General features: G+C 42.2%; 3 protein-coding genes across 9 annotated transcripts; 2 read left to right on the top strand and 1 right to left on the bottom strand.

Annotated features, from left to right (window-relative positions):
• The first annotated feature begins 6,302 nt into the window (after positions 1 to 6,302).
• frrs1a (ferric-chelate reductase 1a) lies at positions 6,303 to 23,889 on the top strand. Of its 3 annotated transcripts, none has more exons than XM_062403533.1 (16): positions 6,303 to 6,531; positions 6,725 to 6,867; positions 7,083 to 7,177; positions 9,191 to 9,338; positions 9,471 to 9,587; positions 10,053 to 10,124; positions 10,311 to 10,409; positions 18,188 to 18,338; positions 18,623 to 18,736; positions 19,004 to 19,119; positions 19,299 to 19,385; positions 19,549 to 19,646; positions 20,575 to 20,633; positions 20,751 to 20,894; positions 21,041 to 21,096; positions 23,402 to 23,889. In XM_062403533.1, exons 1-16 carry the CDS (start codon positions 6,327 to 6,329, stop codon positions 23,492 to 23,494), a joined length of 1,797 nt encoding a protein of 598 aa, XP_062259517.1. In that variant the 5' UTR covers positions 6,303 to 6,326; the 3' UTR covers positions 23,495 to 23,889. The 3 variants fall into 3 exon arrangements, with proteins under 3 accessions (XP_062259517.1, XP_062259516.1, XP_062259519.1); XM_062403532.1 differs by having other exon boundaries at positions 21,038 to 21,096; positions 23,402 to 23,888; XM_062403535.1 differs by lacking the exons at positions 20,575 to 20,633; positions 20,751 to 20,894; positions 21,041 to 21,096; positions 23,402 to 23,889 and adding an exon at positions 20,187 to 20,559.
• A 2,245-nt stretch (positions 23,890 to 26,134) lies between these two features.
• On the top strand, positions 26,135 to 43,109 carry LOC133969021 (uncharacterized). Of its 3 annotated transcripts, none has more exons than XM_062405331.1 (7): positions 26,135 to 26,275; positions 35,384 to 36,532; positions 36,853 to 37,067; positions 38,692 to 38,901; positions 39,967 to 40,532; positions 40,908 to 40,999; positions 41,762 to 43,109. In XM_062405331.1, exons 2-7 carry the CDS (start codon positions 35,513 to 35,515, stop codon positions 41,852 to 41,854), a joined length of 2,196 nt encoding a protein of 731 aa, XP_062261315.1. In that variant the 5' UTR covers positions 26,135 to 26,275; positions 35,384 to 35,512; the 3' UTR covers positions 41,855 to 43,109. The 3 variants fall into 3 exon arrangements, with proteins under 3 accessions (XP_062261315.1, XP_062261313.1, XP_062261314.1); XM_062405329.1 differs by lacking the exon at positions 26,135 to 26,275 and adding an exon at positions 30,040 to 30,251; XM_062405330.1 differs by lacking the exon at positions 26,135 to 26,275 and adding an exon at positions 30,040 to 30,251 and having other exon boundaries at positions 41,474 to 43,109.
• Positions 43,110 to 45,997: 2,888 nt separating this feature from the next.
• On the bottom strand, positions 45,998 to 57,720 carry palmda (palmdelphin a). 3 transcript variants are annotated; one of them, XM_062403550.1, is made up of 10 exons: positions 57,693 to 57,720; positions 53,393 to 53,438; positions 53,091 to 53,171; positions 52,748 to 52,875; positions 52,532 to 52,646; positions 52,250 to 52,274; positions 52,076 to 52,168; positions 51,494 to 51,654; positions 49,836 to 50,871; positions 45,998 to 46,409 (listed from the first exon to the last, which is right to left on the bottom strand). In XM_062403550.1, the coding sequence occupies exons 2-10, from the start codon at positions 53,435 to 53,437 to the stop codon at positions 46,393 to 46,395; spliced, it is 1,701 nt and encodes a 566-aa protein (XP_062259534.1). In that variant the 5' UTR covers position 53,438; positions 57,693 to 57,720; the 3' UTR covers positions 45,998 to 46,392. The 3 variants fall into 3 exon arrangements, with proteins under 3 accessions (XP_062259534.1, XP_062259532.1, XP_062259533.1); XM_062403548.1 differs by lacking the exon at positions 45,998 to 46,409 and having other exon boundaries at positions 48,198 to 50,871; XM_062403549.1 differs by lacking the exon at positions 45,998 to 46,409 and having other exon boundaries at positions 48,198 to 50,871; positions 53,393 to 53,441; positions 57,693 to 57,716.
• Between the last annotated feature and the right edge of the window lie 302 nt (positions 57,721 to 58,022).

Here is a 58,022-nt window from a genome sequence, read left to right as displayed (position 1 = left end):
CTAAATGCACAGTGTCTCACATAATAAAAACACTTTTGTGTTCAACTATTGTCAAGGACCAATAGTTGGAAAAGCAAGAGTCTTCATCTATCAAGCTCTTCTCCTGTGGACTTATTCTTTGTCAATTCGGTCTGCTACACGCAACATAAATTCAAATCTTGGAGAGGGGTCGCTTACTTAGGTTTTTTTCCCCCTGTTAAAATGTGTAGTTTTTCCTCACTTTTGTTGAGGGTTAAGGACAGAGGATGTCGCACCTTGTTCAGTTATGATTCGTGCATATGTGCTATACAGATCAAATTTGCTGTCACCTATTCTTTGCTCATTGAATTCATGCACAAAGGCGGTGTGGCCTAGTGGTTAGAGTGGTGGTTCTCCAACAAGAAGGTTTCCGCTTCAAACCCCTCTGTCTCCCATCTGCATGCCGAAGTGTCCTTGGCAAGATACTTAACCCCTAAATGGCCAGTCATGAATGTTCTCATCTCATCTCATTTTCATCCGCTTATCCGGGGTCGGGTCGCGGGGGGAGCAGCTCAAGCAGGGGGCCCCAGACTTCCCTTTCCCGGGCCACATTGACCAACTCTGACGGGGGGATCCCGAGGCGTTCCCAGGCCAGTGTTGAGATATAATCTCTCCACCTAGTCCTGGGTCTTCCCCGAGGTCTCCTCCCCACTGGACGTGCCTGAAACACCTCCCAAGGAAGGCGCCCAGTGGGCATCCTTACCAGATGCCCGAACCACCTCAGCTGACTCCTTTCTAAGTAAAGGAGCAGCGGCTCTAATCCGAGTTCCTCACGGATGGCTGAGCTTCTCACCCTATCCCTAAGGGAGACGCCAGCCACCCTTCTGAGAAAACTCATCTCGGCCGCTTGTACCCGTGATCTCGTCCTTTCGGTCATCACCCAGCCCTCATGACCATAGGTGAGGATAGGAACGAAGATCGACCGGTAGATCGAGAGCTTTGCCTTGCGGCTCAGCTCTCTTTTCGTTACAACGGTGCGGTAAAGCGAACGCAATACCGCCCCCGCTGCTCCGATTCTCCGGCCAATCTCACGCTCCATAGTACCCTCACTCGCGAACAAGACCCCAAGGTACTTGAACTCCTTCACTTGGGCTAAGGACTCATTTCCTACCCGGAGTAAGCAATCCATCGGTTTCCTGCTAAGAGTCATGGCCTCAGATTTAGCGGTGCTGATCCTCATCCCAGCCGCTTCACACTCGGCCGCCAGCTGATCCAGTGAGTGCTGAAGGTCACAGGCCGATGATCCAATGAGGACCACGTCATCTGCAAAAAGCAGTGACGAGATCCTCAGACCACCGAACTGCAACCCCTCCCCACCACGACTACGCCTCGATATCCTGTCCATGTATATCACAAACAGGATTGGTGACAAGGCGCAGCCCTGGCGGAGACCAGCATCCACTGAGAACGAAACTGACTGGCTGCCGAGGACGCGAACACAGCTCTCGCTTTGGGAGTACAGGGATTGGATTGCCCTGAGGATAGACCCCCTTACCCCATACTCCCGCAGCACCTCCCACAGTTTCTCCCGGGGGACCCGGTCATACGCCTTCTCCAGATCCACAAAACACATGTAGACCGGATGGGCATACTCCCAGGCCCCCTCCAGGATCCTTGCGAGAGTGAAGAGCTGGTCCGTAGTTCCACGTCCGGGGCGAAAACCGCATTGTTCCTCTTCAATCTGAGGTTCGACGATCGGCCGAACCCTCCTTTCCAGCACCTTGGAGTAGACTTTACCAGGGAGGCTGAGAAGTGTGATGCCCCGGTAATTGGCACACACTCTCTGGTCCCCCTTTTTGAACAGGGGAACCACCACCCCGGTTTGCCACTCCTTTGGCACTGTACCCGACTCCCACGCGATGTTGAATAGGCGTGTCAACCATGACAGCCCCTCAACACCCAGAGCCTTTAGCATTTCTGGCCGGATCTCATCAATCCCTGGGGCCTTGCCACTGCGGAGATGTTTGACCACCTCAGTGACCTCCACCAGGGAAATTGACGATGAAACACCATCAACCTCGAGCTCTGCCTCCAACATAGAGGGCGTGTTATTCGGATTCAGGAGTTCCTCAAAGTGTTCCTTCCAACGTCCGACAACCTCCTCAGTTGAGGTCAACAGAGTCCCATCCTTACTGTACACAGCTTGGATGGTTCCCCGTTTCCCCCTCCTGAGGTGCCGGATAGTCTTCCAGAAACACTTTGGTGCCGACCAAAAGTCCTTCTCCATGGCCTCTCCGAACTTCTCCCACACCCGCTGCTTAGCCTCCGACACGGCAGCAGCTGCAGCCCTTCGGGCCTGTCGGTACCCTGCAACCGAGTCAGGAGTCCTCCAGGATATCATATCCCGGAAGGCCTCCTTCTTCAATCGGACGGCTTCCCTGACCACCGGTGTCCACCACGGTGTCCGAGGGTTACCGCCCCTTGAGGAGCCTAAGACCCTGAGGCCACAGCTAGCCGCCGCAGCTTCAGCAATGGAGGCTTTGAACACCGCCCACTCCGGCTCAATGCCCCCAACCTCCACAGGAATGCCAGAAAAACTCCGCCGGAGGTGTGAGTTGAAGATACCTAGGACGGGGGCCTCCTCCTGGCGTTCCCAGTTCACCCGCACTACTCGTTTGGGCTTACCAGGTCTATCCGGAAATTTCCCCCACTCCCTGATCCAACTCACAACCAGATGGTGGTCGGTTGACAGTTCCGCCCCCCTCTTTACCCGAGTGTCCAAAACATGCGGCCTCAGATCAGATGACACGATCACAAAATCGATCATTGATCTTCGGCCTAGGGTACTCTGGTACCAGGTACACTTATGAGCACCCTTATGTTCGAACATGGTGTTTGTTATGGATAATCCATGGCTAGCACAGAAGTCCAATAACAAACGACCGCTCGGGTTCAGATCAGGGAGGCCGTTCCTCCCCACCACGCCTCTCCAGGTGTCTCCATCGTTGCCCACGTGGGCGTTGAAGTCACCCAGCAGAAGTACGGAGTCCCCTACTGGAGCCCCATACAGGACTCCATTCAGGGTCTCCAAGAAGGCCGAGTACTCTGAACTGCTGTTTGGTGCATACGCACAAACAACAGTCAGAGTTTTCCCCCCTACAACCCTTAGGCGCAGGGAGGCGACCCTCTCGTCTACCGGGGTAAACTCCAACACCGCGGCGCTCAGCCGGGGATTTATGAGTATCCCCACACCCGCCCGGCGCCTCACGCCCTTGGCAACTCCGGAGAAGAATAAAGTCCAACCCTTATCCAGGAGTACGGTACCAGAGCTGAGACTGTGCGTGGAGGTAAGCCCCACCAGATCTAACTGATAGCGCTCCACCTCCCTCACAAGCTCCGGTTCCTTTCCCCACAGCGAGGTGACGTTCCACGTCGAGACCCCTGACCTTCGCTGCCACCCATGTGGCTGCGCACCCGACCCCAACGGGTCTTCCCACAGGTGGTGGGCCCATGAGATGAGGAGAGGGGGGGTGCCACGTAGTTTGTTCGGGCTATGCCCGACCGGGCTCCGTGGCAAACCCAACCACCAGACGCTCGCCATAGAGCCCTCCGTCTGGGCCTAGCTCCAGACGGGGGCCCCGGGCTTCCTCCGGGCTGGGTCCCATCTCCTCTTGTGTCGATATTCATTGAGGGTTTTTGAACCATTCTTAGTCTGGCCCCTCACCTGAGACCACTCTGCCCTGAGAGACCCTACCAGGAGCACAAGGCTCCAGACAACACAGCCCTCAGGTTCACAGGGACACGCAAACCTCTCCACCACGATAAGGTGACGGTTCAAGGACAGGGATTAGTCATGAATGTTGAGTGTACTAATTGTAAGTCGCTTTGGATAAAAGCGTCAGCCAAATTACATGTAATGCAGTTTATCAAGATGACATACTTAAAATCACCATAGCCAGTCATCTCAGCTGACCAAGTAAAGCCAGCACACTGCAGCAAACATTTATTAGTTAGTAAATGTGTCTCAATAATTTAACAATGTGTAAAATCAGCAGGGGGGCACTCCAGACCATTAATGACAAAGTGGCGGCATATTCCTTCCTTTGTCTTGCTGTTGCTGTAATTATGCAAATTTCCTGCCATGCTATTGATAAGGTTAATGAGGCTTTTAATAATGTTTCAGTTAACCTCATCTTATCTCACTTATCTTGTATTCAGTATAACATCTGGGTCAAATGAGTTTTGTTTTGAATGGCCAAACAAGCAGTTCTGGCAAGTGTGTCTGATTGTTCAGCAGTGACAGAACCACAGTTTGAGATTTCTCCTATGATACACACAGCACGACAGAATCTGCTAATCCAACGACATCTGCTAAGAATCTCTCAAAGTAACATGACTGTATTTGTCCTGTTTCCAAAAGCCAAGAACCCAAGCCCTCAGGAACAGCATTGTACTGTGTGATGATGCACTGCAAACGATCAGACAAAACAAACAGCTGTAAAACAGCTCTAGGCAGCTGTTGCTCAGGAGGATACAGGGGGTCGTCCACTACCCAGAAGGCCGGTGGTTCAATGCCTGGTTCCTCCATTCTTTGTGTCGAAGTGTCCTTGTCAAGACACTGAACCCCAAGCCAGCAGCATGTGAGTAATGTTTGATAGAGAAAGTGCTGCACATAGATACACTGTGTAAATAGGTTAATTGGAAAAGATGTTCTGTATAGCATTTTGATTTATTACTATTTGATAAAATAGTTCTAATATAAACTAATAAAGCCAGTAGTGCCAGCCAGCAGTGTGATAATGTTAGGTTACAGGGAATCACTCTGTGGGACCATAAACATAGAACTTTTCCATCAGCAACTTTCTGTACTATGTGGGGCTATTTAATGGAAAATCTACAAAGCCCTACTTGGTTTATGTCTTGGAAAAACTACTTATAGACTGTATATACATATTTATATGAACTTTATTATGCACAGTAGGCTTTATAGATATGAATAGAATGTGCATGTGATAAGGTAATGGAAATGACATGCCCCAGAGTAACAGTTCCAATAGTCCATCACTCAGGCTATAAAAAACGCTGCAGTATTGCCTTGTGTTCCTTTTGAGGCAGTTGTTGGTTGAACTGCAGCAGAGTGGTGAGTACTCATTCCACATTCAGTGATTGCTTTTTCTTGTGAAGGAAACATGTTGCATTAGGGTTTTATTTTAAGAGGTCTTCTAATGGCCAAGACACAAGATGAAGTGTTTTGTTATTAAATGAAACCATGTTATTTATTGTCTAAATCAGCCTTTGTGGTTGTATTTCATTAGAAGGTTGATGTGTTTAATGAGTGGTGGTTGCATAAGGGAACATACATTTGATCAAATTTATTGACAAAGGTGAAAATCGTCATACCACTTTTTCTTAGTAACCTTGTGGAGCAGCTTTTTTGTACTTATTGTCTCAGTCAGTGAGGTGTCTTAGCTGCAATCACCAAACCACCCACTGTTATCAGCTGCTTAAACAATAAACTCCAAGACCAGAAAAAACAAAACCAATACAGAATGCCAGCACTACATGTATAAGACAGGATCCGATCACTTATGTTATTATTATTAGTCAATAGTCAGTTACGTAATGGTTTAACAATATGGTAATTTTGGTAATTAGTATCGTGGTCCACTGGATTTTAAAATACTGTACTCTAATCTGGAGTGTCTTGCACCTCATACTCAAAAATGGTCTGTTCAATAAATATTCTTTTTTTTTTGTCTTGAAACGCAACGATTATCTCGCATTTTCAACCTTGGGGTACAAGATTGAGACTAGCTAAAGTAAAACAAGAAAACTAAATCAAAACAAAAAAATAAACTCAAGTTAAAGCCATGCCACATCCATTCTACACTGTTCTCTGTTTTTTTCTGTAGTGGAGGTGAAGGCATGTTGTCAGGATTGGAGGCTCTTTTTTCAGCAAACACAAAGTAGAATAACCAAACACCAGATTTCAGACACACTTTATATTATTTTGTATCCTTAGTTATTGTGAGTTTGAGTACTTATATTGGTTACTTTTTAAGTTACAATCATGGAATCTTTCTCAATATAACCATAATCTAATAACACATATTTTAATGAATCTGAGATGATTACATTTGCTTATATAGATACTTTTGTTACCTAATAAATTAATTTCGATTACATGTAATTAATTTTGAGCATACACTGATGACTAGGTAATAATGCTAATATAATTATACACACTGTAGTGGAGAACTCACGGTTTACTTTACTGTGACAAAACACAAGCTGTCATGTAATGAATTAATTCTGTTTCACTGTAGACACCCTCGGCTTCCTGTCACGCCCTCTACCTCATGTCATAAATGTCTTCGATGGGCTGGTACTGTCTTCTCTTCTCCTCTGTCTTTGTGGTTTACTGGGTGCCAGCAGGCTGCTATGCCAATGGTAAAGTCACCAAAGCCTGTGGGGCCATGGAACCCAAGCACGGTGCCCCGGCTCAGACCACTCAAAGCCCTTACCTATTAACAACCAACACCAGCACCTTCAAACCCGGAGATCATATCCAAGGTAACCAACAACTGGCATTCAAATGTTCAACAGCCCAAATATCAAGGAAACCCATCGTGATCATTCCGCTTAGAAATATAGATAGAGAGTATCATTCAGACTTCTTCTGTTTGTCAAAACAACTGAACAAAAAGATTTATAAATGCACAACTCTCTAAACTACTAATAACATATTGCTTTAATACATTTACAGTCAATCTATCTGGAACATCATATTTTGAGGGCTTCCTGCTTCAGGCCAGAGATGCAGCCAGTCAGGGCTCAGCATCCACCACCGGCAGCTTCACCCTGACCAATCCACACAGGACACAGCTGCTGACCTGTAATAAGCAGCAGGTACATATGCACACATGTACACAAAGACACATCACATAGTAGTAGTGATGACATAAGGAGAAACACTTAATACAATAATTTGATTCCTTATCTTGATATTCAATATTAACATTGTACCATCTACTCAATAATATAGCAAAAACCTAATATTATATACAATTGTTTGTGTGTGTGTGTGTGTGTGTGTGTGTGTGTGTGTGTGTGTGAGAGTCTAGGGTTCAGCAGTGAGCCATACGAGTAAAGACAGACAGACAGAGGTTGTTGTCAACTGGAATGCTCCAAAAGATGCCCCCAGTGAGGTTGAGTTTTTGTGAGTTTCATTTTAAATGGAAAGTTATGCCTTTTGGAATGGGCTGTTTGCTTGGCTTGTGTTAATGTGTTGGAGCTGCTTCAAAATAATTCCTTGTCATTAGCGAGTCCTCTTCTAACAGAGCAACAATATCATCAATATCATTTGTGTGCTGGATGTTGTGTGCAGAGCTTTTTTATGAACAAGTCAATGTTTTTCATAAAATAAAACCAAATATACTTTAGTAACATTTATGTATGAGGTTTATATATACATTTGAATTATTTGCTGAACTGACCCACTGACTGGATCTTCAGACCCAAGTTCACAACTGCACAACTACAAAAGCACAACTACAAAAATTAAAGGAATGTTGTGCTTTACTTTGAAGATAAATTGTGCGAGAGGCGGTGAATGAAAATCTGTCACACCGACACATTGAATATTTCCTGTTAATTCGTCTTCTGTGAAAAAATCTCTAAACAAATCGTACAAATTGCTCCTTTATTTTTTGATGATGGCCTGACCTCAAAACACAATCTGTAATCATGTAGGTTACACTCACTCATCATCACTCACTCACTCATCGTCATCCGCTTATCCGGGGTCGGGTCGCGGGGGGAGCAGCTCAAGCAAGGGGCCCCAGACTTCCCTTTCCCGGGCCACATTGACCAGCTCTGACGGGGGGATCCCGAGGCGTTCCCAGGCCAGTGTTGAGATATAATCTCTCCACCTAGTCCTGGGTCTTCCCCGAGGTCTCCTCCCCACTGGACGTGCCTGGAAAACCTCCCAAGGGAGGCGCCCAGTGGGCATCCTTACCAGATGCCCGAACCACCTCAGCTGACTCCTTTCTAAGTAAAGGAGCAGCGGCTCTAATCCGAGTTCCTCACGGATGACCGAGCTTCTCACCCTATCCCTAAGGGAGACGCCAGCCACCCTTCTGAGAAAACTCATCTCGGCCGCTTGTACCCGCGATCTCGTCCTTTCGGTCATCACCCAGCCCTCATGACCATAGGTGAGGATAGGAACGAAGATCGACCGGTAGATCGAGAGCTTTGCCTTGCGGCTCAGCTCTCTTTTCGTTACAACGGTGCGGTAAAGCGAACGCAATACCGCCCCCGCTGCTCCGATTCTCCGGCCAATCTCACGCTCCATAGTACCCTCACTCGCGAACAAGACCCCGAGGTACTTGAACTCCTTCACTTGGGCTAAGGACTCATTTCCTACCCGGAGTAAGCAATCCATCGGTTTCCTGCTAAGAGTCATGGCCTCAGATTTAGCGGTGCTGATCCTCATCCCAGCCGCTTCACACTCGGACGCCAGCCGATCCAGTGAGTGCTGAAGGTCACAAGCCGATGATCCAATGAGGACCACATCATCCGCAAAAAGCAGTGACGAGATCCTCAGACCACCGAACTGCAACCCCTCCCCACCACGACTACGCCTCGATATCCTGTCCATGTATATCACAAACAGGATTGGTGACAAGGCGCAGCCCTGGCGGAGACCAGCACCCACTGAGAACGAAACTGACTGGCTGCCTGACCCCTGACCTTCGCTGCCACCCATGTGGCTGCGCACCCGACCCCAACGGGTCTTCCCACAGGTGGTGGGCCCATGGGATGAAGAGAGGGGGGGTGCCACGTAGTTTGTTCGGGCAATGCCCGACCGGGCTCCGTGGCAAACCCGGCCACCAGGCGCTCGCCATCGAGCCCTCCGTCTGGGCCTAGCTCCAGACGGGGGCCCGGGCTTCCTCCGGGCCGGGTCACATCTCCTCTTTTTTCGTTATTCATTGAGGTTTTTTTTTTTTTGAAGATTACACATTTACCTTAAATCTTAGTGAATGGGGCTCAGCCTGTACTAGTGTTCTAAGTTTCCAGTTTTGTCCTTTTTCACTAACTCTCACTAAAACCTTAACAGTCTGTCTTTGTTAACAGCTCTTGGAAAAACAATACTTTATGTGTTGTAGAAGAAGCTGTGTGTTTGTGTACATCCTTGATTATATTAATGGGTCTCTACGGGTATATTTTCCAGTGTGACTGTAGTCCAACGCTACAATGTATTTTGGGTGAAGTTGCCTGGACCAATCATCTATCACCCTGGTGTGACACCTCGCCCACCTCAGTCAACCACTTCACTTGCTCCAGTACAGACGACCACATCCTCTCTCCTGCCAGGACCTGTGAGTGTAACAACATTTTAACTAATCATTGCGACAGTGTTTCACTGTCTGAACATGCAGTTGCTACAACTAAACCTGAATGTAAAATGATAAAATACTGATTATAAACACACTCTCCTCCTACATGTTTAGTTCACATCTGACAGCTGCGGCAAGTCTAAATCCTGCCTGCTAGATCCTGTAGGTTGTGATCCAGAAGATCCTCACTGCTTCTTCTTGTCCATGACGACAGAGGGACCAGACAAAACGGTTTGAGGATTAACAATTACATGAATACATTTAAAGATACATGGTATTTTTACCTAAATAAAGCAGGAACATTGTCTTATAAAGTACATTTGACAGTTAATCTGCTGCTTTTTTTAATTAAACAAGAAATATACTAATAATTTGTATAAATACGAAGATTAATGATGACTTTTGTCTCTGTGTCTCTGGTTTTGCTGAGAATCTTTTTGGTAATCCATTTGTTGTGTTCCAACACTATCACACCCACTGTCAGTTCCTGAATGTAGACTACTGAATACTATAATAGATATTAATAGAACACAGTGAATAGAATACAATGTTAAACAGTTGATGAAACAGTTCATTATATTCCTGAACTGTTCATAACAGCATTTAGACCGGGGTGTTTGAAATCACAAGAAAATAATATACATGTATTAAGATTTGCAAAGTCACATTATGTATCTTCATCAATGTTGTCTGCAGTCTGTGATGTTTGAGCTGAGTGGCCCAGCGGAGGGATATGTGGCCTTTGCTCTGTCTTGGGACACATGGATGGTAAGTTAGTACTTCTACCTACTTGCCCTAAATACTGCGTAATGTGTGATATGAAAAAAACATTTTCAGCTTTGATCTTAATAGAATAAGGAAAACGTCCTGGTATGATCTGTTTGCAAGCACATTGAACCTCTATTAACCTATGTCATGTCTACGTTCTGTTTTTGCATGTGTTTGTGTGTCTAGGGCAATGATGATTTGTACATGTGTGTAAAAGATGGGGACAGAGTCTCAGTGAGTGCAGCCTTCGTCAGCGGACGAACACATCCTGAGGACCAGACACAGGTGACACATAGGGTTGCCAACCGTCCCTTGAAAAATGGAATCGTCCCGTATTTAGAAACAAAGGCACCCGTCCCGTATTGAGCTGAAAAGGGACGCACTTTGTTCCATATTACTGTGAGATAAAATGGTGTGACTAAGTCACAATAATTTTTATAAACATCATCATATAAGGCCGTCATGAAGTACTAGGAGCGGGCGAGTGTGTGTGTGTGTGTGTGTGTGTGTGTGTGTGTTTGTGTGTGTGTGTGTGTGTCTGTGCGCGCACCCCTCCCGGGGCTCTGCCCCCCGCCCCGCTCACTCGCTCAGAGACCCAGCCTTATTCATTATTCGTGTGCAAGTCGCTCTCAGCCACACATACAAACACACTCACAAGACCACGACGTTGCAAGTACAACTTTATTAACATCACACACACTGTATCAGCAAACAAACACAACCATGGACAAGTTTCGGATTCTAAAAGTCAGGCAACCGATGTGCCAGTTGCGAAGAACCCAAAGCTTTGCAAATATGACGAGAGCTATTTGCAGTTTGGTTTCACCGTCACTGGCACGACTGAGCAACGTCCTCAGTGTGTTGTGTGTGCCGAGGTGCCAGCACCTCATGAGTCATTGAGTTCAGTCTCTTCATCGATGCAGAGTCCACATCTTGATGCATCTAAGAATCTAAACAATTGGAACGTGGTGAAACTGAACCCTTTCAGGACCCTGAAAAAAGAAAGACTTGCCCTGCCAGAGTGTCTCTTTCGGCTGGTTCCAAGCCCGGATAAAGGAGGAGGGTTGGACGTAGAGCTAGCAATGCCGCCCCACTTAACGGTGCGGCGCACATGATCCTGCGGCAGACATCATCATGCTGCACACATCATCACCACACATCATCCTGCGGCGCACATCATCCTGCAGCGTACATCATCTTGCAGCGCACATCATCACCGCATAGCATTGTGCAGCTCACATCACATCATCCTGCAGCGCACTTCATCCTGCGGCGCACGTCATCTTGCCGCGCACATCATCTTGTGGCGCATATCATAATCACCTCACATCATCAAGGGGCAGCACACATCATCATGTGGCGCACTTCATCCTTCATACTGTGGGCATATCGTCCTAGCGCACCTAATTTTGCAGCGCACATCATCCTACAGCGCACATCATCCTGTGGCGCACCTCATCGTGCGGCGCATATCATCATCACCCACATCATGTGCGGCTCACATCATGTGCAGCGCACATCATCCTGCAGTGCACATCATCTTGCTGCGCACATCATCCTGCGTCGCACCTCATCGTGCGGCGCATCATCCTGCGACGCATATCATCATCACCCACATCATCGTTGTTGTGCAATAGTAGGAGTAGAATTGACGTTGGCTAATTATTAATAATCATGAAATATGATTATTAAAATAACAATTATTTCTTAAAAATAATCAAAAAATGATAAAGCTATTAATTAAGATTAGTAACACATTTAATTAGAAATGATACGGTTATCCATTAATAATAGTTAAAATAATTAATGAAAACAATAAAATTATCAATTAAGAATAATACAAATCTGTAATCATTGCTTATTGTCGCGGGGCACCACCCTGGTTACAGGGACCAACAATTCAATCTTTAAATATCAGTCTCAATGATATAGGTTATATTAATAATCTCAATATTTAGTATTAATGATTATATAATAAACAATGAAGGTTTTTAAGTTCGAACACAGGCTATAGTAATCCAGCTGTATACACATACATATGCACAAATAATCACAGAAATACAAATACTTTAATTACAAAAGTATTTATTAAAAAGGGGAAATAAAGTTAATGTTATTTCAATGATTCTTCATTTAACAAACTCCAATATTTCAAAGATGGTAACAACAGCAGCAGCACTTATCACAATTGTCACAAATGTAATACGGAGTATCTATGTGTGTGTCTGCCTGTCTGTGTGTGTGTGTGTGTGTAAGAAAGAGAAAGGGGAGTGGCTATGGCGTAATGACGTGGTGACGTCCTCTGGCCGAATTCAAGGTGATGTTACATTCACGTACTTCCAAGATGGAGGTTACCTTAGTGAAGCCACGTTGCGAAAAGCAAAATGGCTGCTGGTCACTGACCTTAACAAAGGGGATCTTTAAGACAAAGAGATTTCTTATCTCGTGGTTTTGGCTCCGAATGGCGTCGAGATGTATAAATGCTCGTTAAATCTAGATTTCTCCATGTAACATGAAATGTATAAATGTAGGTCGGGACGTGTGTAAAAACAGGTTTAGTAGGAGAGAGAGAGAGAGAGAGAGAGAGAGAGAGAGAGAGAGAGAGAGATCAGGAAACATCGTCAGAGACAACTACTAGCAAAGCAGGCAGTCCAGTTACGTGAGATTTATCTTTTAACAGATGTAAATCTCCGCACAATATCTCTGACGGTAACACGCAAAAAGGAAACGCCGGCTCTGTACCACGCTCTTCTCAAAAACACAATAAACAAAGGAACCGGATGTGTCGTCTCGGCCCGCCGTGTAGCACGGCTAAAAACAGATCAGCGATCTACAAACAAACATACAATCAAACAAATGACACGCTAAGTATTTAAACTAGTCTCTGCCCAGACAATAAAGCCTCTTACTGTGACCTCCGCGGTGTTGCTTGCGCGTGGGGCGCGGATTTCCCGGAAGTCCAGTGAATCTGTCGTTAAACTTCAGGATGCGTGCGAACGGGCGGATTCCTGGAAAACAAATCAGTGTCCTGGTCTCTTAAGCGGTGCTCCGGTGGGTCTCGTGGTTGCAACGGAGGTCAGCGCTGGACCGAAAAGAGCGAAGTCTCTTGCTCTTGGAACGAAATTCGGCTTCGTCTCTTCTGCAGGGATGAGCAGCGGTTGACGCAGCTGTGGATTTGGAAAGAAAGTCTCCGAGCTCGGCCAGCGAGCGAGTGAGTTCCTGTGCACGGCCTTTTCAAGTTAAAAACAAAAATAGTCTCTATCAAAGTAAGATCAGACTTAACATAAAAGAAAATGAAAGAAATGTAAGAAAATAACTCTGGTTGCCCCCTTTAGCAACTAAATCATCTGGAAAGACCCGGAGGGGTCTGTTGACGTCTTCAGAGCAGGGAAAATGGCAGCGATTATTGATGTCTCAGTGATTTTATTCTACCTGAGAGGTTCTGCCTCCTTGAGGTGCTGGTCATAGGATGATGCTGGCTTTAAGCCAATTGAGTGTCAGAGTTGGACCTCAGTGGGCGGAGCTTGGAACTCAGCGGGGGTCCTGGAGGCTCTTCAGGACATTTTCCAACCACCAGGGGGAGATTCTCAGGCCTGCTGGAGAATGTTTTCCCTCCAAAAGTTTTACAACCCTTTGTCCTCACCGTCGGCTCCAGTGTCTGGTGTTCAGCCTCTGGACTGTGGCCCAACATCGTGCAGCGCACATCATCCTGCGGTGTAGATCATCCTGGATGATGTATGCCGCACGATGAGGTGCGCCGCAGGACGATGTGCGCTGCCGGATGAAGTGCTTTGCAGGATGATGTGCGCTGCAAAATGAGGTGCGCTAGGACGATATGCGCCACAGGATGAAGGATGAAGTGCGCCACACGATGATGTGTGCTGCCCCACATCATCGTGCAGAGCACATCATCCTGCGGTGTAGATCATCCTGCAGCAGACATCATCCTGCTGCGCACATCATCACTGCAAATCATCGTGGGCAGACATCATCCTGCCTCGCACATCATCATCGCACACGCATATCATCATCACACACATCATGTGCGGTCATGTGCGCACACATCGTCCTGCAGCGCACCTCTTCATGCCGTGCAGATCATCCTTGCACATATCATCATCACCCACTTCATCGTGCAGCGCACATCATCCTGCGGTGTAGATCATCCTGTGGCAGACATCATCCTGCCACACACATCATCATCGCACATCATCGTGTGGCGCACATCATCCTGCAGCGCACATCATCACCGCACAGCATTGTACAGCTCACATCACATCATCCTGCAGCGCACTTCCTCCTGCGGCGCACGTCATCTTGCAGCGCACATCATCTTGTGGCGCACTTCAGTCTTCATCCTGTGGGCATATCGTCCTAGCACACCTCATTTTGCAGCGCACATCATCCTACAGCGCATATCATCATCACCCACATCATGTGCGGCTCACATCATGTGCAGCGCACATCATCCTGCAGTGCACATCATCTTGCTGCGCACATCATCACCGCACATCATTCATCACCGCACAGCATGGTGCAGTGCACATCAATTCATCCTGCACACATCACATCATCCTGCAGCGCACTTCATCCTGCGTCGCACCTCATCGTGCGGCGCATCATCCTGCGACGCATATCATCATCACCCACATCATCGTGCAGCGCACATCATCCTGCGGTGTAGATCATCCTGGATGATGTATGCCGCACGATGAGATTCGCCGCAGGAAGATGTGCGCTGCAGGATGAAGTGCTTTGCAGGATGATGTGCGCTGCAAAATGAGGTGCGCTAGGACGATATGCGCCACAGGATGAAGGATGAAGTGCGCCACACGATGATGTGTGCTGCCCCACATCATCGTGCAGAGCACATCATCCTGCGGTGTAGATCATCCTGCGGCAGACATCATCCTGCTGCGCACATCATCACCGCACATCATCGTGGGCAGACATCATCCTGCCTCGCACATCATCATCACACATCATAGTGGGGCGCACATCATCCTGCAGCGCATATCATCATTACCCACATCATGTGCGGCCATGTGGCACACATCGTCCTGCAGCGCACCTCATTGTGCGGTGCACCTCTTCGTGCCGTGCAGATCATCCTTGCACATATCATCATCATCCACATCATCGTGCAGCGCACATCATCCTGCGGTGTAGATCATCCTGTGGCAGACATCATCCTGCCACGCATATCATCATCACCAACATCATGTGCGGTCATGTGCGCACACATCGTCCTGCAGCGCACCTCATTGTGCTGCGCACCTCATCGTGCTGCCCACATCATCCTTGCGCATATCATCATCACCCATATCATCGTGCGGTGTAGATCATCCTGTGGCAGACATCATTCTGCAGCGCACTTCATCCTGCTGCGCACATCATCTTGCAGCGCACATCATCACCGCACATCATCATGGGCAGACATCATCCTGCCTCGCACATCATCATCGCACCTCACTGTGCAGCGCACATCATCCTGCGGCGCATATCATCATCACCTACATCATCTTGCGGCGCAGTGCACATCATCCTGCAGCGCACTTCATCCTGCAGCGCACATCGTCCTGCGGCGCAACTCAAATCATCACCGCACATCATTCATCACCGCACAGCATTGTGCAGCACATATCACATCATCCGGCGGCGCATATCATCATCACCCACATCATCGTGCGGCGCACATCATCCTGTGGCGCACATCATCCAGCGCACCTCATTGTGTGGCACACCTCATTGTGCTGCGCACATCATCTCTGCGCATATCATCATCACCCACATCATGGTGTGGCGCACATCATCCTGTGGCGCAGATCATCCTGGCACATCATACCACATCATTCATCACCGCACAGCATTGTGCAGCGCACATGACATCATCCTGCACACATCACATCATCCTGCAGCGCACTTCATACTGTGGCGCACCTCATCGTCTGCGCATCATCCTGCCGGGCATATCATCATCACCCACATCATCGTGCAGCGCACATCATCCTGTGGTGTAGATCATCCTGTGGCAGACATCATCCTGCCGCGCACATCATCACCGCACATCATCGTGGGCAGACATCATCCTGCCTCGCACATCATCATCGCATAGCATTGTGCATCTCACATCACATCATTCTGCAGCGCACTTCATCCTGCGGCGCACATCATCTTGCAGCGCATATCATCTTGTGGCTCATATCATCATCACCTCACATCATCAAGGGGCAGCACACATCATCGTGTGGCGCACTTCATCCTTCATCCTGTGGCGCATATCATCCTAGCACATCTCATTTTGCAGCGCACATCATCCTGCAAAGCACTTCATCCTGCAGCGCACATCGTCCTGCAGCGCACCTCATCATGCGGCACATCATCGTGGGCAGACATCATCCTGCCTCGCACATCATCATCGCACATCATCGTGGGGCGCACATCATCCTGCAGCGCATCATCACCCACATCATGTGCGGTCATGTGCGCACACCTCGTGCTGTAGCGCACCTCATTGTGCGACGCACATCATCCTGCAGCGCACATCATCCTGTGGCGCATATCATCATCACCAACATCATGTGCGGCGCACATCAAGTGTGTGCACATCGTCCTGCAGCGCACCTCATTGTGCAGGGCACCTCATCGTGTGGCGCACATCATCGTGTGGCGCACATCATCCTGGCGCATATCATCATCACCCACATCATCGTGCAGCGCACATCAACCTGGCGCACATCATCACCGCACATCATTGTGGGGCTCACATCATCCTGCGGCGCATATCATCAACACCCACATCATGTGCGGGACACATCGTCCTGTAGCGCACCTCATTGTGCGGCTCACATCATCGTGTGGCTCACATCATCCTGGCTCATATCATCATCACCGCACATCAACACCGCACATCACCGTGCTGCGCACTTCATTGTGTGGAACACATCATCCTGCGGCGCATATCATCATCACCCACATCATCGTGAGGCGCGGTGCACATCATCCTGCGGCGCCCTTCATCCTGCAGCGCACATCGTCCTGCTGCGCACCTCATCGTGCAGCACATATCATCATCACCCACATCATGTGAGGCGCGGCGCACATCCTTCTGCAGCGCACATCATCTTGCTGCGAACATCATAACCGCACATCATTCATCACCGCACAGCAACGTGCAGCGCACATCACATCATCTAGCGCACTTCACATCATCCTGCAGCGCACTTCATCCTGCGGCGCACATCATCCTGTGGTGCACATCATCCTGCGATTAATGTATAATGTTTTAAGTTAAGCAAGTCAGGTTTCTGTTTAAGAAAGATTCTTATTTTATTCAGTTAATTAATTATTTCATTATTAAAGTGTATTGCTGGATAATAATTTGTCAGGATGTGGTTAGTTAAGAACAGCAGGAATCAGTGGGGGGACATCTTGCCTGTGCCCAAAGTTAAATCTCTCTCTTTAACTGCATTTTGACATTTAAGTCTCAGAAACGTTTTTTTCAAAATTGACTCATTATCTACTCACCCCTATGCCGATGGAGGGGTGGGGGGGGGGAATGAAGTGTTTGAGTCCACAAAACACTGCTGGAGTCTCAGGGGTAAACTTTGCTAGAGCAGAATCCAAAACAATTGAAGTTAATGGTGAGTCCTTCTTCAGACGTAATAAAACAACAGAAAAACCCTAACATGCCTCCATGCTGTTCGTGTGGTGTCATCCAAGTGTCCTCAAGCCCCAACATTTATATTTGACTGGATTTGGCGTCATTTACACCGTGTTTTAAACAAACATCTCCACTGATATCTTCAGACAGGGTACATTCAGGGACCATCGGAAATGCTAATTTTGCTAGCTTAGCCACTTCTGTTGGACTTTAAGGCTTAATACATGGTTGAAATTTCTTTGTTTCAGGTCGAATTTGAATGTTTCAGCAAAACACATGAGATAGATATGAAGTATGTTTACTGTAAAGTACAGTAGAAAGCAAACAAATCAATTTTCCTCCAGAGGCCAAAGCCAGCTAAATGTCATCTTTCTTCTTCTCTGTGTGAGTGTTTTTGCAGGCTGGACTTTCTTCAGTATCATGGCGGCTGGCAGATGGAACCATCCAGTGCAAGTTCAGTAGACCGGTCAAAATTGCCAATCAGGGACAAGGCCGCTATGACCTGGACCAAGAGTACTTTCTGTTTCTAGCCAGTGGACATGCTCAGTATGGTAAGGATAATTCACATGAGTTGGCTGAGTTCTGAACCCATTGACCCTGGCTGTCATCTTGGATCATGGAGGCTGATTGAAGTTCTTATCAATCTGTTTTATTATGATACTGGACTGTTAAACAGTAACACAGGAAACCTTTATGGAGCGTATCTTTTGAATGTATTATGATATACTAATGCATTTATGACAGTATTTACTATATTCACTGACCTACAGTTTAGTTACAAAACTATCTTTCTTAGAGGGATTTAACAAGCACCCTCTTGGTCTCTTTCCTCCAGGTAAAATATGGAAACATAATCAACAACCATTAGTGTCCATCCACAGGAAATGTATCACAGGCCCCTCTGAGGTACTCACAGGCTCCAGAGGACCCACCATAATGAAAGCACATGGTACATTACATTAATATAACTTATGAATGTCTAGATTTGTCATGTCAATCCAAGGACATGTTAACAAGGCTTAGCCAGGTTTGATACTAAATATACAGAATGTAAAATATATAATGTCATATAATCCCATCTCATTGTATAAAATATTTAACTGTAGGAGGAGTAGTAATGCACTTGCTTTGCCATTGGGATGTTCTGTAGCCTGCAGTGAAACACTTGGTGTAATCATTAGGAATACATGCTGCTAAATTTGCTCTACTACTCTAGGTGTTCTTATGCTGTTAGCATGGATGTTAACTGGGAGTGTTGGTACCTTCATCGCCAGTTTCTATAAACAGGTTTGGCCAAATCAAACTCTGTATGGACAGAAAGTCTGGTTCCAGGTATAATGTAGATTTATATATATATATTATAATTATATACACAAGCAGGGTAAACATAGCCCCTCTGATGATTTTCATTATATTGAATGTTTTAATATAGTGTGTTTGTGTGTGTGTGTTTGTGTGTGTTTGTGTGTGTGTGTGTGTGTGTTTTGGTGTTTGTGTGTGTATGTATGTAGGTTCATCAAGGCCTAATGATGCTAACTATGACGCTGACCATTGTTGCCTTTACCCTACCATTTATCTACAGGAAAGGTTGGAGCAAGGTACAGTGTACACACACACACACATATTTTTTTCATTATTCAGATGGTAATGAAAACATAAACTTGTTAAAGGACGTAACGAGCGATAAGTTTAGAACATACATTGGTTAATAGAGTATTTTCTAATATTGTGTGTGTGTGTGTTTGTGTGGCTGGCGGGCAGCATGCAGGTTTCCATCCCTACCTGGGCTGTTGTGTTGTGATTTTAACTCTGATTCAACCAATAACAGCTGTGTTCAGACCAACACCTGACTCTCACAGGTAAACACTACACATTTATTGTACAGGTACGTGTCTGAAATAACAATGGAGTGTTGTGATTGTATGGTGCTCAAATAACAGTGGGGTCAAAAATGACTCAGAGGTTTTGTATCGTGGAGAAGGGGGAACCATAGGGTAGTGCAATGTTATTTCTTCTTTTTGAGTCTTTTTGTATCCGTTTTTACTTACTTTAAGTTTGGTGAGCACTGTAAATAACACTATGCACATCTGAACCAACAATAATTCTGCTGAGCCTGCTTCCCTCTGGTTTGACCCTTTCAAAAATATGGAGGGCTAGTGAACCATGCTTAGAACCTTGGGGGAAGCCTTCTTTGAGGAGTATCTGAGAACTTGCAGCTGTAGAAGTAAATGTCTTGTTGCCAGAATGAGGGATAAGATTTGAACCAGAAGAGTCTGTGATGCTGACTGATGTTTCCACGTGAGATAGGAGCATTGAATGACTGACAGCTAATTGTATTTGTAAATGTCCCACATCCCACCTGCTCACATCTATTGGTATTTGTAACCTACATTGTGCAGAAGACCTTCAACTGACAAGGGATATTCAACATCTTGTCCTATATTCTAAATAAATGCTGCACTGAGGTCTAGAAGGATTATGATGTGAAGTTGGACAGCGTCAGCACTATGTGCAAGAGGTGGTTGAAAACTTTGAAGAACTGTTCAGTTTTGTGCTTGGTGTGAAAAGTGAAAGTGAAAATATTCTTGTCATGAGAGCTGAGTATGATCTTGCTATTAAACTTTTTATTTGGCTCAGAGGCCAAACTGTCTGTCAGCATGAATAACTGGCTGACAAATTAGATGATTGATTGAGTGAGAGTGTGAGATTGTAAAGATTTACCTTAATCTACATTTAAGAACATTGGTTATTACATTGGTTATTACTATTATTTGTTTCTCTCTCCAGGAGATATCTCTTTAACTGGTTCCACTGGGGACTTGGATCTCTGACTGAGATCATGGCAGGTGAGTCAGTTTGAAGACTAAATTCCAAAGAGGTCTCTCAAAAAAACATTTTAAACACTTCACAGGACATCATACCTGGTTTTTTAAAGTTAGATTGTCTTCTCTATGTGTCTACAGTGGCGACCATGTTCCTGGGTACACGTCAATCATCACTGCTCCTCCCCCAGCCATGGGCGACGTATGTTTTGATTGGCTATGTGACATGGCTGGCCTCATTCAGATTCATGCTCCTGATAAACAAACACTTTCACATCAAAAAAGGTATGGGAACCTAAACTAAATTGATTATGAATACATTTTTCTACTGGTGTACGGTTTTATTGATGAATTGTCATGATAAGGAATGAGGTGATGTAAATTGGCAGAGCACATCAGATTCCAGCTGTTGTTTGTTTTACCTACAGCAGTAGTGTCAGAGGACCTACAGGAAATCTATTCTGGCCAATCAGAGCCCTCTACCTTGGTATGTACCCACTTCACACCGCCATGACTTTTCTCCGCACCAATATCAAACCCTTTATTCTTTTATATTTGTGATTTGAAATAGCAGATAGATATGAATCAAATTCATTTATAACATGAGACGTAAAATGTCATTTACGTCTCTCAGTACAGAGTAGTATTATGTGAATGTTCCAGCTCATGTCCTTGAACGTTTGAACTCAGTAACTTGAACCGGGGAGTGCATTTGCAGTTCCTGTAACAGTGTTCTGTATTTCCACAACTTCTCAGCTGCCCAACATAACTGTAACAGAGACTCTGGTCACACCCTCTTCTAACATTCATTCTTATAGATCCAATCGGTGGACAGCATGTGTTCACACCTGGTAATGATATGTGTCATAAATATGTCCCCTGTATCTTGCTCTGTATGCAAATAATATTTACCGTCATGATAATCATTGCTGATATTGTGGTGGCGGCTACTAACAAATCAATGTATGTATGTATGTGGACACTGAGAAGAGTAAAAATTTGTATAAACTGCAGCAGGTAGGAGACATAATCTGAGTAGATGGTAGGCGGTAGGTCATATGTGGCCCAGGACGTACACATGTTCAAATATTATGGACACATCCATCTCAGACAAACTTTGAATGTGGTCTTCAAGATGCATTTGGGTACATGCAGACCTGTACTCAATGCTAAATCATGGATAACGATCTGTGGAACGTGTATCAGAGATCGTAATGATGCATCCAGTATGGTGGAATCTTTATCGTGCTGTCAATCTGCTGATGGTGGTGGACCACGACCGAGGTGGCAGCTGATGATGGATCCTAATGGAGGCAGTGGACAAGGCCTTTGGACTATAGTGGCATCCGATCTTGATGGTGGATCATGATCTTGCTGGAAGCTCCCCTGAGCTATGATGATTGCAGCAGGACTGCTTGATATAAAGTATTTCTCCTCAGAAACTTGAACATTACTAACAATTATCCATCAATTCATTGACCTTAAGTTGTGGATGTCACACCTTGTTAAAGCTCTATGAGACAAATTGTGATTTGTGAATATGGGCGTTACAAATCAAATTTGATTGATTGATGGAGCACTTGTGATCAGATCGCACAGTACAGATGTTAATACCAGGTCTAAACAGGGCCAGTGTCAACTCAAAGTTTCACTTACATAAGTTTTTTACAGCAAAACCTCCAACTATCAAGCCAACCTATCCTCACTCTCAAATGTATTTAAGATAAAAAAAAAACGATTTATTGTTGTATGTTGCATTGGTCTTCATCTACATATGTTTCTTCATTTTTATGTGTCATAGGCTAGATTTGGTATAGGACCCAATATTGTGTTTAAACATTAAATATTACATTTCAACAAATGTCTTCCAAAACAATATATATCTTCTTTTTAAAATGCTTTGGAGACATTGCAATCATCAAATGACAGGAGCGCTTGTTTAAAGTAAAACATCCTGGCAGTATGACCACGGACATTGACCAGCCTTTCAATTCAAGAGTGATGAATTGAGCCAGTTTGGCTTAGCAAGCCAACAAGCAAAGGTTTTTAAACTATATTTTGCCTACATGAATATTGTTATTTTGTTGATAAGCTCTTTAAAACCTGACATCTAGTGCGCTACTGTCTGTCTTGCATGGGAGAGGTATCCCTCAATTAAAGCTGTCTAGGTTTCAATGTTTATTTTTCACTTGATATTTGTTGTCATTTTTCCTCACTATTGTTGACTTTTAAGAACAAAGAACGTCACACCATGTTAAGCCATATGGAGGTAATTTTGATTTGTAAATAAGGGCTCTACAAATGCAATTTTAATGATTGAACTACATTAAATGGCAAAGCAGACATCAAAGTTATATGTCATAGCTGATATCTTCTCCTCTAACATTTCTGTGATACTTTCTACCCCAAGTTTACAAGGGTCAGGTCCCGAAGTATTTACAATAAAATGGGTAGAGAAAGAAAGCCTTCAGGTATTTCAGTCATGTTTGACATTGATGAGGATATTACTCCAGCTGATTACACAAATCCTCTGAGGTTTCTACATATTTTTACCCTGTTAAAAGGGTTTTTTGTAGTTTTTCCTTACTCTTGCTGAGGGTTAAGGACAGAGGATGTCACACCCTGTTAAAGCCCTATGAGATGAATTGTAATTTGTGAATATGGGCTATACAAATAAAATTTGATTGATTGATTGAAATCCATACACAGACAATGGTTGAGAAAGGTTTTTAACTGTATGAAAGATCCATTCTGTGTCTGTACTTGTAACTTTACTGTACTTTTTGTTTCAGGGGTCCTTCACAAAGTCCCTAATCTTGGCTGCCTTGGCTTTGGGAAACTCTGGTCTCCTGGTGGCCTTGTTGTGTTCTATTGCTGACATTTGAAATAACTTTCATGACTTTTAAGCAAGGCTTGCTCTACAATTAAGCCAAGCCCCATGACAGAAAGAAATAATGTCAAGACTATAAAACATTCTATTTAAAATTAAATCTACTTTGATAAATGTTTCCTTTTTGTAATACTCAAACGTTTCATTTCTCTAGTTTATTATTTTAGTTTTTAATTACTCTTCTGTTCCTATATCTGGAGGCATTGTTAAGGTTTAACAGAGGGACTTCCAGGCCCTCGAGAAAGCACTTGAATCAGCCAAATAGTTTCCTGCACATGCTGTTTAATGCTTTTCTTTATTTTTTGTGCATGTTTAGTGCTTTTTGTACCAGAACGCAACTTAATAAACACAAGTGTCTGTGCATACTGAAGTTCTGATTCTTTTTTAAGGTTATGGCAGGTTATAGTGGCAGATTTTACGTACATTAGTCAAATGTAACACGATCAAATGTTTGTCTGACTTGATCAATAGTTTCTTCACCATCAGAATATAGTCAATGAAACATCCAGTTTTGTTTAAGAATTTAGAATTTGAATCAGAAGGTGACTCTTAACTCACAGTCATTGGTTGTTATTAATGTTGTACTAAACACCTGAAGTGAATAAACACAAGTAATTTGTGTTTTGAATGATGTAATTTACTAGTAGACCTTACTGCTCCATGTTTTTAAAAGTCAAATTAAATAGAAACAAAAGCCTTTAAACATTTCTGAAAGGAAAAAAACAACAATGTTACCTGCACACACACACATTTGTCAGCTAAACCACAAGACACCACACGCATGCTGATGGTGCTGAAATAAGTTATTATCTGAAAAGAGTATAAATTCAATTTATTCTAGTTGTAAGTAATCACAGTTTAGGTCAGTCCTGTTTGGATGTGTGTAACCTGATGTTGTTCTTCTTCAGCTCCATCAGGGCGGTCGTCTTTTCACCCAGCTGTCCATCTGTTCGTTGATCGATTTTTATGTTCTAACTGAACAGAATTCTACAAATGTCTCACACAATTTTTCCAGAAATAATCTTGAAGGACCTAAATAATATCTGGATGAGTGAAATGTAGTGATGCATGATTTAATTTAAGGTAACTGTAGGGCCTTGGAGGAGATACATGCATCTATTGGATGTATTGTCTGCATTGAACATATGAGGAGTCTGTACTCCGTAAAATCGACAAAACAGGAACATATAAACAATAAACTAGATAAGATTAACCCAATCTAATGGCCAATGCGGTTTCAGAGAGTCTCTATTAATTTGTGGTTATGTGTATTACTCAATTTCCCAGAATGTCAATCAATAGCGGCAATGCAAATGTCCTCAATCTCATATTTTGTTTTGGACAACAAAACTGCAAATCTCAAACAGGCTGTATTATTTATTAAATATAATACATTACAATGAGGATGATGGGTAAGGAGAGAGGGTGGACTAGTTGCAGAAACTTGGACTATGGGCAGAAAAGGTCTCTGGTTTGTCTCTGGTTCGACTCCATGGAGAAACAACATAAAGACGAACCTGGATTGATCTGTCCAAAAATCCAAGAGGATTCTCCCTACCCTGTCTAGTGCCCCTGAGCAAGGCACCTTACTCCCCCAACATCTGCTCCCAGTGCGCCGTACATGGCTGCTCACTGCTCTGTGTGTCCTACACCACCTGCAGGTTCCCTACCTGCATGAGTGTGCCTGTGCATGTCTGTGCATGTGTTTGGGACAGATAAATGTATCTTAATCTTAATTGTAATAAGCTTAGTGCCGACCCACATTAAAGTCAGTTGTGTGGAAAGATTTGGAGTGTGTTTGTGTTTAAAATTTTTAACACTTCACAAACATATACACTTGTGGAATTGGATTAACTTGTTTTCATCTTTTCTGCCCTCTAGTGGTGATAACAAAAGAGACTTAAGCAGATAAAGGTTCAGGGACAATGAGCTCTCACAACCACTGAATATCTTTTTTTTAACATGCAACTAAACCTGCACCATCATTTTAGTTTGAAGTGTGTTTAATGTGGCTTCCTTAGGCTAATGTCTAGTTCAGTAAAATTCTACATTGCAGCTACATCACATTTTTTTATCAGTATATTACATAACATCCTCACCCCCACACAGCATTGCATGTTAATCAGTGTGACATAAAAAACAGCAGCTCATGTCATAATTGAAAGACGAGGACTGTTATGCTGCAACGACATTACACACAAAATCCCAATGATGCTATGAGCATTCTGTACAGACCCACAAAACAGACCCACAGTGAGTCTGTGCAGGAGATTATCAAGTTGAGTTTCGACGTACAAACCCCCACTAATCCTCTGAAAGGTTGGATAATACGGTTGCAGATGACAGATGTGTGTATGGGTGTGGGTGTTTGAGTGAGAGAGAGAGAGAGAGAGAGAGAGAGACAGAGAGAGAGAGAGAGAGAGAGAGAGAGAGAGAGAGAGAGAGAGAGAGAATTGTGTATGATTGTATCAATCCTATATTAAAGTGTGCCAGTGTGAGAGTGTGAGGCTGAACATGTGTCTCTGTCGCAAATGTCCCTAAAGCTGCGGTTTTCTGATTGGCTGCCGCCCACCCACACTCAAAATGTACCCCAGTGGCACTGAGATGTGTGCATGAGAGAGAGAGAGGAAGAGAGGAGAGAGGGGAGGGACATAAAGGTTATAAAGGGGAAAGAGAGGAGTAATATAAGGGAGAGTGACACAAATTGATATAGAAACACAGTTCATCACACTTAAATACCACTGTCACCAGTGGCAACCAGACGCAGCAGCAGCAGGTAAGGCACATCTGTCCTTTATGTTTTCTGTGCTTGTTTTAAAAGTGTGAGACCTATGAATCATATTGATAAGACAGTGTTGTTGCTAAAGAATAAATGTTAACTTATTTTTATATGGGCAGGAAATTGTTAAATTTTGATTTTGTGGGTTGTGTGTAAGGTCAGTATTACGATTATGATACTTATGTTGATGCAACCATGTTACAGCCTTGTGTGTATTCTTTATTACGCTCAGTAATCCAGTCCAGGTATGTGATCTATTCATTGTGGAGTAGTCTGAGCTGGCATTTTATGTTTATATTACTCTGAGGAGAACCCTCAGATAAAACTTGATAAAGTTTAGACAGATGTTCAGCTAAAGTTTATCAGCTAAAGTGTTAGTGCACACAATGCATGGCATTGCTTTGTCTTTACAACTGACACATTTATTTTAATTCTATCAAAATGATCACATCCATAGCGATGACATTATATAAGTAACATCAATTGTCAGAGTTTCTTGTGTTTGTCTGTGCAGAATCCAAACAAGGTCCTGTCTAGAGCAACAATCACCATAAAAGATGGAGCTGTATCTAGAAACAATAAACTAAGTAGACCTGGCAGCTTTCACTTTTATGGACAATATCCCTGAACAACTCAAGCATGCAACAATTTTGTTTGTATGTGTGTGTGTGTGTGTGTGTGTGTGTGTGTGTGTGTGTGTGTGTGTGTGTGTGTGTGTGTGTGTGTTTGTGTGTGTGTGTGTGTGTGATCAGTAAGAGGAGGAGTAATTATTTTGATGGGAACTAGGTTGGATTTGAAAGTGTCTTGTAATATTTCTCAAGAGACTTGATTAAACTCGCCCAGTGTCACATCGCACTGTAATGACGTACCACAATTTTTACATGGATTAATACAAGGCTCAAAAAAGCTGTGGTAGTCTCTGATGGAATTTGCAGAACTCATTTGTATTTGTGTCACTGCACAGTAATACTTGCAACACATGGGGGCGGGGGGTGTGGTTGGGTGGGAGGATGTGCATTTCTGTCCCATGGCTTGATTGATCTGTGTGAGTGCAATACAGGAAACACTGGTGATGTTCACACAGAGTGACCAGAGGAGGAACATGTGTCTGCGTGCAGCTCAGTGGGTATGACCTTGTCTGTAGGCAAAGGAGAAACACATGTAATGATTTGCATTATTGGAAAAATCTACCACAATAAATACAGTCTCAACAGAGCCATTTTAAAGAGTAGGATTACACCAATACATAATCTAGTCCAGTCACACCCGCTGGAGGGATGGACATCTCTCATTAGAAATGTCCTCACTTGGTGTTTTGATGGTGGTGGTGAAGAGCGCTATGTAACATGTCGTTGGTGACTTTAAAAGTCACAGCATACTGTAGGATTCACATCTATCACAACATGTAGTTACTATCTTTGCCATAGATAATTGGATCTTTGATATGCCAGAAAAACTATTTGCACCACAGGATCCTTGAGCCCAATGTGATGCTTTCATATTGCTCATCTAATACAACCAATTATCTGGAGCAGGAGACTGCACAATATTCAACTCCTTGGCTGATTAGATGACTAAACCTCTACCACATCTCACGATCATTACAGCTCTGTTCATACTGAATTCAAAATCTTCTGTTTGTGCAGCTTGTTTGGTTAAGAAGAGTTTGACTGAGGTTGGAAGCAAGTTGAGCCAGATCACGGGATGTGGTATTATGTCTTACACTCCACTGGAAAGAAGCCATGCATCAATGTCATGAGCCTGTCGGTTTCCACAGAGTTTCCAATTCATACCTACAGCTCTCATAAAACACGTTATAGATCTCTAACTTAATGTGTTGTGTCGTTGCTTCCTTTGAGAGCTGTGTACAGTCTGTGTACAACAGGGAGAAATGCAGAGCTCAGAACAATACCTGTCCCTCAGGTCACAATAATGAATCCCATCGCCACCACCCTGGCAGCTGCTGCTACAGACTGAATCAAATGCTGTGGAAAACACTGGTCTGTCCTGTAGCCAAATGTTTTTCCCACACACTCCAAGGACAACGGTTACAATTTCCCACTTTCAGTGACAATGTGTAATCCACAGCAATACTTTGAAATAAGAGACTAATCCATTCTTATCTAGGGGTTAAAAGCAGATTGTCGCCAGATTAAAGGGCCAAGTCATTACATAAAGAGTCTAACATGGTGGCTGTTCAATAATGATTTCGTATCAGAAGGTCAAATGTGGGGTTTGCATCCCATAATGACTCTCTGTCTCTCTATTCCTTCTTATCTGTCTGTATCCCTTTCTCCGAGCTTTAATCTTCACTCACCCAGTCTTTCCTCTGTTATATGAGTGATACTGACAAACGTACAGTACATACACACACATATACATCATTTTAGAAACTACTTTTTAAAAATTTGTTATCAGACGTTTTTTTTAAGTTCACAAAAGTAGACATGAATCATCCATATCTTGTCATGAGATCTTTTTTTTCAAAGTCTTATTCTTATTCTTGACAAAAACATTAAAACCCTAAGTCCATATGATCTTCTTGACAGTCATGCTTGATTTTCAGTGCCAATTTCTTCATCAAACAATATCCTTTGACTAGAAGCAACATGGTCAGGTGGTGTAACTGGTTTGTGTCAGTTGGAATAAATGGTAATGGTTTTGTATTTATATAGCGCTTTTCTAGTCTTGATGACAACTCAAAGCATGTTACAGTACAGTTTTACCTTCACCCATTCCCACACACATTCATACAGTGCATCTATTCGCAGCACTTTGTTATTCTATGGGGGGCCATTCGGGGTTCAGCAAAAAAATGTAGTATACTCATACACACTTAAGTTAATTAAGCACTATAATGTATGTTTAAAATTGACACTCGAGAGCATGGTCCCCCACATCATTCAAGTCCACTTCAGGACACTTGGATGGAAGAAGACATCAACCTCAAACTTTACTTTTGTTGAAGTCGTAAAGTTGTCCTCTAAACTGACATCTAACATTTGTCACTCCATTAGGTTGTGTTTGTAAGACTAAGCAGTGACTTTGTAACAGGCAACCATACTGAAAACTGCACACCCTGCGTTATGAGTGTAACATTTAAGTGTGTTGTGAAAGTAAATAACACTTTTGTATTGTGTGGTGCTGGATTCAGCCCACAATGGGAGTTGTCCATGCAGGGCGATAAACATCGAGAGCGGGTCCTCTCTACGGAGGACGCCATGGTTTTTATAATATATAGTAGCCCAGACTGGACAAACTAAACACCTTTTGAGTTTTTATGAGAACTGAAGGTTTCCACAAGTTCTCTGTCCTGTTGGGAAGGGGAGGGTGAGGTGAGGGCTATTCAGCTGCAACGTGACGCTTCACGTCACTAGATTCTACACACTGAACCTTAACGTAGGAACATTCCTTTTGGTTGTATTGTATTGTCATACAGTGCAATACAACAACAACTTAAAAGTGGATGGAATTGTGACAACACTGCAAGACATGTGTGAATGTCACATCCCAGATACTTGTTAAGATACCTCTGTTTTACAGTGTAATAGCCCGGAGGGCGGGAACGTCCGGATGCTGCATGCCCGTGATGATAAATAGATAGATGGATTGAGAGAGAGAGAGAGAGAGAGAGAGAGAGAGAGAGAGAGAGAGGTGTACAATGGATTTGTCTCTTCTGCTCTAATTCACCGGAAAGATACATCACCCCCCCCCCCCCCCCCCCCTCTCTCTCTCTCTCTTTTTCTTCTTTCGCTCTCTCCCTCTCTCGCTCCGGTTCTGTCACTCGCTACCTCTCTCCACCACACACACACGCACACACGCGCCGCAGCTGCCAGCCTGTATGCGACCCTCCTCGCGCCAGCGGGTGGCCGCCTGGCTGCTCAGGCTGCCGGTGGGGACAGGTGGAGAGGAATGCCCGAGCCGCGGCCGCTTGGAGATGATCTCGTTCTGGCTGCTGTGCTGGAAGCTGTTGGTAGGTAGACATACCAGCGACACATGTCAACAGCGTCTTTATAATAAACCACAGTAATACCCCTCCTCTTCCTCGTGCGGCGGAGATTTGCGGCCGTTATTGGCGAAGCTTTGGCTGAGCTCGTGATACCATGAAGCCCCGGTGGCTTGGCTTCTGTATGCGCGCTTATCTGTAACGATTTTGGTTCGATGCCCGATTTCATGTAACACACTTTGGTCTCAACTGTCCTCTGAAAGAACCTTATTAAACCGAATTATTATTAATATCAGGATGTCAGCAGAATAGAATATAAATAATTTAACAGTGAATTGTTAAATGCTAACCGATGAATCAGCATGCTCATTCCCCACCCTCCGTAAAACATGATGCCCGAACAGTGGCGGTTCTACATGGTATTGCTAGAAAAAACATTCTTAATTTTAATTTTTTTATATTTTAACAATATAAGTGAAGGAGAAACTTAAATGTCTCATTTTCACAAATCCTTCAATAGAACATTTGAATAATACACTCAAGAGAATCAATGCACACAATTGTGCACAACACAGTATAAGTAACAACAAAATATATACAATCAGATATAGAAAAAAGTTAACAAGAGCAGAGATACAATAATATAAAATATTTAGAATAATATACAAATAAGAGCGGAGATACAATAATATAAAAATATTAATAATAATATACAAATACAATATAGAATAAATAAACACACTAAAGAAAATCTAATTATTACACTATTGCACTAAGAACAGCAAATACAAACTAAAACTAAAACTAAAAATGAACCTTTCTGGCCTTCCTTGATGCAAAATCATCAATAATGTCGTCATAGGAAATCTGCTCCCCTATTGAGTGATTGATACTGATGACGGCAAGGCCAGTCAGCCGTTCCTGAGACATGGTTGACCTAATGTACGCCTTGATCAACTTCAGTTTTGAAAAGCTTCTCTCTGCTTGAGCCACAGTGACTGGCCCAGTAAGTCCAATTCTGAGAGCAGTCCAAAAGTTGGGGTCGATCTCCTATAGATCCTTATCATGCATAAAAGTGATGCGCTCAAGGAGGCTTATGGTTTTTGACGGCAGGTCAAGGAAGTTCTTAATTTTTTTTTGTTTCTAAGAATCTTTTTAATTTGTTGGATCTCATAGAGTTTTCAAACATCAAAGTACACACCGGTCTTTCCTCATGTCCTACCACATTGACTGTGAGCCCAAGAAGCGGCTGCCCGCTTCGCCCGTGCCCAAAACTGCCACTGTGCCCGAAGTTGCTCTATAACCCTCTCTGACAGACAGACAGACAGAAAGAGAGCTGATGGAATGATACTGATTATGCTGTTTTCAGATGTGCCATGTGTTTTCAATGGGAATATGAGGAAGTTGACAAGGTTAGAAATGTCCACCACATAAGGAGCAACAACACTCCAATTCTTCTCCACATGCTACGACGTCCCTGAAGAATTGGAGATCAGATGTGTTGAGAATTACATAATTGAATGACCTCAGATATGCACTGTCAACCTCACATGCATCTTGATGTTTCATGTTTTACCATCAGCTGTTTGTTTGAATGGTTTTTTGACAGGTCCAAATAAATACCATTCAGAGTTGAGTGGTACTGTCAAGCACACAACTGCTGTGTAGTTTGTTGTATGAGAGGACGATAATCATAACCTTGCCTTCAATTTCAGGTTAGATGAGAGGCAGACAGATGTTGACTGTTAGATGGGCTTGGTCTTCATTTGTTCCTAACTATTATGGAATAATGACCAGATAAGCCCCTCATGTACTGGAATCAGATTTGTTTTGACTGCCACATGTTCCCAAAATCTCTAACCTGGCAGAATGACAAGAGAGAGATTATCAGGCAGTGATAGAATAGGGTAGCAAAATGTCTAATGTATCTAAATGTATGATGGACTTTTTGAGTGTAATCTGTAATTAAAAGCATTATTAATAGCTCTATTCCATTCTGCTGTGCTAGTCCCAGCGCTCTTGTTCCTGCTCTGTGCAGGTTGGCTCACTGCTATGGCTAATAAACATCAATGAATGAAACTAAGTTGTACGGATATAACATACATGTAGGCGTTTCCTGCTGTGATAAGAGAAGGTTAATTACATTTTGCGGTTTCCTTGTACCTTGGCAAAGTTTGGAAATCTAAATTACAGGCTTTAGAGCCAGATTTTGCCAGACTATTGCCGCAGCTTTAAAATCTGGAGAACACCCATGGGAATTGATTGTGCCTGACAGATATGTGTTGTAACAGGCACTGGTTGTGACCCAAACTGGGTCACAACCAAAAACCAGATGTGCGCTAGACACATTCGATTCCTGTCATGAATTGATCACCTCACACAGAGTTCCGTCTGATTAAACTTTGATTTATGAGATCCCCAGTGTACACTGTATGTGTGTGAGAGGGATACAAGCTGGAACTGACTCTCAATATCCATATTTACATAACTGCCCGATGACATAAGAAGCAGAGGAAGGGCACAAGAGGTCGATAGCAAATTGAATAATACTCATCTTGTGGCATGCTGTTGGCTCACATAGCCAGGCTAGCTCCTTTAGCTTATGCCTCCAAACCTGCACACACTATTTGTGTGTCCCTCCTGCTTGTTTGCAAATACAGAATAAACCTGATAACCCATGGTTTAGCTGTGTTGGTGCTATCATGCTGACTCACTGCCTCTTAAAAAACTGCTACACTGTGCACAACTGTTTCAACAAGCCATTACGTGACATAATGTGATTCAAGCTAGAGCAATGAAACAAGCTATGTTGATGTTGTCTTGACCAGGGTCATGTAGTGACACATAACTTAGTACATCATCACAGTAATGTATTTTCTCATTAACAAGCAGTCTTATTAGAATAAAATACAGTCAATAGTCCCTGTAAAGGTGTTGCTCTAACATTATGATTGAATTCAGTATATTCAGGCTGGAACCTCTCAAAATGGCAAAGGATAATGTGAATCCTGGGAATTCCGAAGTTGTCTTACTCACCTGTTGTTTGTTTTTAGCCTACTTACGTTGTTAGTTGTAGTAGTATATCACACGTCACAGTTTTGTTGAGAGATAGAGGGGGTATTAACTACCATTTACCACAAGGTAAACCAAACAAAGGGGGGTAAGGGGAAGGTCTTTTCCCATATTGAAAATTCTAATAATTTCTGAGCGGATGTCTAGCATAGGAGACTGCATATGACACAGAATGGAGTAATTACAAACAGACTCCAATCAGACGAAAGAGTTCTTTCACATGGAGGTGCTGTAGGTAGGACAACAAACCATAAGATACAAATGTAGCAACACCAGACCCTAAACACCACTAACCTTTACAAGAGTCTATGCATAAGCACCACAAAACTGCAGCCGAGTGCTTAAAACAAACCCCAGGCTCTGCAAGAGGCCAACAGTACAACATATGGCAAAGAATCACAAAGATGGAGGGAGACAACAGCTCCTGTAACAAGATTTATCTGGGAAGCTAGAGTAAAGCAAAGATCTATTGTGTCCCCCGCTTATTTCAATATAATCATTGCATTGTTCACTACTTGTTTAGCTTGTCAACTTCATCAATGGCATGCAATGCATCCTGGGATCGGTTAGCCATAGAATGATCCAAGCTGGATCATTTGTTGCTTGGGAATTGATGGACACTTCTGTCAAGGGGAGATGAGAGAGTATTTTTGCACCACTGTGATGCCATTGCTGTTCAAATGTAGTCTAAATTTGGACACAGTTGCTAAATTGGGACACAGTTTATGTCGTTGCTACAGAAGACATTAAGGTTTGGCTCTTTTTTTGTCAGATTGTAGAACAGATTTGGTGGATAATTCACAATCAGAGAATAAATGTTGTGGTGTCTAAATAATCAGTTGAAAGAGATCAATTCTACTTCTTCAAACACTGGCCGCAAGAAACAATGTGGTGACACTTGATCCTAATTAGTTTGTAGTTTAAGAAACCAGTCAGGCTCTGCATAAAAGAATGTTGCACTCAGTTTCCACAGAGAAGCCCTAATCCATGTGCATGAAGAAAGCTGTAAGCATGTTATAGGTGCTTTAAAGCTCAACCTTTTCATGAATGATCTAATTGTGCCCGCAGAGGCTGAGGTATGTTCAGCAGTCATTTTACTGTAGGTCTTGTGTTGGTCAGTGATCTACACTGAGACAGGTCAGTAAATTCAGGATAAATAAGGCAAGTAAATGATGTGAATGATATGTGATTAATCTGATCCTCCTCCAAACAGCGTGACTTAACTGAAAGGAAACTGATTTAGCAGCTTGCCTGCCTCTGCATCTATACTTAGCATTACCATAGCAACACCTCCCATCTGTCACCAGCACATGCCTGGAACGACAGACCATAATAATCTGCTGGCCGACTCACAGCCAACGCACTGCCACCATGGTAACAATATGAAGGTTTGATTCTAGCCCATCAAACATTTACAAGCCATATACTGTGCTTTAATCTGATCTGCTGTGTGTATGGGGGCATGTACTGTAGAGTTATTGATGTGCGTGTGTACCTTAACAGTTGAAGGTGTATTTATGTCCAGGTGTCTGTGTAACTTTAGAATTCACAACTAATCCAGTTCTATTCTGTAAGTGTTGTCATTCTCTTGGTTTTCCTAAGATCTTCTCATTGTCATTGCTCGTTTAGTTTTTGCAATTTCTTGTATATCATTTAAATTTTCGGTTATAAATTCTGTCTCTCACTATCCTTTTACGTCTGTTTTTGTCTCAACCGACTGATAGTAAAACCTCCGTCTCTTTTATTTTCTCATTTGGTGCTTGGTAAGTGATCAAAAACAGAAACGCTGCAGCGGTAGAAGTAAAGACCTGAAAGATACTAAATTGTCCACAAAGCTGAAGTTCAGAGTTGTGTGAAACCTTAAAATAATAGTTTGATGCACTTTTTGGAACTTATACAATGGATCATCATCAGCTGATTGAGTCTGCATTTCTGAGTGTTCAAACTGTCTTCTTGTTGATAATTATATTTCAGTAAAAAGCATATACAGATAATCCATTACATATTATATCTCAACAGTCATTTCCTATTTATTTGAGTGATAAGCTATATTATATTGTCCATATTAATTAAATATATTTCCATAGAGAGCCACAGCTGGTTTAAGGAAGACAACAGCTGAGCTAACTGACGGTAACCCCGACGACGGTAGCTCTGGCAACAGTCACCCTGCGGAAAATTCTTCCACTCCCACACAGCCAACCGATCCAGTTACCATGGAGATCAGCTCATCACCACCACTAACAGACCTGCAAAGAGACAACCCATTAAGCTGCCGCAGCCATGAAGTGGAGGAACTCCATTACCCAGAGTTCCATGGGTTGGAAGAAGCTGCAGAGGGAGAAAATGGAAAAAGAGATGGAGATGAGTGTGACTATCTTGTTTTTGAGATAGGAGAACACAGAGTAGTGGAAAGTGAAGAAGGAAAAGACACTGAGAGACGGGCAGAGGAGGAAGAAGATGGAGGAAGAGGAGAAACCGAAGGAGAGGATGAAGGGAGAGGAGAGATAGAGGGAGAAGAAGGGAGAGGAGAAACGGAAGGGGAAGTTGAAGAGAGAAGAGAAATAAAGATAGAAGATGACGATAGAGGACAAATAGAGGGAGAAGATAGAAGTGAAGAAGAAACAGAGGACAAAGATTGGGGGAGGAGAGAAATAGAGGGAGAAGATGAAGGGCGGGAAAAAATCAAGGGTGAAGATGGAGAAAGTGGGGAAACAGAGGAAGGGATGAAAGAAGATGCTCTGTCAGAGCTTCTCTTCATCTCTAGCAGTCCACTGTGTCCCTTATCATCTGAGCCCCTGACTGTCACCTTAGAGCAGCCAGCAGCGGCCATGTCGCAGGATGCCTGGGGTCACGACCTTGTTAACACAGATGACCTCAGCGAAGGTCACCTTAGCGACTGCCTCCAGGCTGAGTTGGCTGTGGTGTACTCCGACAGCGATGCCGGAGACGACCAGTGGGCAGCTTTCACAGCCACTGAGGACTCCAACCAGGAGCAAGCATGTGTCGGAGAGAGCAAGGAAGACATGAAAGAAGATGAGCAGAGGCAAGAGGAAGAAAGGGAGGCAGAGGCAGAGAGTGGAAGAGGTGAGCGGAAGGAGGAGGGAAGAGAGGCGGAGAGGATGGGTGGCCAGAATGATGAGGAGGAGGATGAAGAACTGATGAGGAGGAGAGATCTGTTTCTGCGGTCTCCTTCTGCCAGCTCCACAGCCAGCTCCACAGACCCTGACAGGAGGGTGAGCCATTTACATTTTTTTTTATTTTTGAGTTACATTAGAGTAAAGCCTCCTTTTTTATAAATAGCTTAATTTGATTATTAGCCCAAAATACAGGAGACTCTGTACCACAGTAACCACAGAAATTCAATTTGGATTTTTCTTTAGCACACAATTAATGGAGTATGTAGTTATTTCACCATGTTTAGCAGGTCAGTATCAGTATTTTTGGCTGGGATTCATATCAAAACATATAAAACATTACAGAGAGTCTACACTCAAAAGATCTCTCCATGTTCTGCAAGTTATTCATCCTAACCTTGCTCCTCATCTCCTCTCAGGTTCCTGCAGATTTCTGTGTGCACCAGAAGATGCGCAGTGACAATGTGTCCACTGAGCATGTAGACTTTCTCATGGCCCGTCAGCAGTGGAAAAGGATGGAGGAAGAGGTCAAAGGTCGGCCCATCCCCAAACCAGGGCTCAGAGCTCAGGGGAGCTTCCAGGGCACCCACACTTCCCTGTACCCCCCAACTCGCAGCCCTCGACTGAAACACAGGTAGAAACTCCTTGAGGTAGTAACTGTTTTAATGTTTTACTGCTTTTTAGGATTTATGATGCAGTGTCACCTCTAAACATTCCTGTTTGGAATGGACTGTTTGCTTGGCCAGTGGTGAAGCATCTTTATAAAAATTCAATGGTTGATGCTGGTTGCAGGCTTCATTTTGGAATTAAGCCACCAGAGGACTCGTTCCACTGAACCCTGAAGCCGTTCCACTACTACTTCACACAAATTGTTCACCTATTAATTACAAGTTCAGTGAAGCTCGAATCGGTACACAGAACCCGCAACTGGGAAATCTGTTGTTGACGCCGTGGTCGCGAAGGCGCCAGTTGTCTACCTATCTTATGAACACTGCCTACACTTGCTACAGAGCGCCGGTTGCCTGTTTATTCATATTGAACATATCCCATGTCCAAATGACACCAAATTAGACACTGCACTTCCTTGGGCCCTTAACAATTCCCATTCCATCTCTGAAGCAGATTAGATAAACACATTTTGAGATATGCGAGCCCCATATAGTCCCACAGACAGAGATTTGTGTATTTATTTGACCTATTCATGTAAACATAGATAAAAACATAACCAAAGTAGAAATGCAAAATTCAGTCCAAACGTAGACAGCAATTTTACTTATAATGCCAAACACTGTATATGCAATTTATACATGAATAAACTCAGATAGTGTGATATTAATTTAATATATCCCCATAAACAGTATAAAATTCATTCTCTGTTTCAAATTCAATAAAATGTCCAATGCAGTTTTACTGTTGTAAATAACATGTTGGTTAGGAGCTCACCTTGCAGCAAGTTGCTGAGTATTGGCTGATGTTATTAAAAATCATCCTCGAAAGTGAAATAAATCCCAGTTTTCCCCAGAATGAGCTAATTAAAGTGTCCCTGTTGGTTATGAACACTTTTTCAAGAAGTCATCTATGCAGCTATTGAAATAGGCTGCAAGGCTTCACTTTGCTGTGCCCATATGCCACACAGTTTGGCCAATGATGGACATATACAATGTACACCATCTCAAACAGTGCCCATAGATTTACCCCATTCCCATCCACCAATCACAACATTCCATGCTCAGATTCTCTGTCCGTAATTGTCTTGGCCATTCAACGCTCTCGTTAACATTTGGTATTTTACTTTGGTAATGAACCCAAGTCTTCATGTCTTGTTTTTTACTATTTTGTGAAGGTTTTATTTGACCAAAACAATAATTGATCAATCAACAATCAGAAGATTAGTGAATAAGGCACATCATTGATAGTTGCAGTTGTAAATTGGTACATTTCCATCATCTTGTATTTGTCCAAGAATATTGAATATCAATATAGATTTGAATATAATGTTTTAAATCCAAAACATGCTTTTTATGCTTAGATAAGGTTAGTACATCAAAAAGAAGATTGATGCATCCACACTTGATTTTGCTTCTTCTATTACATCATAATTTGCATGCATATGATTTAACGTCACTAATCAGCAGAAAGACGCTCAAAAAAAGCATCAATGTCAAAATCTATCAAAAATCTTCAACAACTCTGGTGTCTTGGTGTTTGTTAGTGTTAGCATATCTTAACTCAAGCTTGGAATCCTCCTGTCCTATAAGGGAGATCAATCCACCAGTTCCCAGGGAGCCCCCACTCTCCTCCACCCTGTCCCCCAGTTCAGAGGACTCAGGCCTGGATGACTCGTCATACCGCAGCCCCCTGGAGGAGCAGGAGAGTGCTGTGGAGAGAGAGATCCGACTGACTCTGGAGAGGGAAGAAAGGCATCGCAGAGAGAGGGGGATGATTGCACAGGGTCTAATTATACCCAGGTAAAGTAAATGAATCCACCACTACAGTTTATTTTTTGCTTTGTGTTTAGTAATGTGTAGGGCTCTTCTGGCTTCAGGTTAATCCTGTCCAGCAGTATATTCATTTTTAACACCCAAATCAACATTATTAGAGTCATTACGGATATGATATAATCACCAGTTGAACATCAGCTGGTGCTGCAGGTGATCCCATGTTGTTCAATGATCTAAGCTCAATTGGAAGGTCAATCATCATATATGCACAACATGCTTGGAAACAGGACCCAGGTTCAGTGGGATAAACTGGTACTTGCATGTCTGCATAGACAGTATGACTATGATGTGTTTACTAAAACAGATGTATTGGTTTTAGTGGAGCTGCTCCTTAATGTAACTAAACCACACTGGCTCTAAATCTGAGCCTTTATGAACTAGTTATGTGAATGAGAGAATGAGCGAAAATTCCAAAAGCTGTTCCCCTTTTTACAATGTGTCAGTGAGAATTTAACCAGGTTTGTAATTTAAAACATATCTCATCCACCCAGTGTTGTCAATAGCAATACTATAAACCAATTAAAGGGTTTGACCAAACTAATAAAAATCAAATGATGAAATGTACTTTTGCACAGTGACACATTATGTAGTGATAGAGTTGTAGGTTTACAAAGAGTTTCATTAAGTGCAAATCCAGCAGACACTGAACAATATTAGCATTTATTTAAAGTCATGCTGGTCACCAAACAACTGCAATTCCAGTCTTCACCATCTTTTAGCGCTGAAGACAAGATCTGGACTTTGAGCTCCACTATGATCACAAAGGAGTAGTGGACAGTGGATTAGTCAGGGCTAAAAGAAGCATAAGCACCACAGAGCAAAGGTGTACAATGGAGTTGGCGATTTCATCCTTTGTTAAAGTTGTATTACTACCGAACCCTCTACATAAGAAATATCTAAAGTTCTAAATGTAAATAAAACAAAACTAAGAATGCTAAGTTACATGATTCAAAAATTGAACTTCCTTTAACGGTTGAAAAGGATAAATTGAGCCCAAACTAAACCCTTGTGATGTTTCGGTTCTGTGCTCAGACCATCCAGCCTGCAGACAGGACGATCTCCACCACGACCTCCCGCCTGCCGCACCCCTACTCTGTCCGTCTCCCCTTCCCCTCCCTGCTCCTCCTCCCTTCCCCGATCTGTCTACCATGAAATGACAGCTAATAACGTCATCATCCTGGAGCCCGACTCCTCCAGCTCTGCCTCCAGAAACCGCCTCATCTCCTCCACAATCGGGGGTCTGTCCGATTGGCCGACAAGCCTGGATGTGGTGCCCTCCACCAACGTCATTGTCGTGGAAACCTCCAACTTAATCATTCGCAGTGCCTCTGAGTTTTGCCTGAGCTCCGCTGCCCCCGTGACGATGGGAACTCAGGAGAGCACTTTCTCATCCAATCCGTTTTTTAAGCTGCGCTCCATCAGCAGCCAGTCACTGGTGGAACGGGAGATCAAGATAGTGAGGCAGAGGGAGGAGGAGTGGAGGAGGCAGAGGGAGGAGATGTGGAAGAGGAGAAGAGAGGAGGAGTGGAGGAGAGGGAGAGAGAGGTATGATACTGTGCTGGTGTCTCCAGGCCTGAATGATAACATCAGTTTCAATGGTACGTATTGTCCACAGGTGTAAATATTGGAAATGAACTTTAAAAGTATGACAGAACATTCCAGAAATGTTTTTGTTATCCTTAGTTGTATGCAAAAGATTCACTTTCAGGCCTGTTATCTTTTAAATTCCAGAGTCTTTTTCAAATTCTATAAATCTACTGTTACAAATAGCACAAGCAAATGTACTCCACAAATTTGCAAATGATGGTGTGATTTACCCGTCACTGACTGGCACGCTGTTGTCTGTTAGAGGAACAGAGCTGTGGAGGATGAGTGGGTTGTTTTGTTTCTCTCTGAGGATAGTCTTGAAAATAATAATTATATTTCCTGGTTTAATGAAAAAGGTCTTTTGGATTATTTTACTTTTAATCCAGTGCCAGAGGTTCCAGACAGATGTGTTTCCTCCCCCTCATCCCCCTCCAGAACCCGCAAAATGGAGCGATCCAGTTTGTCTTGTGACCACAAGGTTGGCTTACAAACACATACACACACATACACACACACACACAAAAACCCACACACACACAAACACGCACACACACGCACACACACACATTGAATTCTTCCTAATCCATATACCAGTCTATCCGTCAGGATACATATTTTCAGTCATTGCAGCCTCAGTATCAAAGCAAATAAGGAGTCTGTATCTCAGGTATGTATATCCATATCTAGTTGCACTGAGTTTTAAAAGTACTTCAAAGTTAAAGCGCAGCATTCCTGATACAGCTGATTTCATGACTTTTGCACTGTACACTAAATTGTTGCTGATTTGATTTAACCGTGTTGGATTGTCATGTCATATATATATATATATATGCTTAAGTACATGGCATGAAATTGTTTTTGCAACTTCCTTGTTCGGTAATTGATTTCTTCATTTATTCATTCATTCATTTGTTACCTTAATTAATTGTGAACCTTCTGATTTGTTAATCAGTTGGACTGATTAATACTTTAATCCATTAGTTCACAATTTAGCAAATATATACATTTTTCAGCTCATTTTTTCATCTACCCATCACTCCTGCATCCAACCCCCCCCCCACACACACAATTTCGCCAACTATCCCATCGTCTGTTCATTTGGCTTTTTTCAAAATCCATCCGTCCATCATCCATTTTCCATCATCCATCATCCATCATCCATCATCCATCAATCATCCATCGATCATCCATCCATCTAACCTGGTTCCAGTGGTTTAGCTGAATCTCCCCCTCCCTCCAGTTCCCTACTTCCCTCTCTTCAGTGCCTCAACGACAGAATGCGATGGCGGAGCGATGGGAGGCCTCCCTCTTAGCCAATCAGAAGAAGGATTGAGCAACAACAGCACTCAACTGTCTGCCATTTAAAAGCCAGAAGGAAGTCCCACAGTTGTTTTATCCCGTAGTTTGTTCATAAAACAACACCCATCCCTGTTTGTTAGCAGCCACTGTCTACTGCAGTGCTTGTCAGAACTATGGGTGAGAACCAGCGGGTTGGTCTGTTTTTTTGCTGGACAAGGTTGGTTTCACAGATTAAGACTTTTTAACTAGTCTGTGTTTTCATTATGTTTTTGTGGCTGGAATAAGACAAGTCCTGCTGTCAAAGTCAAATAGAATTGTTTGAAACAGTATGACAATAGAACAGCCTGACACTTTTTCTTGATTTATAATAGCTTTTGTGGAATTCTATGGCACATTCTTAGGAGGTGTTTAGTTATAAAATTGCAATTAAAATAACACTACAGTTTTTGACAAGCAGGTCCATATTTTATGGAAACTTTGGAAACATGTCAAAAGATGCTGCATTCTCTTTCAATATTTAATATTTACTGCACTTTGATTTCTAGACATTAACTTATAGTACTCCTACAACTAATTATTTGTATTACTATCACCGACTGTAATGCAATGATTTTCAAACCCATTCTGGGCAGCCACATGCCAATTTCAGATCTCAATGTAGAAGTCTATATATTTTAAAGTGACCACTTTGAAAGTACACCTTTATTTCAAAATACTTAATAAATAATTAAGCATTTTTCATGATACATGTATTTTAAAGGTGCCTATCCAGACTTTGAAAATCACTGACTTAGTTAGAATGAGCAGTCAATCAAAGACTTAGATGGTCTAGGTGTCCCTCTCAGTCGCCTGACAGTGCTAACTGTTAACAGAATATCATCTGGGTCACATTGCACATACTATAATATTGTAACCCAGATAGAGTTCAGTTTTGTGGGCTTTTATCAACGAAGTAACAAGAATAAATATATGTATACTTATTTGAAAAGTATATTAATCTCAAAGCTGCATGCAGTGCATTTTTTCCCTTGCTCTTTCATCAGAATAAAAGCATACAGCATAGGCATGGACATTTTTGACAAAATCTGGTAATGCTCTACCCAAACATACAAAGGCACATTGAAATTTCACCTATTTTAAAATAGCAGAACTTGTATCAGCTAGCTATAACATTAATTTGGGTTAATTCTGTTTGCTACACTTAATCATGCAAGCGGAAGCAGTCAGCAAACCATTAGCTTCTGAGGAAATATGTGGCCACAACTGCAAAGATGAATTGAGAATTGAAAAAAGATCCAATTGGGATGCCAGACAATGAGCAGACTGTATGAAAAGATAGATTAAATGTCTCCACTTCCTCCCACTATGTGAAATGAAATAACCCTAACCCTAACCTGGAGCAAGAATCTGGGCACAGTAGGGATCAGACCTTACCAGAAAAAAAACTTACCAGAAAAAACTATGGGTTAGGTATATAACATATAGGCCTACTTAAACTTTTTAATTTGGTCCATGACTCATCCATTTATATGGCGTTAGCAGGATTCATGACATGTACTGCAGCCAGCCACCAGGGGGAGATCAAGATGATTTGGCTTCACTTTTGGAAAGCTGTCATTTAATGCATCTTTATCTACAGTCGATGGTCTTTCTTTATAGACTCAATCCATCTGTGGCTCTGATGTTATAACTAAGAAAAGCTTAGCACTTCTGAATGAGTCCAATATTCTAACTCTTATGTCTAGTGAACATTTCTACATATTTTTATGTCCTGTCTTGATTCCTAAAGAGATTTATTGTATTGTATTTTTGCTGCATATATTTATGAATTGAACAGTGCTTATGAATCCTTGAAGCTTTTATTTGTAAAAAGTTTATAATATATTGAGTCAGAGTGACTTAATGAAATGGGAAGTCTGCCATGTTTTTTAGGAGGTTAATGCGTGGTGTGTGCATGTGTATACGAGTGTATGCTAATCCATCCTCCACACATTCAGGGCGTTCTTTCCTTTGGCCTCTTGCTCCAGAATGAGCTCACTCACTGGAGGCCCCTGTAAAACAAGCTGGGCTCAGCTGTGGGATAAAGGTGCATTCAGGACAGCTCGAATGGGATGATTTTAACTGCCAGGCTGAAATAATACCAGATTACCACAACAGAACTCTTAACAGAAGCGGTTTCAGTTTAGCATCATTATATTTTGATTAAGCAAACCACACAAATAGAAATGTTGTCCAAATAGATTGTAACGATGGGACACCTTCTTGGTTTGGCTCTCTCAAATGTTTAGACCTTCAGGTTAAGGAGATATTTTTTTTTAACACAGTAGGCAGCGTAATAAATGGTAAATGGTCTGTATTTATATGGCACTCGTCTAGTCTTAATGACCCCTCAAAGTGCTGTACAGTACAGATTGCCATTCACACATTCATACAATGCATCTATGTGCAGCACTTTCTCTATCACACATCACTCACACACAGCCGTCAGGGACAATTTGGGGTTCAGTATCAGCATGCCAAATGAGGGAGATGGGGATTGAACCACCAACCCTCTGGACAGAGGACGAACTGCGAACAAATTGAATTGGAAGGCACTGAAAAATGTTATCCTTTAAAGCTCCAAGCTGAGATTAATCAGATTCTGAGATGTGTTGGCTGCACAATGATACAAGTAGGCCAAGTGAAAAGTTCAACATGTCGTTGTGTAACTGTGTTCGATTAACTCTATGATAAAACATACTACATACTTCTGCACGCTTCGTGTTTGCCCTGGAGTTTCATTAGAGTTGGGGTCTTGTGTTCACCCCAATGCCTCGTCTGATTTCAGTTGTAATTTTTTGCGGTTCACGCCGTCAACGATTTATAATTATTATGGAACAGTAGATTTAGTTTGGAGGAGAACGTGTTTTTAGTCATTCTGTTCTTAAACGTTTTCTGATTGTCTCTTGTCAGTTGTGGTAGTGTTCATGCCACTTCTCAATGATTACAGAGTGACACACACACCGCTTGCAATGAAATTCTGCATGGGCTCTATATAAACAGCTGTCCTGATTATTACACCATTTCCTCACTAGTGTTATTTATTCTACTTAATTTCTTCATATATTTGCCTTGAGTTTCCAGTCATCTATTATTGACAAATTAAAAGTGTGGTGAGGACATATTTAATAAAGCCTGTGACTCCTGAAACCTCAGATTGTTTATAGTCTGTTTCTCTGTCAGCCACTGTTTTGATTGTCACACACACATATACGTAGTAAATTGATGCAGATATATAGAAATGTGTCAGTGGGTAAGGTTTTAAAATAAAAAGCAATCAAGATTTCAGTTGGCCTAAAACCCGCTGCTTGGAAAAAATTGCCTGTGAATCAGTAACCAATGAAAACTAGATAAGATATTAATTTGGCTAAATAAAGTAACTCCCCTGGGTCCCTGTAAGAAGTAGGAATGTGGTTTCGGCCTGAAATCAGATATAATTGAAATATCTCTGTATCTCTGTATAATTAATATAACTGTAGAGAATTTTTCACACATAACACATTATTAATGTAATTTTATTAGTGTTTAAAGATAATTAAAAAGCTTTAAGCAATATACGATAAGAATATAAAAGTGAAACTAACATTTTAAATAAGTAAAGAGATATCTAGGTCAGTAAACTGTGTCATTAATGTCTATGAGCGTGTTCACCCATTATGTATCTCTTTCTCTTCTTGTGCTATTATTACACTGTCACTATGTGGTTGCTTTCAATGAAAGATTATGACGTTTCTTAAATTGGACAGATGTAGGACACTGTTCAGAGACATGAGAGATATTTTAGTAGATAAAGCAAATTTAACTTTAAAAGTGGGGGCAACTAAAATTGTGTGTGTGGGTGTGTGGTTTGGGGGAAGAGGGATTAGGCCCCTGGCTTTAGCATAATACAATAGGATAATTTTCATGTTCCCTGAAAAAATAAAACACCCAGAAACTGATACTGAAATTCGTTAATGTCATACTGATGAACTCACATCCTACTCACGTAAAAAAGAGGAGCCCTTTAGAACAACTGCAAATTACAAACTGAACCAACTGCAGCCCCAGCTCAGCTAAACCTCTGCATGGGTGAGTCACACAAACACATTTAGCCTTTCAATTAAATTCTCTTCATGTAGGTGCCTTGAAGAACAGGAAATCAGAAATTATTACTTTATTAAATCCTATACTCTTCTCATGTACTTAACTCCATCAATAAGGGTAGTGTGTCAAATCTGATTGATAGTTAGACTGACTGTGAGCAGAAGCTTAAAGAGAAACTTCTTGAGCTTGGCTTTTGCCATTTGTCAAGCTGAGCAGCGAGTCAATGACAGAGAAAAATAAACGCTCCAGTGGAAAGGATCTTGAGTTCAAGATAGGTTTTTACTGTCTTATTATACTACAGGACCGAATCCCAGCAGGAGAATGACAGCACCCCTCGTTGTGGCGGATCTAAGGAGCTCAACATGAGGTAATAGAAGAAGAGGCTGAGCCGTGGAACATGGAGCCGGCTGATGAAGTGGTCTGATGGACTGATGGACGGACTCTCCACCTTCACTCGTCATCTGTACCTGACAAACACACACACACATACATACTGTCATTAGTATGGCATGAGCTGACTTAGTGTGTAATATTACTTCACACATCAATTTGACCAAATGAGGCACCACAGAAGAAGATGCTGATCCAGGTCGCATTCTTTCATTTTTACCTCAAGTGTGAAAGTCTGTACATTTGAAATGTGGGAAGTCTTTTACACAACAGACAGTTTAACATGCGACAGTGGGAAAAGTATGGGTGTTAATAGTGAACTGAATGATGGCCCAATTCCATATTGCTGCTTCAGTTTAGGACCTTGTTGTTGTTCTAAAGAGGAAATAGGCTCTCAGATCATAAGTTTGAGAAGCTTCTCCTCTTGAGGTACAATAACTGGTTTGAGAGCTAGAAATGTTGTGGCTACTGGTCAGAGGTGAGAGATTTGACTTGTTAGCCCATTTTAACGTTTGTTGAGAATCTCATGTCTTATCTCTATTTAGCTCTGCCTTATGAGGCATGTTTGTTAAACCATTTTGTTAACCTTTTGATAAATCACATATTAATTTATATGCAGCACCTCAAGGCACCTATATTTTCTCTTTTAATTAGTGTTAATACTGTAGGAGATTCACTTTTATTTCATTGGGCGTAATGTGGTAAAAAAAACCAATGCTAAATGACTGAGACAGTTATTTTGTATTAAGTTAAGTATTAAAAGGGATTTTTAAGCTACTGCCTGATTTGAAGGCCTGTTGCCTTGATGATTACAAAAATGTGTTAATTACTAATTACTTTTGATATGCAGTAACTGGTGAAGTAATTCAATTACTTTTAAAATAAGTAACTAGTAACTGTAACTAATTACTAATTTTCAGTAACTTGCCCAACACTGCACAGTTATCAAAACAAATCCAACTGCGAGTGAAGAGTGTGTGAATCAGTTGACAGCCCTGGAACAAGAAAATGGACCTCGACTTGTGGCTGGTTTGTCAGCTGTGTGGGATGCATGGTGAGTGAGATACTACAAAAAAACGTATAACATAAGTACTCTGTGCTAGAACTACATATAAAGACAAAGTTATTCCATTCACTGATAGTACAAGTTAAAAAATAAGTACTCTGTGTACTACTGACAAAACATCTCAAGATCAAGTTATTTCATTTACTAATGATGAAACTAAATTTTACTTTTAAACAGCATTCCTATCCTCCAGTTATAGGAAATCTATATACGTGGCATCTATTGCACTTCTGTCCGTCCTGGGAGAGGGATCCCTCACATGTGGCTCTCTTTGAGGTTTCTACGTATTTTTACCCTGTTAAAAGGGTTTTTAGTGGTTTTTCCTTACTCTTGCTGATGGTTAAGGACAGAGGATGTCACACCTTGTTAAAGCCCTAGATCAATAGTAATTTGTGAATATGGGCTATACAAATACAATTTGATTGATTGATTGATATATAAACAGTACTGACTTCAAGTCCCTTGTCTGTGCCAATGATATAGGTACTTATTTCATTCATGTTATTAAACCTGATGCTGTCAGCTGCACACTGCAGGATGTCACACACACACACACACACACACACACATACACACACACACACACACACACACACACACACAGGGTATGACATGCATGCCATCAGTGCCAATGTAAACTACAACAAGCTGATATCCAGCAGGACTGCTTGTCTGATCTGATTCACATCATACAGGGTTGATGTTAATTTCAAACACACAAGCACACACACACACACAGTGACGAAGTGTTGTGCTGTTATACTGGTTAGTTTCACACAGAGAGGACAAACTGCAGACATCCATCAGTAAACAAAGGTTTATTAGCTTCATGTTAAATGGTTGTCCACATGATGTGGTCAAACATACAGAATGCACAGTACAAACATCTGAAGTTAGTATAAAAAGGTCAACATCCGTTTTATTCTAGTCTTGGATTCTACATGTTGTAACATAAATACATTTCAAATCTGTGAATAATTAAGTTTGTCTGGTATTTTCAACATGTGTGAATGGAACACAAATAGCATACACTGTGTATTTTGGTAACATATAAATATGTCGTGTCCAACATATAATAAAATCAGTACTGATTTTATTGCATGTGGGACACCACAGTGATTCAATTTACTTTGTGGCACATGGGAAATTCAGATCCCATTAATGGAGATCTCATTTTTTATATGAACATGATGTGCTTTGTAATTGATCAGAACTATTCTGGATTAGAATCTAGGAGTGATAGTACTCATCTGAAATAAGTAATTTTATTTCTCAGGGAAGCACTAACAGTCTCTGAAACCTACTTTGGAAAACAGTGTAAACAGAATACAATCAACAGCACTATACAATATTACTATAGGCCGTATAATATCATTGAGCCCATCATAAAAAATGTAAGTCATTGTAGCTGATACATAGGTATTGAGTTTTTATAGCTGCTCATTATTTTGAACTAGCTAGCCTAACCTCCTTTATACCAGCAGAGGGAGCCACAGGAGAGCAGTACAGCTGAATGTAACCCTGAGCACAATCGGTTTATCAGCTAAATCTGTAGCTTCCTCCTAGTTCCTTTCATCAGTGTAAGTATCTCATCAAACACTAAAAGCAGTTAACACTTTTAAATGCATATATTCATTGAAACTCTACTTGAAGGGTAAAAAGGGTTTAAGAATTTGCAATAGATTTTATTTCTACAGTGAAAATGGGCCCTTGCCATAGCATGTTCTCTGCTCAATATTTAAATGGCACATTTTTGAGTAGGGTTTTGCTTTTAAGCTGATGATCTTATTAGCACCTGAAGGCAGATCTCACCCACAAGCTGCCCAGGACCGACCGACTACATCACCTTGCAAATTATTAAGGCTAATATGTTAACAAACAGCTAGCTGGCTTGTAGTAACACATCCATTGTTTTGATGGTGTGGTTGTGTCCACCTGATGCATTCAAATCCAACATTCCCTCTGTTTTGGTCTCCATCAGCTCATGAAAAAATCAGCTTCTTTGGCTGCTAAGTGTGTGTCTGCTGTAGTTTACATAGGGGTTATCAGTGTTTTCTCACTGATGAGAGCAGTCAGACTAAACTACAGGTTATTTATGTCCAAAGAGCTGCAGAGTACATGCAATCTTTTGATAAAACGTTTTTTGTATAAGTAAGTCATAGAACTTTAAGAATGTGTCCATTTACAAAATACGAGGACTAGATCCAAGTAGTTTATCAACAAGTTGTAAATCTAACTAGTTACCCATGTGTCTTCAGTCAGGGAGTTCTAACATCCAACCTTATTCTCAGTCTAGCTCAACAGTTAAGTTAGTTTTAAGCATCACCCCATGAAATGAATTAGTCTGTGCAGTTAGAGTCAGTGTTGCCACACATGAGTTAGTCCTGTTAGCAGACAGTACAACAGGTTTTATGTTTTTTCGGGATCCTTTTGATACCTGGTTCCAGCCGTCTCTCTGTCCGTCTGCCTCCAAATCCCTCCTCATATCCAACACTTCCATTGGCTGCACTTCCTGTTGAATAGCTGCTGACATCCGGCTGGGTGTGGCTCTTTCGCTCCTTCACATTGCTGTCCTTACCATTGTCTTCGTTGTCCTCGATGATGACCAGCTCGGCCTTCAGAGAGCCATCAAACTCCTGACCCTGCCCACTGTCATCCTGCGCCGTCTGGAAGCCCATGAAGATGGCTGTGATTGGCTTGGTGGGCTCCATGGCATTGAGAATGGTGTAAGGGGTGTCATCTCGGTAGAGGGGGGAGGGCACTCTGTCAGAGGGGGCTGGACCACTGTACCGAACAGAGTGGTACGAGGGTGGGTTGTAACAATAAAGTTCTTCTTCATCAACAGAAATGTAATCTTTAAAAGGGATATGATTTAATGGAGTGTAGCAGAGCTGAGGTTGGTATGCTGACACGGCTTCCTGGTCATGTGATCTGGGAGGAGGACAGCCATTGGATCCATTGACTCCATTTATCCTACTGTTCCTAATGACAGTGTTGCTTTGGTGACTTGGAGGCCGACCCTCCTGAACACTGTGATACTTTCTCACCTGGTAAGAACTGTAATGAGGATCTTTCTGGTTTACATAGTGAGGACCCACCCCCTTGTGGTTTCCAAAGCCATGACCCTCCCTCAGGTTGCTCTGGTTAAGTCTCACTTCCTCACTCCTGTGAAGGCGCTCCTGGTGACCATGGCGATGCTCATCCTGTAGTTTTCTCAGCATGCAGCCAGGGTCTTCCTGTGCTGCGTTGTTCCTGGGGACATGGTTACCATAGAGTCCTCCGTGGTTACTGACATCACATCTCTCCCCTCTGTCTCTTTCATCTTGGTGGTTGTAAAAACAGCGCTCCTCCCTCCTGTTGGGATTCTGGTGGTAGTTTTGAAAGTATACTTTACGATGCACTGTGGCGCTTCTCAGGAGCTGTTCCACTTCGCTGGCCGACAGCTCAGATACAGAGGTTCTGTCACGTGATTCCTAAAAGAAGAGCGGAATATGGATCAACACAAAGGCAGGTCAGTGGCTGAGGCAGAAAAAGCAGAAGATCCTGGGAAAATGTGAAAACAGGCAAAAGGAAAAATAGACAGTTTAGAGTTCCCATCATCTATTCTCATTTCTACGCCTTTTATGATACATTCAGTAACATGGCCACCTGTTAGACCTAGTCATATGGAAAATATCTTATAATGTAACATTTGAATTTGATTCAAATGTAGTTCAGTATGTTTTTCTTAAAATCAGATTGTCATCCATTTCTTTACCTGATCCAGAACTCATTATTGTAAATCTAACTTTACCAACTCTCTCTTTCAAGTAATACAGCATCCTGTAAGGCAGACTGTTAACAGGAACAAGAGAAAGGGGACATCATTTTAGCCTCTTTACATCGAACTACATTTGGTTTCAGATTAAATTCTATGCTTATATTTATTGCATAGCATATATTTGTGAATTTCCTTGAAATCCCCCATAATTTTTTTTTCTGCATAGTCCCTAAGTATCTTTGTCATGTTCCAGTCCTTTTTTTCCATATAAATCTTTTTAAAGCAATTTGTTCTACACAAATACAGATGGTAATCATTATGAATAACTATGATACCTCTTCTAAATTCAGTGCATAAACACACTTCCTGCCGTCATCGTAAACCTTGAGGCCGGTGTGTTGGTTTAACTCCTCGGTGGGGACAGTTGCTGTAGAGAGGACGGTGCTCTTCCCAGTTAGCAGGTTTTTGGTCACGTTGATCTCCATGGCAAACAGAGCTGAGATACAGGAGGAAGACAGACAGTATAAATGTTCATTCATATTTCAGTGAGCTGTGTCTCTCACAGTCTCCCCCAGATATCCTATCTTAGTCATGAGTACACTATATAAATGCTGACTCAGTTCAAGTTATTTGAGTAGCATTATCTATGCTAGTTCTGTGGCTACTACCTGTGTTCGACCTTTTAACCTCCCAGTAAGGATCTGAGACTTTAACTTACACCTGGTGCCTTGTTACAGCTTGATATTCAAATCACAGGTTTACAGTGCAGCATTACTTACTAGTTTTATCAACAACAAACCACAGTGCTGTGACTCAATCCAAAACTTAAACTATATATGCACAACTTAAACCATGTAATGTACAATGTGCTTTGAGTAACTCCTTAGAAATGTGAAAAATACAAAACATGATCCCACTCTTTCTTGCTGCGTTTTGCCCCATGTGATTATTGGCTGGTGGAGACAGAGATTCTGGGACATCGGGGATCACTTTGGCGACCTGTAATGGTTCTGTGGCAGAGAAAAACAAAGCTGCTAACATGGATTCATCTCTGGTGTGGCTTATATCCAGTAAATAGTGCCTCGACTTACCAGGGGCAAAGTTTTCATGGGCCTCCTGGAAAACAAATGCAATTTAATAAAAGCACATAAGGTACATTACAGCTTTAGGTTTAGGCAAGCAGTGACTATGGTTAAGATTATCACATGCCCCTCATAGATGTTGAATGCTCTAATTGGAAATCGCTTTGTATGAGCTGTCTTCCTTAGATGGACAAAAACATGTCCATAATGTCAATCATTCAATTTTAAGATGAAGACATATCTTTTTTGTGTTTTTGTGTGTGTGTGGGGATGGGGGGGGGGGGGGGGTACCTTAATAATTTCCTCTGGGCTTTTCTCCACAGCCTTCAGTCTGTCCAGGATGAAAATCTCGTTGGCGGAAATCATGGACTCCTCCCGCTCCAGAAACTCCACCTCCATCTCTATCCTAGTGGTTCAGAGGAGACACTGCAGGTCAGTAACTAACCCTAACCCTGGGTCACACAGGTCACACTTGTACGTGGTGCAGTGTTTGTTTGTGCTGAGCACCTGTGGATGTTGAGCTGCAGCAGCTTAGTCTGTTGCTGGTCAGACAGAAGGCTCTGTTGCTGTGAAAAGTCTGTTGCATTCTGGGAAGCTGAGTCCTGCAGAAGCCACCGCTCTCTCAGACCTTTTTTCTGTTTGTTTCATGGAACAGAGGGACACAGAGCTTCACTAATATAGATCATGAGCAGACGAATACAATTAATGTGTAGACAAACAGATGGGCACAGTATTTACTGTTTTCAATTCATCTTAATAAGAGATACTTATCCATCCACACATCACACCTCATCTGGTGTCACTGCTGATTTTTTAAAGATTGATTCAGAAAGATAAACATGTGCTGAACCTTTAGATGCTGTAGTTTCAGTTTCTCTCGGTCCAGTTCCAGTTTCTTCTGTCTTATGTCTTCCTGAATGCGGTGCTTCTCCTAATTCACCAAAGACAAACAGTTTACATTAGCGACTTAAGTTGTCTTTATAACAGATTCTAATAAACTAAAGATGACTGAAGCAATGCAGATATATATATAATTTTATTTTTCAACATTACTTCTCTGTGCTAATATATACTCAAACATAAATGGATGTTTAGGTTTGGTTCAGTGTAGCAGATGGCTACAAAACTGAAATGAGACCAGTAGAGCATTACAGTGATAGCCTGGAGCCTCTCCTTCAGCAAAGCAGACTCCTCCATGCTGCTTTAAGGGAGAGAGAGAGAGAGAGATGGAAAAGAGAGAAATAAATCTTCAGCGTTTTCTGTATTTTGCACTGATTATCCATGAAAGCCACACAACTGTGATGAAACGGATTTCAACTGAGAGCAGGGAAAACAGCATTTTATTGGGATTCAAATTTCCAAAAAGAACCATCGTAACAACCTCAGTGTAATATATTGCATCCGAGTATTGCATTTCATTCTATTCCTTTACATTGCAAGGATGACTACAAAAGAACATTCCAGTGGAAATAACTGTTAATCAACCAGGACAAGTCCAACCTAAATCTCATTCATAACATGAACTTGGATATATACATCAAATATTTGGTCAGCAGCCAACAACACTAAGATAAAACAGTTAAACATTCAGATTTATGCTGTGAGCAGTCTTGATAAACACAGGTCCAACACACATTTATTCAACACTTCAAAACCAGTTTTAACTCCAACTGTAGCTGCCATGTGTATAATAATATATATTTTATTGAAGCATAATCGGTGTGATAAGCTGCTTGAGGCCCCCCTTAGCTTTACAGTGGACACATGCACATGCAACTTACCACTCCACATTAGATCTGCCCCCTCTCTATCACACGTCAAATCATTCCTAAAAACTCTGTTGTTCTTGGCCTTCTCTTGGAGTTGAGAATGTTTTTTTCCCAGCAGATTTTATTTTATTTCAGTATATCTTATATTTTATATTTTTGTATTTTAATTTAAATCATTCTACTTTCTATCTTATTTTATTTTACTACTTGTACTCTGATGTATTGCGCGTTACTGTCTTGTGTGCCAGCTCGATTAAAACATATCAAATCAATTATTTTTTACTAATTTACATATTTTAAATAATTAAATATCTTTGCATGTAAATCATGTTACACTAAGGAGGAAACACTTTGTCTTACAGTTGAAACACGCACTGCAAACTACTAACTATAATTTGTCTCATAGGGCTTTAACAAGGTGTGACATCCTCTGCCCTTAAACGATCAATATTATAGTATCCGGTATTGGTCCATGCTCTGTAGTTGCTTCCACACATTTTAACATTCACTAAACACTGGATTGGTATCATTCAGATATTGGAATACATATTCCAATGTGCTTAATGTTTGAAGATAATCAATGTTCTTTGTTTTTCGATGTGTGAAAACAGTGAAACCTGTACAGTCTTATGTTATTAATTAGGTCACTTAGCACAAGGTGGTTTTTAGACATCACGGTTACACTAACCCAGCAGCCTTTTATCAATGCTTCTTCACTGTCCAACCTTACAAGACACTCATTCCAAGACAACTGACCAACATCACCTTCCCTGAGCTGGAGGTGCCTCCCTCCAGCACAACGGCAGCCACCTTGAGGACCTCGAGAACCTTGAGGTCGGTGTTATTGATACCTCTCACTGTAACTACCTCACCCTCGGTCCTCACTTTATCAATCTATAAACTCAGAAGGAGACTGTCTGACAGGACCCCTGATTTACAGGACACCTTAAACTACAGCTGCTGTGTGTTTCACTGTGTGTGTGTATGTGTGTGTCTGTATGAGTCTCCCCTTTCTTCCATCAGACTGGCAGTCTGTTAGATCATATTGAAAACAACTCTCTGAGGTGTTTAAGTATAAATCTTTCAACGTCCTTGTTTCACTGATCATATTATCATTTCTGGTTAAATTGTGTTTTATGTGTGTAGTAAATATAAATATCATTCATTGTCAATCATTGTGACCATGTGATGTTTTATTCTTCCACATGACTACCTTTCTAAAAGTGTAACAGCTGCTGTATCAGGCTCCCTCCAAACTGGAGTATATGTGGGACTTCCCATTCAGAAATACATCTCTCTGGCTTTTTATATTCTGCAGGGTCAACCCAACCTTATTAATATCCAGTGGGCCAATGGGCTGTCTGCTGGGGGAGTGTTGACATCTTGCTGGTCCAGCTGTCCCCGTGGAATAATAAGCATTGTTGTGGTTTTACATGGTTATGTGTTTTTTCAGCAGTCTATTTAGTCATTAGCTAACAAAATGACTGATAGTTTTTCTAAGGCTATGTGTTAAACCTTAATACTAATCGAGTCCTCTCTGACCTCTATAGAAATAGATCAGAATCTTACTCATACTACTGTAGTTTTAACTGTGCTCTACAATTTAAACATGTCACCTTTTGAGGTGCTTTAACTCTGAGGTAATTTAGTATTTCAATATGTACAGAATATGTAAAGTATATGTGAAATATGCAGTGGACTCATTTCTTTAACAATGCAACAGCCAGGAGCTGAGCTTTCTTACAACTACTTGATAAACAATTTAGGGGATGATGCTTCATATATTGTGTAGGGGTCTCTTCTTATAATAAAAGTCAACGTGCAGAGTCCGGTGGCAGTCAGAGAAACTGTGCGTTTAATATAGATATGGGTCAGAAGAGTTCATAGTGGGGGTTCACTAATGTGTAGGCCTTTAAAGGGGTCATGGGGGTGGAGTAAATTCCTAAAGGAAGCATACACATTTACTGCTCCTATTTCCAGGTCACTTTTTACCACAGAGTTCAAGCTAATATAGCTGATTATAACATGAAACGTCAGTGATGAACAACATGGTCTAAAGAGTATCCTAACATTTCATCACCCAAGATCAGCCTGGTGTAAAGGGTCTCGGATTAGATTTGCTCTGTGTCATCTTAACAAACCATTGTGTCCACACTGAAGGACAGGGTCGACATGTTATTCTGCCCCAACTGCCTCAAACAAGACATGGACCCTGTCAGCCTGAGGCAGGGGCTTAACTGACCCACCTCCAGTCACACACTCACACACACATCACATGGGGACTGAAGTCATATTCCAATCTGGCTGTAAGTAATAAATAAGAGACTTCTTCTCTCTTCTATGAGGCTGTCAGTCAGGAAACCAGCCAGCAAAGCAGTGGGTAAACTGAGCTAATCTGCTCATGAGGTAGTTAATCTGTGTAAACCATCTGTCTGCATGTTACAGTCAGTGTCCATGTGGGCTGATCAGTGTGAACACCATGTGCATCAATACCTGACTGTCTGAATCTAAATCATATGTATATTTCCTGATATGATCCAATAGCAAATGTATCAAAAAACATATAAATCTAAGTTGATAATCAACACAGTGAACTGTGTCCCACTATGAGTCATATGCAGCATGTGGACTTCACCTTCAGGACCTTCACCAATCATTCCTATAGAGCCTGAACCATGCTTTCATTTGTCCAGTGCACACAACTTTTTCTACACAAATATCTTATACAGAGAATATTTAAAATATGTTACATAGCCTTCTGAGGCTTCATACATTTATTAACAGATTTAATTAAAAGTGTCTAAGGAAAGAATCTTTCATTTTACAAGTGACCACGACATCATGTGCATGTAAACATTAAATCCACCAGACTCTCACATCAATGGTTTACATGGCTGAGATGCAGGTCTCTCCAAACAAGTGTCAAACTAAGGACAATAATAATAATAATAATAATAATAATAATAATAGCTGTGCAATGAAAGATTTGTACTTAATTGAAAAATAGTCATTAAAATCACTCTCTTGCTCAACAGATAAAGTATCCTTATCCTAGAATAACAACTGTTTCAGTTATGAATCCCTGATGTAAAAATAATAATTATACATTGTGACAAGGTCCCTTCCCTGATTCCTGAGGACAAATTGGGTCTGTGTCAAATACATTTTATAGATTGAAATGAGTGAGCATTGCTGAATTACCAACTAAAAGTTGTTAACTTCTGTGAGGTTGCAGAGAAGCGTTGAACACCTGCTGGGACAAGCAGGAGAAACTGAAGCTTAAACAGAATTAAGGATTTATCTCCTCCTCTTTCTACTCATCTCTATGTGTCCACCCGTTTCCTCCAGTAAGATAAACAGTTGATGCACTTTACCAAACTGTGACAATTTATTTGTATGGATCCAGATTAAGTTCACATATTTGCTGCACACTAAAGACGTAAGATGGCCAAAGACCAGCGAACACGAATACATGTATTGTACTGTTTCAGACCCAGTAATGTCCCTATTTACTCAAAACAATGAAATTGTGAGGCTGCATGTTAAAAAACTTAATAGCAAATTAACTGGAAAAGCTTTATGTAAAGCTTAATATATAACAAGAGACACGGCTTAAAATAACAAAGGTTAATAGTGACACTAAATGCATAAAACAGGAGTAGAGCAGTGTTGAGTTGTCTGACCTGACAGTGGGACCCCTCCTCTCCTCTCTGCTGCTGCACAGTGTCTCCCTGACCCGCAGGACCACCCCGGGGCAGGTGCAAGTGGGCGGGGCTCTCAGGGTGTCGTCTTACAGCTGATTGACAGCTTGGTGTCCTCCTGTCAGCCAATAGCAATGAGAGTGGTGTTGTCACTAGAAAGTCAGCTTTACTGAGCTGAAGCTGGCCACATGCTTCTGTTATTTAAACATGGAGACAGTTAGTCACCTCCTGTGGAACTCCTCACTTGCTTGGACAATTGATCCACAGTTCACAGGTAATTCATTAAGGCTGTGCAGTGCCTGTTCTGAACAT

This window comes from Platichthys flesus, chromosome 14, assembly GCF_949316205.1.
Source record: "Platichthys flesus chromosome 14, fPlaFle2.1, whole genome shotgun sequence".
NCBI lineage: Eukaryota > Metazoa > Chordata > Actinopteri > Pleuronectiformes > Pleuronectidae > Platichthys > Platichthys flesus.
The sequence above is the reverse complement of the archived record's forward strand: the minus strand, read 5'-3'. Positions and strand labels throughout refer to the sequence as shown.

Bases quoted from the DNA above. Each gene is read 5' to 3' on its own strand.
- LOC133969021 (XM_062405329.1), top strand. From the start codon at position 30,120: ATGCGACCCTCCTCGCGCCAGCGGGTGGCCGCCTGGCTGCTCAGGCTG. The intron at 36,533-36,852 runs GTGAGCCATTTA...ATCTCCTCTCAG, and splicing joins CCACAGACCCTGACAGGAGG to GTTCCTGCAGATTTCTGTGT. The intron at 40,533-40,907 runs GTACGTATTGTC...CTTTTAATCCAG, and splicing joins TGATAACATCAGTTTCAATG to TGCCAGAGGTTCCAGACAGA.
- frrs1a (XM_062403532.1), top strand. From the start codon at position 6,327: ATGTCTTCGATGGGCTGGTACTGTCTTCTCTTCTCCTCTGTCTTTGTG. The intron at 7,178-9,190 runs GTGAGTTTCATT...TATATTTTCCAG, and splicing joins CCCAGTGAGGTTGAGTTTTT to TGTGACTGTAGTCCAACGCT. The intron at 10,125-10,310 runs GTAAGTTAGTAC...TTGTGTGTCTAG, and splicing joins TGTCTTGGGACACATGGATG to GGCAATGATGATTTGTACAT.
- palmda (XM_062403548.1), bottom strand. From the start codon at position 53,437: ATGGAGGAGTCTGCTTTGCTGAAGGAGAGGCTCCAGGCTATCACT. The intron at 52,876-53,090 runs GTTCAGCACATG...TGAAACAAACAG, and splicing joins TGAAACTACAGCATCTAAAG to AAAAAAGGTCTGAGAGAGCG. The intron at 52,647-52,747 runs GTGCTCAGCACA...CTGAACCACTAG, and splicing joins CTGCAGCTCAACATCCACAG to GATAGAGATGGAGGTGGAGT.